Source organism: Caretta caretta, chromosome 8, assembly GCF_965140235.1.
Source record: "Caretta caretta isolate rCarCar2 chromosome 8, rCarCar1.hap1, whole genome shotgun sequence".
Classification (NCBI taxonomy): domain Eukaryota; kingdom Metazoa; phylum Chordata; order Testudines; family Cheloniidae; genus Caretta; species Caretta caretta.
In genome coordinates, this window is record NC_134213.1 from 89,396,254 (window position 1) to 89,468,342 (window position 72,089).

At 42.6% G+C, this 72,089-nt stretch overlaps 1 protein-coding gene across 1 annotated transcript; it reads right to left on the reverse strand.

Annotated features, from left to right (window-relative positions):
• Positions 1–19,359: 19,359 nt before the first annotated feature.
• IL23R (interleukin 23 receptor) lies at positions 19,360–57,606 on the reverse strand. Its single transcript, XM_048862373.2, has 14 exons — positions 57,482–57,606; positions 50,532–50,633; positions 48,104–48,400; positions 46,335–46,458; positions 43,885–44,045; positions 43,059–43,204; positions 41,420–41,579; positions 34,893–34,975; positions 33,227–33,443; positions 32,083–32,280; positions 29,706–29,807; positions 24,639–24,738; positions 21,176–21,266; positions 19,360–20,458 (listed from the first exon to the last, which is right to left on the reverse strand). The coding sequence occupies exons 2-14, from the start codon at positions 50,587–50,589 to the stop codon at positions 19,817–19,819; spliced, it is 2,379 nt and encodes a 792-aa protein (XP_048718330.2). The 5' UTR covers positions 50,590–50,633; positions 57,482–57,606; the 3' UTR covers positions 19,360–19,816.
• Between the last annotated feature and the right edge of the window lie 14,483 nt (positions 57,607–72,089).

Genomic DNA, 72,089 nt, shown 5'->3' on the forward strand with positions numbered 1-72,089 from the left:
CATATAGAGACAGACTTCACTATTGCACTACTGTGGCAACGCACTTCCTCCACCTCCGCAGGGTTAGCACTTCCCCCTCTGGCGGTGGGGGCCTGGAGTAAACCAGCTCCATTCTGGACAGTGTTTACTCTCCCACTTGGGGGTTTATTTCCCAATATTTTCTAGGCAGGCCTCAGGGCAAGCCCAAAGAGTGCCCCTCCACCAAACGAAAACAAAAATAAACCAATTTCAACACAAAACAGACGGGAATAGCTTTCCCTACCCTCACTCTGAGGGTGGGTGGCCTTGTTATTGGCCTTGGGGGTGCCCCTCCTTCCTCTAAACTAAACAGGCAATCTGTTATGTAGCTTCCTCTGTAGAGAGGAGAGCAGCCATCCAGCCGGGGGGCACCCTTTCTTCCTGCTGCCACTAGCCCTGCAGCAGCTTGTCTCTCCTCCCCTCTCTCACTGGAGGTGGAGTTTTTAAAGGTTTCAGGCAGCCTTTAAATGGACATAGGGATCCCTAAAGTAATCCCTTTTCAGTTTATAGGGAAAAGCGTCTTTATCATTCTAGGGTTAATATACCTGTCTTCCAATGCCAAGCAGAGATCAGAAGTATCCTGTCAAAAATACAGGAGTCTATTATCTAACGAGAAGTGGAACATAAAACAGTAAGGAAGCGAAAGATCAAGGCTCCTGTAGAATTATAGACTTGGGCTGACAACAAAGTAGAGTGTCTGACTTTGATCTTCCCATGGATTGTTGGAACCTGAAGTTCATTTTATGAAATGTATAACAGGACTGACTGTGTTTCATTGTGGAACATGTATGTTTTTGTGAAGGTTTCAAGCAATTCTGTATATTGAGTCGACCACCCTCTTACAGCTCTCTAGCCTGACTTTGTCACAATTACATAGTGTCTCCACTCAAGCAACCCAAAAATATGTTGACCATATTGCCAAGTGCCGTCATGTTGCATTACAAATTCATGTTTAATCTCACGTTCACTATTATGCCAAGGATACTCTTGTCATCACTACTTTCCAGTATTCTCCCTCCCATTGGATATGTAGTTTAGATTATTTTTCTTCAGATAGAATGAATCTCTGCAAGTTAACAGATCAGCATACCATTTTCCCCCAAGCTTTCATTTTGCTATCTTTGCCCATACCTTTAACTTCTCTTGCCCCTTTTGTTTTATTTTTCTGTTCTGTCTGATGTTTGCAACCCCTTACAATTTAGAAGCTATGCAAGTTTCACTAACATGCTACTGCTCTCTTCCTCTTTCAGATAGCTCTGGCCTTATTTAACATGCTCATGAACTAACAGTGATTCCTGTGCTACCCCCATAGACACCCATTCCCCAGTTCAATGCATTCCCATTTACCATTACCCTCTGCATGCACTAATTCAGTCAGTTTTCCTCCATGTGTTGTTATTCTGCTTGTCCCTCCAAATTCTGCTCCAGTTCTTTCTCTGTAGGCCTTTCCCATGCTTTGGTCAGATGGCAGCCAGAATACCAATAACTCCTTAAGGCCAAGACTGTTGGTTGATGTCTTTGATCAAGAACACAAGTTGAGTGATGATCATTAAAATAGCTTGCAGCAGTAACACTGAGTAGCTTACATAATACAAAGTTTATTTAATGTTGAAAATATAGAATAAAGACAAATAAATTGCTCCCCTCCATATTGCTGTAGAGAGTTATCACAGGCCTCATGGAGTAGCTGGAAAGGCTCTTTATGTTACAGCTTAAATGAAGTGGAAATCAAAGAATCCTCAAGCCATCCATGTCCCCATTTGACCATATGAGCTAGTATCATTCAGCTGCCAGCCCTCATGCTTCTATTTTCACTCCCCCCACTTTTTTTTCCCCTAGCATCCTGACTAACCATGGTATCCGTGGAGACAGTCCTCCAGAGCCCCATGCTAGTGATTCAGTTGTCCAGGCCCTTAGTAGGCCAGTTTTGAGGTGGTTAAACTTTCTTCCTACTGCTTCCCACACACACACAACCAGCTTCCAAGACTCAAGCTACAGCTCCTCACTTCATCTCCCTTCTTTGCAACCATTCTATTTAACTCTGAGTTGAATGATCTGGGGCTACTATATTGCTCACTTGGTTTGCTTCACAATGCCATGCAAATGAACTCTACTCTGGCTCTCTGCGCGTATGTGTATTGTTTATCTCAACAATTTTGTTCAGTGCAAGTTAGTTATCCAGCAGTATAAAAAAAGTTATATATCTGTATCAAATATAGTTTCCCCTCAACTGCTCTCCCATCCACCTCAGTACTGAAGCCAAGTTGATTTAACTTTGAGAGTATGATTTTGTGAGACGTACCAATAATCTACTAAAATCTAAATAGCTAACAGTTGTTGAATCTCCTGCCCCTACCCCCACCCCTTGTGGTAAGATTGATTCTTTATTACTTCTTAGGTATGTAGATTATATTGGGGAGGGAGCAGTCCAGAAACCCCCCACGATAGATGATGCTAATTGTTCATGGTTCTTATGATTCTCTTAATCCCTTATGTTTAGTGTTTGGTTATTTTCTCCTAATATTTGTTCCTTTATTTACTAGACATTACAAGTGATGTTGTAAAGCTAACATTCAATGAAGCAGGTAAATGTATAAAACCACAGCCATGACTTCTCACATCCTCTTCTAGAAACTACATATTTAGTTTCATTCTCTGCTGTTGCAGTCAGTCCTCCTGGCCATGTATGTACTTAATCCTCAATAGTGCTAACAAAAAATACTAGAGACCATACTGAATCATATCATTCTAATAAACATTCATGCTCTGCTTGTGTGACCACTTGAAATCTGACGTTTTCCGTTGCTTTGTTGTCCGGGTGATTTTTGATGTACCAACTGCAGTTTATTTACTGCTTTGCTTGTGTGTGTCTGCCTGAACTTTAACCTTTTATCCTTGCACTCAGAAAGCCAAAAATGCTGGGTTAGTGCTTCAGCATCGCTACTTAACACTGTAAAACTTTAGTTTAGTCTTTTAATCCAATTTGTAGTCACTTCAACATACTTACCTGCCAAAAGCTTTATTCTGTAACTCACTGGTCACAGAGAATATTTAGACACCTTTTTATGGTGATGTACGGTAAAACTAAGCATTACCAGATTATTAGAAGAGTTATTCTATTCTGTTTAGTGTTTTAACACACTACTTGGTTTCTACATAGCACCTGTCATCTGTAGAGCCTAAAAAGTTTTACAAAGGAAGGTAATTATCATTATCCTAATTTTATAGACGTGAAACTGAGGCACAGTGATTGGCTGAAGGCCACACAGCAGGTTAGTTGCAGATCTGGGAACAGAACCTAAATCGCCCGACACTGGTCTAGTGCCCTATACACTAGTTCACACTTTTACCTCCTCCTCTACATAGCATCCACACTGTAATAGCTGAGTATCTATGTTAGACCTTCAGAAGTGTAGATCATTCTGCAATAACAATGCATGTTTAATGGAATAATATTTAATTTTGAAATGCACTTACAACACAACAACTGAAGCAAAATAACAGACTCCATAATCATTACTGTTCTATCTATAACTCATCCCACTGAGCCTAAAGTTTGTATTTGTCTCAGGAGAATTCCTGATATGCCATCTTCTAAGGGTATGACAGGGCTGAGTTAAGGATGATATCAAAGCCTTGAGCTTGAATGTTTTTGTTCTTGTGGGTAAAATCCAAAAGCCAGGCTCTTAATGGATTACTGTACAGTTTTTTGTATTTTTTTAAATTTTTCCTTTCTTTATCCACTGATAGGTCCCTCCCATTGAGATTGCATTAGAGCTGTGAGAAACAATAATAATGGGACTAGCTTAGCTCTTTATTGTGTAGAGTATGATGCTAAATTAAGACATACTATATGTAGATTGAAGGTCCTAATAATGTCATGTACTGGCATGATATATGCATGCACCAGTAGGCCTGTTATTCAGGAGTTCCTCCACAGGGTGATACGTATGAATTGTGAGTGGGCCTGTTACCTCGCTTGCATCTGCACTGACTCCTACAGCAGAGGATGTGGGGCCACAGCTTTTGTGCATCATAAAAGGCAACATCAGCGTGAGAAGCTCTCCCACACCATATTCTGACATCAGCCAGTTCCTCTGCACTATGTACAGAAAGAGTATGCCTGGCTGTCATGAGATAGCAGGTAAAGATTTTGCTCAGTGGTAGGATGCATGCAGCAACACACAGACATTTCTACTAGGGCTGTTGATTAATTGCAGTTAACTCACGCGATTAACTAAAAAAACTGTCATTAAAAACATTAATTGTGATTAACTGCACTGTTAAACAATAGAATACCAATTGACATTTATTATATATTTTTGGATGTTTTTCTACATTTTCAAATATATTGATTTCTATTACAACACAGAATACAAAGTGCACAGTGCTCACTTCATATTATTTTTTATTACAAATATTTGTACTGTAGAAATGATAAACAAAAGAAATAGTATTCAATTCACCTATACAAGTACTGTAGTGCAATCTCTTTATCTGAAAGTGTAACTTACAAATGTAGATTGTTTGTTTTGTTTCTGAATGCAGTTATGTAACAAACAATGTAAAACTTCAGAGCCTACAAGTCCACTCAGTCCTTCTTCTTGTTTAGCCAATCGCTAAGACAAACAAGTTTGTTTACATTTACAGGAGAGACTGCTGCCTGCTTCTTATTTACAGTGTCACCTGAAAGTGAGAACAGTCGTTCGCTTGGCACTTTTGTAGCTGGTGTTACAAGGTATTTGTGCCAGATATACTAAACATACGTATACCCCTTCATGCTTCAGCTACCATTCCAGAGGACATGCCTCTATGCTGATGATGTGTGTTAATTAAATTTGTGACTGAACTCCTTGGGGGAGAACTATATGTCTTCTGTTCTGTTTTACCCACATTCTGTCGTATATTTCATGTTCCAGCAGTCTCATTTGATGATCCAACACATGTTCTTTTTAAGAACACTTTCACAGCAAATTTGACAAAATGCAAAGAAGGTACCAATGTGAGATTTCTAAAAATAGCTACAGCACTCGACCCAAGGTTTAAGAATCTGAAGTGCCCTCCAAAATCTGAGAGGGACGAGGTGTGGAGCATGCTTTCAGAAGTCTTTAAAGAGCAACACTCAGAGGCGGAAACTACAAAACCCAAACCACCAAAAAAGAAAATGAACCTTCTGCTGGTGGCATCTGACTCAGATGATGAAAATGAACATGCGTCTGTCCACACTGTTTTGGATCGTTATCAAGCACAACCCGTCATCAGCATGGACACATGTCCTCTGGAATGGTGGTTGAAGCATGAAGGGACATATGAATCTTTAGTGCATGTGGCACATAAATATCTTGTACTGGCGGCTACAACAGTGCCATGCAAATGCCTGTTCTCACTTTCAGGTGACATTGTAAACAAGAAGCAGGCAGCATTATCTCCTGCAAATTGTAACCAAACTTGTTTGTCTGAGCGATTGGCTGAAATAGAATTGAGTGGACTGGTAGGCTCTACAGTTTTACATTGCATTCAAAAATAAGTTATTTTTTGTACATGAACTTACAAATGTAGAATTAACTTTCATGATAAAGAGATTGCACTACAGTACTTGTATTAGGTGAATTGAAATATACTATTTCTTTTTTACAGTATATTTATTTTTGATTACAAATATTTGCAAAGTGAGCACAATATACTTTGTATTCTGTGTTGTAATTGAAATCAATATATTTAAATAAATGGTATTCTATTATTGTTTAACAGTGCAATTAATCGTGTGATTAATTGTGCGATTAATTTTTTTTAATGGCTTGACAGCCCTAATTTCTACACCTATGTTTGAACTCTGCACTGTGATGCAAGATCAGCTAAATCCTACTGATGTGCCAGAGCTCAGTCATGCATTCTAGAGCAGCCAGTACATATTTTCCACTGTCCCTGGACTGGTGGGAGGAAAGGTGGTGAAAGACCGAAGTAAAAAAAAAAAAAAAGCAGCAGCCCTCAAGTTTGTAAATTTATCCAGGAAGTACTAGTAGCAAACCAAAGACAGATTCTGTGGAGCAAGTAGTGGCATATAGCTCCTTAACACTTGGTGTATTAAGTCATCATTTTTTCCTTTATGCACTAAATGGCTCTATAGCTATAAAAGTATTTCTGAAGAGCAACGATACTGCAGGGTTTAGGTGAAGGAACCCTTCCCTGTAAAGTCACAGATTGAATTCTAACAAATGTTGGTTATAGATTGTAATGACTTTCAACTACCAGCAATGTGGGGGCCTGCATGAAATTAGCAAATGTTCTCCATCCATTAACAAATGTTCATACATTAAAATCACCCTCACAATGGGCAATGATCGGAAGACTTAATGAGAGTCTCAGCAGGGAAGTCCAGACTGGAGGAGCATGGACACTGAACCATCCACTTGCCCTTAGAGGTCACTTCATCTATGTCAGAGTTGAGATTCATTGCTGGGGAATTAGACAATAACAATGGCCATGTTTTTTACCTGTTTTTTTGACTAAATCTAGAACTTCAGTCCCCTGGGTTGTTTATCTGGGATCTCACATGAGTAATATATTCAAGATTTAAACCGTTTGATCATTTAAAAATTATCTACAAAATCACTAACTTCTGTGCTTTGGGGTTTGTTGTAGTTTCTGTTAAGGAAGTCAGTATCTGTACTATTTAGTAAGGAATCAGGTTTGCCAGGACACTTCAATTATAACTACATGAGTTTTCAGTTCAATTGAAGTGTGCACAAGTTGATGGAAATAGCTCTGTCACATTGGGAACACTCAGACTTAACACACACGGTGGCATATTTGGTCTCATTCTAACAATACACCTGTGTATATATAGTTACTGCCATTCTAACACAATATCTAGCCCTGCAACATCCTATGAATACATGGAAGGGATAGAAAACAATTAATTTTGCCCTGTACTATGATACAAGAATGAGTAGAGGACATGGTGAAACTGAAAGGCAATGCACTTAGAAAAAATAAAAGGAAATTCTCCAACATCCAAGTTGTAAGTAACCCATGGAACAGCCTGCTGCAAGATAAATTTGAGACAAATGGCTTAAATATAATTTAAAAGGATTAGACATTTCTCCAACTCAGAATCCAAGCTGGTTTTCAGGGTCCTCTAATACCTAAAATATAATGCGCATTCGAAATGTAATTCGGATCATACATCACAAAAAGATCCAGCAGAATTTTAAAGGACTGAGACAGGATGAAAAGAATAGGTATGGAAAGACTTTCACATGAGGAAAGGCTGAAAAGATTTAGATGGTTTAATTTAGAGAGAAGATTAGTGCAAGGGGACATGACAGAGGAATGTAAAATAATGAATGATATACAGAAGATGAATCAAGCATTCCTATTTATCCTTTCTCACAATAAGAAGAATAAAGAAACAATGAAATTGAGTTTAAAACTGTTATATGGAAATAGTTTTAGACCATTCATAATAATCTGTAGAACACATTGCCACTTTCATAAGTAACGTGGAATCCATTACCACAAGATATCAGAGCATAGCAGAATTCCGAAAGGATTAGACAGATAGATGGGAAATGAGAACATCCATAGTCACACTAGATAGCATAAAATATTTTTAGAAGGGATATAAACTCTCATCCTTCAGGGCATGAGCCATCCACTAACTGGTGTGGGGGTTAAAAAGAAACTTCAGCATAAGATTGTTATTCCACATTGGATCAGGCCATTGAGACTTCTCACATATTCCATAATTGTCTGAAGTAGTGATATGGAAGTGGATAAGCTAACATAACCAAAACTCCATATTCCCCAAATGAGAAGTGGGTAAACTCAGTTTACATATGTTTAACCTAGACCACACTACTGCCCTGAGGCATCTGGTATAGTTACTGTCAGTTAGCATACTGGATTAGATGGCTAGGTGCTGTGCATAATCAAAATAAGGCACCATCCCTGGGCCAAAGAGCTCAGAAAGGGCAAACAGAGAGATAAGGGGAAAGACATGCATATGGAATATATTTCCCAGATTTGAATAAGAACTCTGTGTAAGCTGGAAAGTTTGTCTTTCACCAATAGAAGTTGCTCCAATAAAGATATTACCCCATCCATCTTTCTACATACAACGAAGTTGTATGGAATTGTGCTTAAGATATCCTGTTGCTGGGGATTTGCAATGTGAATGAATGATGTTTGTGACATGTTGTATTTGAAATATTTGTTTTCTTCATATACCTGTCAAAACACAGACCATCCATTCCAGCCCTGGAGTTGGATCAATTTCCTAGAGTCAAATGCAGGACTGTTTGACCAACACCATATTTGAGTTGCACTCATTCAACTATGAGGAAAGATGATCTGGGCTCAAGTATAGGGGCCCTGTTCTGCATGATTGGGAGGGAAATCCTGAACCCACTGAAGTCAATGGGAGTTTTGTCATTGACTTCAGTGGGGTCAAGATTTCATCCCAGGTATTTGGATGACAAAAGGAATGCAGGATCAGACCCTTCTGGTTTGTCAAAGAGAACAATGAAACATTTCCAGGTTGTGAAGACTCCTGTGCATTTCTTGCTCAAGTAGTGTCTTGAACTGAAATGTCAGGATGTGGACAAGAAAAGGGTTTATTAACTTCCACATCTCACATTTTGGGTGGTGTGGCTGCTCTCTTACAATTTCCTTCCTGCACAAGTAACGATCACTACGTTTAGACCAACTTGCACGCTAGAAAAACAATGATGCTTGGAGACAGTTTGCAGTTTCTAAAATACCACCACAACTACCGGCTTAAAAAACTTACCTGGTAATAGAGTACTCTGTAAATTAAGTAGAAAGGTGAAAGATTTCATGGATCTGAATAGCACACTGCACATTACTAGGAAGCAGCCACAAATAGTCCACAACTATCTCCGCTCAAAAGCCAAGGACAAGCAATTAGAAAGATCAGTCATTCGGTCATCCGTTATTTGAGAAGAGCTTACAGAGCCTAGCACCATTTGAGAAAAGCCTGCAGAGTGCTAGCACAATTGGGTTCGTTGTCCATGACTGGGGCTCTTAGGTGCTACCACAATAAAAAAAATAAATAGTAGTAGTAATTAATATTAAAGTGCCATGTTCCTAGATAGCTTAGTATGGATTTTATAATTTCTGAGCTTTAAGACTATTAATACACTCGTACAAAATCAATATTTGTTTCCTTTTAATATTTTACATTTCAGCTTGGTAGCAGGCATTCAAAGGTAACACTTCCTTTTAATATAATTATTATTAGCTTCATCATTACACAGCGAGAGAGGGATAGCCCTACAATTTGTGTATCCAATTAAGTCATGTATATACAGTATCCTCTATGAGGATCCATTGAGCTACTTGTTTCCACTCTAATATGCATTGCCCGAATTTCCCAAAAGACAGTGCACAGGACAATGGTGACGTGCACAATGAGACATCTCTCCATGCATCTCACTGTGAATTGACACAGGGACACCTGATGAGTACATGCTGTGCTGATGCAAGGACCTAAATATGCACATGCATGAGCAATATATTATTATATTATATATATGCCAGATTATGTTGGCATACAAGCACGTCCGAGACACTTGTATAAGCTTCTTTGTCACATTGAAAGAAGAATATGCCTAACAGGCTTGTACTTCCTATGAATAAAATAAGCGTGCCCAAAATACAACCAACAGGAACAAATGCATCTTACGGTGACCCCACCTTCTCCCTCTTATGCAGGCTGAGGACAATGCTTGGTCTTCTGCAGAATTTTATTTTGAGTCAACTAAAGCAACCAACAAATTGTATGAATGTACTCCTAAAAACTGGTGTACAACCAAAGATTTTGGCTCTGACCATTTATTTTTAATAAAAATAAAAAAGTCCACATGCAAATAAGATTGGGCCCTGGGCTCCTGACAAGCTACTACTGTGACTCTTGGTGTCTTTTTGGGCATCACATGGAAGTAATCGCAGTACCTCAGAACCCAAGTCTGCTCCATTGAAGTCAACGGGTGTCTTGCCATGCTCTCCAAATGGAGCAGGATTGAGCATGTATTTGCATACAGTGTAAACTAGGTACTAAAATATCATCAGAACTGAAAATATCTTAGAATTTGAGAGAACCTAAAGATCTCCCCCCTCCCCTCCCAGATTGTGTAACGGCAGCAAGCCAAAGCCTACAGCCCTTATTCAGACCTTAATTGTAAAGCTTGCACTGAAGGCAATGGGCCTGATTCTCATCACACTCACTTTATAACTCCACTGATTTCTCCACTAGGCTTAATTCTGTTTTCATTTCCACTGGGGTAAATTGGGATTAACCCCACTGAGGTTGCACTGGTGTAAACAGGAGAAGAATCCAGCTCAGTACGTCTTTTAGTTTCATGGCTTTATGGTAAAAATTATAGAGCAACTGCAGAAATTGTACCAGAAAAGACATGCAAAATTTGTGTTTACATAGAATCTGAACCCAAGTGATTCTGATACTATTACTCAAGATGAATTGCACATTTGAAGACAATCTGACTACTCCTGGGGTAAGGTACTATTCAACCCAATTAAGGCTAGCAGAATCTGGGTCTTGAGGCTGTCACAGATTATGTTGGCATAAAGCAGACACAGTTAGGATATTGCTCATGCATGTGCATATTTAGGTCCTTGCATCAGCACAGCATGTACTCATCAGGTGTCCCTGTGTCAATTCACAGTGAGATGCATGGAGAGATGTCTCATTGTGCACGTCACCATTGTCCTGTGTACTGTCTTTTGGGAAATTCGGGCAATGCATATTAGAGTGGAAACAAGTAGCTCAGTGGTGACTGGGAGCTAGAGGTCAAGTTCCCAGCGTGCAACTTTTGCCAACCCACACTAGCATCCATATCCCATAATTTTTATGCCATTTTTTTAATATCCCACAAACCCATGTGGCATTATTCAGTGTCAGCCATCTCTGACAGAAGCATGGAGCCCACACAGCTCTGTACTAGTCTCATGACTGCAGCAAATACAGGACATACGATTCTCCAGTGTTATCAGAGCTGCAGGAAGAAACAAAATAACAGGGGACATGACGATTTCTTCAAGGACAGATTTCTGAGCTACATAGCAAAAAATAATTCAAGGGTGTTGGTGTCATTCACAGAAAAGCTTCAGACAGTGGATCGCTGCTTCTGGGCCGAGAAACAAGCACTGACTGGTGGGATTGCATCATGACTAGCAGTAGCTGCAGAATTTTCAGATACACAAAGCCATATTCCTGGATCTGTGTGCACTGGCCATTCCTCCAGAGAGAGCATGGACACCAGAATGATAGTTCTGTTGACAGTTGAGATGCAAGTGGTGATCACACACTGGAAGCTTGCAACACTGGATTGCTATTGGTCAGTATGAAATCATTCCGGATTTGGAAAATCCATGGTGAGGGCCGTTGTCCTGTTTCTTGGGTCATTAATTGTGTCCTTCTGCGCAGAACCAGGGCTCTTGGCAATGTGCACATTACAGTGGATGGATTTGCAACAATGGGGTTCCCAAACTGCTGTGAGGTGACAGATGGGAGGCACATCCCTAGTTTGGCACCAGCCAGCCTTGCAACAGAGTACATCAGCAGGCCAGGCTATTGGTCTATGGTTATGTAAGCCTTGGCAGAGCACGTGTGCACTGGTCTGGAAAGGTACATGATTTTTGCACCTTTAAGAACACAGGACTGTTCAGAAAGCTGTAACCAGGGACATTCTTTACTGACTGGCTGATTACCATTAGTGATGTTGAAATGCCAATACTGATCCTGGGAGACCCAACTGACCCATTGCTTCCTTGGCACGTGAAGCTGTACATCGGCCACCTCAACAGCACCAAGAAAAGATTCAATTACATGCTCAGCAGGTGCAAAATGACTGTTGAATGTACTTCCGGATTGGTTCTCATAAGAAAAATATCCCAGTGGTTATAGCTGCCTGTTGTGTCCTGTGTAATATCTGTGAGGTCAAGGAGGAAAAGTTGGTGCCAGGTAGTGGGGGGGTGGCTGTCTGCTGAGTTTGACAAGCCAAACAAAAAGGCTATTAGAAAAGTTCAATGTGGAGCTGTGGCCCGAGGTGCCCAGGGCCAGGGCCAATTGGGGGTGGGGGGGGGGGAAGGGAGAGAGGAGGGCCATTTGGCCTGGGCCTCAAGCTCAAAGGGGGCTTCAGATTTAGGCACTTGTTAATTTTTTGGCATTTGATAAGTTTCGCAACTTGTTTTTATGCGCATCCCTATCCGGCCAAAATGTGACACACACTCTCAGCTTAGAGATGCAAATTTAAGCAAATAAGAGACGTGATTTGGTAAAAGATGTAATTTTTTTGGAAACTGATATAGATTTTGTCATATTAAAGAGTTAAAAATGTTCATAAATATTAATAAAAATTGGTTCTGATGGCACAAGATTAGACCGTGATGAATGTGTCCTCTCAGATCAGCTGATTATATAAACAAACCACTACTAGTGGCTGGTGCTGGATCTAGTGCGTGTTGAAAAGTAGAGAATGGTTACATTTTAGTGCCTTATAGTTTTACATCTAGTTGACTAAGGAATTATTTATGTGTGAGAATTCCTCCTTATTATCGTCATATGGTAGCTAAAAGAGGTGACTGGTTGGTTGGTCGAGCTCTAGCGTGGTAGCTTGGTCATCATCATAGGCTTTCATTGTCTATAGGCCCAGATTCAAGGTGAAAATTTGTACAGTGAGTTTTGTGAGGACACATGTTTGAAATTTTTGGACATTATCCCTCTGTCTGTATCCGTATTTTTACTATATATATGTGTCATCCCTTTGTCTTCAGCTCAGCCTGTTATATTATACCTTGCGTGCTTGAGTTTTGATTCAGTGATAAGGATAATAACCTGTCTGACTGTTTCATTTTGTGTTCTTAATTAGTATTCCTTTGTTTTAAGTCTTTTCAGCATTTGTGTACCATTCAGCATTTTTACATGTTTACGTGTACATGTTTACAGTAGAAGATTTCAAGTGTGGATAGGCTACATATTGACCAGATAGATCACTGTGAAGAGGAGATTTGAAAGTGGTGCAAGCAAGAGACAGCGAAAACAACTGAGTGAAGCAGCAGCTAAGAGCTCAAAGCCAATAACTTCATTCCTCAAACCACTGGAAAATACCCAACAAACCATGCGACAGATAATGAAAACTCCGCAATTACAACAGGTGATATTTCGACGCCAATACCTGAACATGAGGACAGTAGTCAAGAAGGAGATGTGCCAACAGTAACAGATGCAGCAGAAGATCCTGTGTATGATCAAGAAACTCAACAGCAACAGGAAGATGTAGATCTTGCATAGCAAGAGCAATTCATGAGTACTACAGGTTTGACCGTGACTGACACTGGAATTATTGACCAGAGCAATGCTGCCCAAATGCAATCATTTCTTCAAATTAGTTGTTTTGAAATTCCAAGTAACATTCCATGAGATGCTGATAATCATGCTTTCCCTACTTGTCCGCTGACAAATACTCTTCCAGATGGTGAGACCTGCTAAAAAGACTGGTTATGCTGGAGTATGTAAAAACAATCTCTGTACTGTGCACCCTGCTTCATTTTGAACAAAAGTGCTGCAAATGCATCAGTTCTCTGATCAATCAGGATGGAGCATCAACAGAGGTTGGAGGAATTTGAAAGACCGAATACCATCATATATGAGTTCAACGTAACACAAAGAAAGCTATGTTGCATGGAAATAAGCCAGTAGGGCAGCATCAGCTGAAAGTTCAGTTGAGAATTTACTCTTGACTGAACTCTCTACAGAAAATAATAACTGGAAAAAACTTCTTGAGCACATCCTGAATGTCATCCTTTTTCTTTCTGAGCACGGATTGGCTTTCTTTGGTTCCAGACAACGTATTGGTGATCGTGCAAATGGAAATTTTCCAGGCTTAGTTGAGCTCCTCAGCAAATATGGCCCACTTTTATCAGAGCATGTTAAAGAATTGCAAGAGAATCAGAAGCGCATGCAAGTCTATTATCTCTCCACATGCATACAAAATGAGTTTGAGCTATGCGGGTCATTCGTATAAACAATTCTTGATGAGATTCGAAATGCCAAGTATTTTTCAATCATTGTTCTCACAAGGAAGACTACTATGGTTATTTGATATGTTAAGATTGTAGACAGCTCAAAATTTTCAATTGAAGAAAGGTTTATTTTGTTTGATTTCATGAGTAAAACTGGAAAAGAAATTGCTGCTCGAGTACTAGCAATTCTAGAAGGTTTTAAATTAGATTTTCAAGTCTGCACTGGTCAAGCCTATGACAACGGATCTAATATGGCTGGGAAGTACAAAGGTGTATAAGCAGTTCTGCTTGAGCATAATTCAAACTGCATTTTCTCCAGCTGTGGAAACCACACCCTAAACCTTGTAGGTGTTGACTGTGCTGAATCATGCAAGGAGGCAATTACTTACTTTGGAACCAATCAGCAAATGTACAATCTCTTCAGTAGCAGTCCACAAAGGTGGGAAATTCGGAAGCAATATCTTCCTGTTTCACTGCATGGGATGTCCAAAACTAGATGGTCTGCATGGATTGACAGTGTTCAACCAGTTGTGCAATATTTGAATTTACTGAGAGGCTTTAAATGAGCATGAATCTCTCAATCTCACTGCACAGGCTCAAACTGAACTTCAGTCTATTCAGAAGCACATGTCCAGATTTGTACATTCTGATGTCATCTTTGTGGATGAAGCTACTTACAATGATCCACCAAACTGATCTGGCAATTGAAGCACGCAATGCTACACTTGATGTTGAGAGGGATAACATTGAAAGTCTTCGCAAAAAGAAAAGGAGTACTTGTGGCACCTTAGAGACTAACCAATTTATTTGAGCATGAGCTTTCGTGAGCTACAGCTCACTTCATCAGATGTAGCTCACGAAAGCTCATGCTCAAATAAATTGGTTAGTCTCTAAGGTGCCACAAGTACTCCTTTTCTTTTTGCGAATACAGACTAACACGGCTGTTCCTCTGAAACCTGTCATTGAAAGTCTTATCAATGACATTCAACAGATACGTGAACAATGGGATGAGTCCAAATTAGTAGCACAAAATATTGGCATTTCATCTGAGTTCTCCATCAATCGCAACTTATCTACTGAATCTGATGCTGTAAAGGAGCGGACTCACCCCTGCGCCGCCTCCTGCTGGTCATTGGGAATTAGCTCTTTTCCAGCCTGGAGCTCCCTCTGCAGGCCGGTGATCCACCCAGCTCTGGTCCCCGTGCCCCTCACAGACCCCATTGCCCCTTTCTCTGGGGTTCTGCTCCCTGGCCGTACCCCCACACTCTGCTTCTGGGTCTCTCTTTCCTGGGGAACCCCCAACCCACTATCCCCACCTGGCCTCAGTCTGGGCTACTGCCAGTCATCACCAAGCCCCCGCTCCCTGGGGCAGACTGCAGCATAAAGGCCATTCATCATAGGCAAGGGGGTTCGGACCTGCTGCCTTCCCCTTGGACCAGGCCCTACAGCCTGGGGAGTTGCCAGCCTGGAGTACCCCCACTCAGCCTTCTCCTTCCCCAGTGAGGCACCACCCTCAGTACCCCGTCAGCCAGGCCCTGCTCTCTTCCAGCCTGGAGAGAGACTCCTTGGGCCTCTGGCTCACAGCGGCCAGCTGGAGCCTGATTGGGGTGTGGCCCAGCTGCGGCTGCTTCCCCAATCAGCCCTCTCCAGCCACAGCCCTCTCCAGGGCTGCTTTTAACCCCTTCTAATTTAGTGTAGCCACCCCACTACAGATGCCAAGCAGCATTATAGGGTCAATGTCTTCCTTGTCATCGTTGACTCTATTCAATCAGGTCTTACACGTCGATTTGTACCCTTTTTGGGTTTCTTTGGCAGTTCAACAGACTGAGTAATGAAGATCTTCTTTCTGCAGCTGAACAATTTCAGCAACAGTACAACAAAAATCTCAAAAGATCTTAGTGACGAGGTCATCTTCCTCAAACAAATATATTCCACAAACTTTAAACTGGATTGCAAGCCAAAGGAATTGCTTCAAGAAATACTCAAACTTGGACTCTCTGGGGTGTTTCCTAATATCACAATTGCATTGCGTATTTTTGTCAGTTTGCCTGCATCCGTGGCTTCAGGTGAACACACCTTCAACGTGTTGAAGCAAGTAAAGAACTATCACCGTTCAACTATGGGACAAGAGCGTTTGAATGGGCTCGCAATGCTTAATATCAACTGTGATATTGCACGAAAGCTAGATTTTTCCTCAATAATTAGTGCATTTGCACAGAAAAAGGCTAGAAAAGCATTTGTTAAATAAAAAATATTCAAATTATGTCTCACTCTTTTTTTGGTGCCTTATTTTGTTTTCATGTGTTGTCATTTTTTATTTTTATTATGGCTAGGGGCCTCAAAAGCTGGAACTGGCCCGAGCCTCTCTGGACCTCATAGAGGGTCTGACAATGGTGTCTGCTGAACTCATCATGGAGTAGCATGGGAAAGTGTCTTCCTATGGAGGAAGAAATAAGGCAGCCAACCCTAGAAACCTCACAGAGTATCTCCATGAAAGTTTCATCGAGATCTCTCAGGAGCAGGGCCATCCCTAGCTATTCTGGGCCCTATGCAGCCCCCCTGTGGGGGTGTGTGGGGCCCCAGGCCTCTGCGGGGGTGGGGAGGCTGGCTTGGGGGGCAGGAGGGAAGCAACGTGGCTGGAGCTGGGTCGCTGCACTTCCCACTGCCAGTGAGAGCAGGCCTGGCCCTGTGGCAGTCCTCAGCGGCAGGTTGAGGCGGGGCTGGGGTGGAGCAGGGGTGGGAAGAGGTGGGGTGGCAGTGGAGCAGGGCGGGGGCTTTGGGGAAGGGGTGGGAAGAGGCGGGGCTGGGACAGAGCAGAGGCGGGGCCATGGGGAAGGGGCGGGGCGGGGGCTGGAGCAGGACGCAGCTGCGCAGGCACTAGGAAATTTGGTGCCCCAAGTTTCCTGGTGCCCTACACAGCTTTGTACTTTGCATATGGGTAAGGATGGCCCTGCTCAGGGGGATACAAGGGACGTCCTTATGTATAGCAACAAACTGCTCCACATGCCCTCCCTACCCCCGCCACCTAATCCTACAGGGGAATGAAAATAACTCTACCTCAGCTTGTTGCACTGAAATCTTTTCTCACACAAGTAAACTGATGAAAAGTTGATACATGTGTCTTTTGGAACCTGGGATGATCTAGGCACCATCTTTCCATTTAAACATTGTAATGGGAAAATACATGCACACGCTTACCCAAGTTTCCTTCCCTTTCATCAGGCTCATCTGTGGTTGGCTGGTAGGACTGGCAAGAATGTGGTGGCGTCTCAAAGAGGTCCTGGCTCACTGCATAGCCCATATATTCCTCCTCGTCACTATTCATGGCCAGGGTCTGTGTCTTGGGCGCCTCGGAGGTATCTGTAACGGTCTAAGGGGTGGTGGTGGAGACTCTGCCATACTCATTGTAACAGTGGCAAGCCTGTGGCTCAGCACCAGATCTTGGTCTCCCTGGCCTCATGGTATGCCTGCCACAGTTTCTTTGCTTTCACGTGTAGATGTCCACATTTCTATGACTACTCCGTAGCTGTGCCTGAGCAGTCCCTTCTCCCCATGGGCCCAGGAGATCCAATACCTCCTGTCTACTCCAGGCAGGAGCATGTCAAAAATATGCAGAGTTTTCCAAAGGTAGGGAGTGGCTTCTGGTCTCCAGGACCCTTGGGCAATGAAGTTCACCGTTGTGACCAGAGCAGTCAGTGTCAGGCATGCACTAGAGCAGTGTTTCTCAATGACCAGTCCGAGGACTGGCCCCCTTACTCCTGTCTGGGTCCCCCCTTCCCAGAGACATCGCCTGGTCCCAGGTCTGGGGGGAGGAACGTGGACAGAGGCAAGAGGGTTGGCTTTCAGCACCCCCACTATTAAATTATTTTCTAGCACCACTGCAAAAAGGTTGAGAAACACTGCTAGAGGATTAGTAGGGTTGACGTAGGTCATGCAATGTCTACACTCACTCTGCATCAACCTCAGTGCATCAACCAGGACTCGAGGCTGTCCAGGGAGGTCTTGTTACTGCATCACCAGAATGGGACTCTTATGTCAGTAGGAGACAAATTTGAGTGTAGACACATGCATTAATTGGTTGATGCAAGATGCCTGTCATCGACCTAACTGTAGCGTAGACCAGGTCTCAGGATAGTGTTTTAAAACAACCCCATAGGTGGAGCTAGACATCTCACAAGTAACATGCTGTTTGTAGCAGGATGGTTTAGGATATGAGTAGCTGGATGGCTAAAAACCTTAATATAACAATGATAAGCCAGCAGTGTATTTAAATATTGGCTGATGTTTGTAGGTCCAGACCTGGTGCTTAACAAAGACTTTTATTTTAATTACAGGTATTAAAATATTGTTCTTATTTTATTATTTGCATTGCAGTAGCACCTAAGAGCCCTAGTCATGGTGCAGAACCCCATTGTGCTAGTTGCTATAGAAACGCAGAACCAAAGGAAGGCCCCTGTGCCAAAGAGCTGACAGTGAAAGTAACAAAGGAAAGCAAATGTTAGGAAAGCAAACGTTTCCAAGTCTGTTTTTGAATGGGCTGCTGAAAGTTTGATATAAAAACTTGACACTTTCTATTAATTACAAAATTATTTGAAGTTCTGTGGAATTTACTCTTTTAAACAATGTATTTAAACTCCCTTTACTATCATATTTAAGTCTTTAAAACACATGCTTTTTGAAAAGTTTTGACTCACCATATGAAATAAAAATATTAAACACAATGATACAACCCTTTCTCATTTAAAGTAAGTTTCAGAAAGCCTAGGGAACACTATGTGATACCTTTAAAAGCACAGGCTGAATTTTCCATGATAGCAGGCCAGGTCATCCCCATAGGCACATATCAGAAAAGAGAGGCCTGGCTTTTCATTATCTTGATTTCAACAAAACTGTGTTCCCTGCAACATACCTAATGCACGTTCTCATTGCCACGTTGCAGGTCACTCAGAACACTGACGCTGGACTATAAGAAAATAATTGATGAGGAAGTAAGAAGTTGGGGGGAGGCATGGAGGGGAGGTGATGGTGGTAAATCAGTAACATTAAGTTCCCATTAATTTAGTATGAAGAAGTTGTTTTATAACTAGTCTAGAAAGACGTTTTAAGTCAACTGGGCAGGGCAAGGTGTGCTGAAGGCTAGTTCTTCTATTCTTATTACAGGATGGAAGTGACAATTAAATACTGATTTTCATTTGTATGGAAAAGATTTTGGGTTTTCAGACTCCAGGCCTGTATTATACAATATATAAACATCATCTTAAATGTAGTGCCTTTACATTCCTAATGATCCCAAGATATTTTGCAAACTTCAGCTAATACATATAGGGATAATTTTATCCTTCACTAAAATGCAACTGGCTCTGGAGTGAAACATACCTATAGCAACTATTTAACATGAGAATGACTTAGGATTTAGGATAGGAGAAGAATTCCGTATCCAGTTAAAACTGCAAGGATACTGAAGCAGGCAGTCTATAATCCCCTACATTTGAATTCATCTCAGGCACATGATTTATACACTTATTCTTCTGAAAAGCCAAGGAAATTTAATGACTACAAATGATTAGTGATTTATGGACCCAAAGTGTTTTATCTCATCCAAAAGTCTTTTGATTCAATTTAAGACAATGAACTTCAGATTTTGAATTAGGTTTTCAGTTCTGATGCTTGAAAATTCAGAGAGATAGATGTATTATGGCCATAAAATAGTATTATTTCTTTATTGCAATTATTTCTATCGAAATAGTTTACCAACAGTTTGTGGAAAATAGGACTTTATACCTATGGATTCTTCAGTCACCGCTCCTAAGCAAGAGACCAACTCATCTGGAACTAACGTCTGCTCTTGAACATTTTCAGTGGATAGTGGACTCTTCCACTGGTTTTCCAAAAGCATATTAGGTTCTTCATCTGTTGTATTGAAAGTGTTGCTCTGTCCGCTTCTGTTGCTGTTTAAAATAAGGTTAATCTTCTCAAGTAAAAACATATTGCTCCCAGTTCCTTCAGCATTCCACAAGGAAGTAACAGGACTTGTATAATCTTTTAAGAAAACATGTGTATCTTGACTTGAGAGATATGTGTTTGGATCCAGTGCTTGGGACTGTGTTTCATAAGTATTACTAAATACGTTTCCCAGTGGGCTTCTGTTGGAAACCTGGGGCTTATAGCCATTGTTCTGCTCAGTATCTGGAGTGCTGACAAGCAGTGAGTTTTGAGAGATGTCCATATGCTCAGTGGCCACTTTTCTGTTTCCCTTTTTGGTGTCTGTGGTCTTGCACTCCTCTTGCAGTGATGTCTCTAGTACTTCCGTAATGACTGGATCATTATTATCCAAGAACAACTGGGTGGAATTGCTACTCATTAAATCACTTTTTTCCTGAAAAAAAAAATTAACAAATAGATAATATTTTGTAAATGGTAGAAATGTCACTGCTGTTTCCTGAGAGAGAGACAGGAGCGCAGATTCAAAATCCTACTCATTTCACCTATCCTTACTGTTCTCCCTTTCGGTCTCTTTCTTAGCATGTGTTACCATCATTTAACCACCTTCTGCAAAGGGAACTAGAGGGGAGGAGGAAAGGGAACAGGTGAGTGTGCCTGAATATTTTTCAACACGCTTCAGGACCAGTCCTGATTGTAGCACTATTATTTAATATTTAGGTTGCAGTAGAGTCTCCAGATCTCAACCAGGTTGGACCCCATGGTGCTAGGCACTGCACACACACAGAGAGATGACAGTTCCTCCCCCAAAGAGCTTGCAATCTGATTTCCAGAGCCACTCCAGAATGTCACTATGCTTGCTGTGGAATCACGGTGAGCCATGACTCATAACCACAGCATAACCTGTTCCAGATAGATTCATAGATTCCAAAGCCAGAAGGGATCATTGTTATAAACTAATCTGACCTCCTATTAGTGCAGGCCATAGGACTTCCCTGAATTAATTCCTGTTTGAACCAGAGCATATCTATCAGAGAGAGAAGATTTCTCTCACTTTGGTCTGCATTTATTTGTCATAACTTTTTGCATATGGAGTTAAATTTGAGCTGTATAGAAAAATGAAAACAACTGGGATCTTGTTTTGACTAGTTACCTGGAGTGACTTTACCACACTGCTGTTTTCCACGTTAGGAAAATCTTCAGTCAGCCATTTTGGTGTCAATGATGCAAGTGCTGTGTTAACTCTTACATAAAATAAAATAAGTAAAAAGTTAATGTATTGTATTAGTCACTTAGCAGGGTAAAATTGCCTCTGGACAGAGTGGCAATATGAGACCTATGCACAACTTATGTCTCACTTCAGCGGCATATAGGCCTTGCATTTGCCCTCTGCCCAACAGTGACATTTACCCTAGGAGTATTAAAGGCTCATTTACTTACAGTAATGTGATATAAATAATGGTGTGCTGTGAATTCTCAGAATTTTTTTGAAAACTGAATCCCATTTTCATCATAAAAATAATGTTGAAACCTCCTGGCAAATTTCAATTTAAGTGCCCAGTTGAGTACCCCTTTCTCAGACTGAGTTCCATAGAAGTCAGAGAAAGGTAAATCCTGAACAGGGCTCTTTGGGAACATGAAAGTAGCTTGGTAGATGCAGACAAGTGAGTCAGGGCCTGATCCTGAAAGCCCTCCATATGTAGAATTCCTAAGGAAACCATGGAGAGCTCCATTTGCAGATTACATGTGGGACTCGGCCAAGAGAATATAGCTTGAATCCCACACATTTCCTATCCCTGTGAATCAGTTTGATGCTAACAGACTGACTGAGCCTGAGGGATGGGGTAGGTTGAGTCTGGCTTCACCCCTGGGAAGGGGACAGGCTCTGGAAATTGCATAATGCTTACTCTGGTCTTATGCTAGGTGGCTGCTACTGAGGAGGCAGTATCCTCTCAGATTCAGCCTTTGCAGCTGTGTAGCCTCCAAGGCCTGCGGTGCTTCCACGAATCAGAAATCACGGAAGCCATTTAAGCCCTCGTGCAAAATGTATGGGTTTAAATTTACAGTGTTGCCAGCTGTTAGACTGGAAAAAACAAGAGGAAGAGGATGCATATGTTTCCTGATCTGTTGAGATTGGCTCAGGCACATGGTCAGAAAAACGGTGGTATTGAACCTTGACTCTCTTACAATCAAAGCTGCTCTATAACCTGCACAAATGAAAATTACTTAAAAGAAACTTTAATTGAGCCAAACTTCCATGGATCTCACTGTGTGGTACAGTGTTCCTGAGGGAGTAGGAAGTCTCTGGTTTCAATTAAATGCTTTTATTTAACAGGTGCATCAACAGCAGAATAGATGAAACCTGATTCTGTGTTTGGTTCAGAGAACCCCTAAACACCATCTGTCCACATATTTCTCCTAAACCTACTTTGTGTTAGTGCCATCCTTTGGATCATGCAGCTTAACTCCATATGCAGGTTAATCCACATTAGGAAAACCTTCAATCAGCCATTTTGGTGTTATGCCACAGGAGTCTGCTTGCCCAAGAACCACAGCATTTCACTCAAGTTTCCTGTACAGGTGTGTTTGATGCAGCAGCGGATGGATTCCTAGATATCAATATCTTAGTGAAGCACAAGATTCAAATGTTGATGTCATTCACAAATAACATGCCCATTGTTCTGTGAAGTCCCTGGTTCGGAGGGAAGGAGCAGAGGATACAATACATTTGATACTGTAGCACTGGTGAAATGGATGTCAGGAAGTCTTTGTAAAATATTTTAACTGTTCTGACTGATTTTTCTTTCTGCTGCCCCTCTCCCATGATCTATTCCTGTTTCTAAATATCCTAATGTGGGATTTTGATAGGCAAGCTCTATTTAAGTAGTAATTTCCATTTATGCCTCAGCAATAAAGTTTTAAAAGATCAAATATAAGCCAACATGAGACCAAACTTAATTAGGGTTTGGATTAAGGTTTTTTCTTATTCTTTTTTTTTGTATGCCTATTTTATGAAATACCCCTTGTTCTCTAAATATGGGCTTTACAGAGAAATGGTCAGATTATTTTGTGTTGTGATTATCTACCTTATTGTGTGTGGGGAAAAAAAAATCTAGGACATCTTTTGGCAACGTATAATTATGAATGGGGAAAGTTGCCCTGGATAACAGGGGGCTGTACAAAACTGGATCAATTTCTATAATTCTAGGTTTTCTGAGAGAGAGGTATATTCTGGAGACTAAGGGGGGAAAAAACTGAAAAGAAAGCAGTACCTTTTTCTAAGTGATTTTTTAAATATCAAAGTTAAGAAAACAATTGATAGTATGATCGCACCAGTGCCTATTCCCCAAAAAACTTCTCCATCATTATCTGAAAAAGGAGGGAAAAAAAGAGAATTAATCAAATAGCTTATATCTTAGGGAAGATTTTTTTTTCTAGGCCCCAAACCTGAAAACATGTACGACACATGTGTGAGTTGTCCCATTGAGTTCAATGGGATTATTAACACACATAAAGTTATTAATGTGCATTAGGGTTTGCAGGATTGGGGCATTAGCTTGTAAACCCTGGTGAGAGGACAAACCTTTTTCCAAAAATGAAGCTTAGAAAGGCTGAAGAAATCTTTCCTTCTTAAGAAATGTTGTTGGGCCCATTGCTCAGCTGACATACATCAGCATAGCTCCACTAAAGTCAATGGAGCGATGTTGATTTACACCAGTTGAAAATCTGGGGTGAGACACACAAAATAGAATATTGAGTGCTTGATTCAGCCCATTTGTTTAAAAATGACAAAGCAAGGGAGATGAATGTGCACTGTTGTCCTAATTGTACATTCCCTGTGCACCCCAAGCCCTCACTGTCTTCAGTGAGTGCAGGACCAGAGGCTAGAGGAGCAGCACACTTTACACTGCAGACTTCTGTACATTTGCTGCTGTGATCTGGCTGTGAGAATCTAGCTGTGGAAGGGAGTTTCCAGGCAAGCACTTCTGAGAAATATGGCCATTGTGTTTAACCATTACTTACATATAAGAACAAATGTGTACACTCCTTTTAAATTGATCTTTTATTTGGTTTTGGCTGCCTGACTCTGAACCAGCAACACAGAAGTACCTTTATTGGTTACAACAAACCAGAAAAGTAACTGAGGTTAGTGTTACATGAGAAATAAACAAGTCTTTGGCTCAAATTATGGAGTCAAAATAGCTCAGCCAACATGCCAATGTGTATGATCAGGAAATGCTATCTTCTTCTTTGTCTCAGTTTCTCAGATCTTAGCTGTTGTCACATACATTTAATTTTAAGTGTCTTAACAAAACAAAAAGACCTAAAGCATAATTGTTGCAATAGCATAGTATATACAACCTCGTAGTATTATGCCCTAGACTAACCAACATGTGTTGTTTGCTTTATAGGGCTGTAGCATTCTTGTACTGGTGAAAGGGTGTGTTTTTGGCTGGGCCGTGTCTCCAGTAACAAACCAAGTGTTACTAACTTTTCACTTCTCTGCTATCACGTCACAAAACTGCCATCCCCTCTCACAGTCTCTGAGATACTATCGGTAGCACATAGCACAGCTAAAACCACCCACTTCTGGTCAAGTAGAAACTCTTGCTTACCCAGTCTGAAATACTATCTTCTTACCATAGGAAATCTCCCCTGTAGCTGTGGTGATGATTACAGGTTCAGTATAAATGCTTGTGTTTGGAAGCCTTTTCACTGAAATAATTCAATGAGGGAGAGAAAACAGTGTTGTGGTGACAACCTTACAGAATATGCTTCCTTTAAAAATTGGATCTAAAGTGCCTAAATCTGTTCAAAATGGCATTTAGGCACCCAAGACTGCTTAGGTGCTTTTTGAACATTTTACCCATGTCCTTACTGAAGGAAAAGAATAGAGCTGTTTCACTCAAGCCCCAAGGCAGCTGTTAGCACCTATCTGCCTTGGTGCCCAAGCAATTCAGTATGGATTTTTGTAGACCTGCCTGGAATTTAGACACAAGTGCAGAATGCCCATACTTACCCTTTTCAGCTCCCCCACTCTGAACTGGATGCCTGCCTGAGATTTTTCTTACCAATGCTGACTGCCAGTAAATCAGTTGCCAAACATCCTTGTCTAATGAGCCTCTTTGTATAATTTTTAAATGGTAAAAGAGAGAAATCCCTATGCCACTGTGCTGTGACAGGGATCCCATCAGTGAGATTTCATTAGCTTAGTGTGGATTTTGATGGCCAAGACCACAGACCAGTATGACAAATTGTACTACACAACTTGCCTTTATTTAAAAAAAAAAAACGTATTTATAGCCATGGAGTCCCATATCTATGTCTATCTATCTATTTTAGGCCTTCATAATCTGGACTCCCAGGAGATGGAGAACACCCACTCAATCATTTTTCCCTGCAGTCTAAATGTCTGAGAAGAACAACACTGCAGCCTTGCCTGAATTTCTTTTGAATTCTTTTTGATATCATTCATTTTGACTGGCTGGATGCAGAGCGAAGGCCAGTGATTGTGCGTCGCTTCCATGGAAGGAAGCACATTTTTACTGAACAAAGTCATGAGCATGGTTTCTTGTTTTATTGTTGCAATTCCCTTGGCATCTCCATTTCCCTCAGCCAATAGGAGGTGTCTTTGATTCCACAGAAAACCTCTTCCTTTAATTTTTGAAGTTCCATTCTATGCTTCTCACTTTGTTTTTAAAGTTACAGTCAAACTCTGTGCCCCTAGACCTGGCAGTTCAGGCCAGCAAGTCCAACACTGATACATTATTTTAAAGGACTTTTTAAAGCTAACAAAGAAGAGTTTACATATACAATTTATCCCTTTTTAACAAAATACCGTAAAGGTTCAAAACTCTCCATCTTATAATATCTTACAACAGGACAATATCATTACACTAAGTCTTATAATAAAACGTTGTAAGAAGTAGAGTTGAATGACATTGAGATTTGAGCCATTGCTGTAGAGTAATGCAGTATTTTTTTTATAAAGGAAAAATATATTGTAGGTTTATACATGAACATGTACTGGATTTTGAGAACTGCTAATCCTGCTAATGATAAACATCATTACAAGATATATTGAATTCTGAACATATGTTTGATTCTCAGGATATGAAATACCATTATAATACTGATTGAATACAAATGAGTCATCACTGTGGACAATTACAGTCCATGCACCGTATAATTTACTCTGTTCTTTGGTTCCTCTATTGTAGTCGTGCCTAGAACAACACAGTTAGTAATAATAATGGTCGTATGTAGCACGAAATCATTTTTCCCCTGTCACTGAGCACCACTTAAAAGAATTGTGGTTATCTTTAGATCTGTGCTCTATTTGGGTTAAGGACATGACCTTCACCTGATGTAATTTGTTGGCCTATGTGAAAACCCATTATATGAAGTTCAATTTTGTCAGGACTTGCTATTGTATGACGATTTTCACAATATATCATTTGTTAACACTGAAGAACTATGGGGAGGGAGGAAGCTGTGGGTGTGGAACGAGAAATGTATTGATTTATACATTCAAATATATTTAGCCAATATTAGTGGGTTGAGACAGAATTACTATATTCTACATGGAATGCTGCCATCATGTGGCTCAGGTGGAAAATGCAAATTATAACAATTTACCTGCACCATGGATGTTACTTAGAACTAGTTGAATCTGTTATTGCAAATAGTTTATCTGGTCACTTTGGCCCTTTCTTCTGTTCATGACCCAGTCCTGATTTCTAAGAATATATTTGGTTTTTGCAAGCATTCATAAAAGAGTTTATGCAAACTGATTTCCACAAAGTATTTCTTTCAACTATGTCTTTAACTACTTGTGATTCATAGAGTGTGTGTGGTTGGTCACCAAAGGCATATGGCATTGTTTTTGTTCCCTGATTGGATGATTAAATACTCTTAAACTCGGGAATAATGAATGAATTATAAAAATAGCAAATAATGAGGTCTGGAATGAAGGAGCACTACAAGAGATCCTGAGGCTCTGGTTGTAGAGACTTGGCTAAACCCACAGTGGAGAGCCTTGCCACAGTCAGGAGGTCTGAGACTTTATCTTTGATTTCAGTTATTTGATGTCTATTCCTTTACCTGTTGGGAAACAGGGAACTGGTAAGGAAGCAATCCAGGAGTCAGCAATATGGCACTTTCAGGCACAGAGCTTAGCTGCCTAACTTTGGGTCCTGGATCTGAACCCAGAGGAGAGGGCAGGCTTGGGTTTCCTTACCATCCCCAAGTGCAAAAGAAGTGATCCCGCTATGCCTGAGCCTGATCACAAAGGGGCACCTCTGGTGTGCACCCACCTGCACAGCACTCCTCCTCTCTTCATAAAAAAACTCACACATCACCTTTTCCGCTATTCAGCTGGCTCTCGTGCCAGTAGTTAACATTTCCTTTTTAAAATGTCTTGGTTAACCAAGACTTCGACGCGAAAGGAAGACTGCCAAACTCAGAGACTGATTTCTTCTTCTTCTCTGGACCTTCTCCACAACTGTTATATGAGATGAAATGTATGTGTCACAATATCACTGCTGTGTCAACTGTCAAGCTATTTCATACACTCGTCTTGGTACTAGTTTCAGTGCAGTCTTTGCTCTGAGCCTGTCATTCAGGCTGACATGGTTTATAATCAAAGGTAGGAAGGTGACTAATTCACAAAAGAAGAAGAAACACTATTCACTTGTTTTTGCCCCAGTGTGATTCACATCTATATTACCTATTTTCCCAATGGACTTGAAATAGCTTTTACATTTTAAAGATTTACGAGCTTCCTAAATCAACTGTTAACAGAGACAAACCCATTTAACTAAGTGCTTTAGAGTAATTACAAAAAATCTCTTGGAAAACTGGGTTGTGGATGACTGGGATAAATTATATATCTATATAACGTATATCATTGACCCCAGTCATTTATAGCACATATTTGATTTCACATTTGTAGCTTAAAATCACAATATAAATATTGATATGTTCTAGCTCAACCAGAAGATATAGGCTTGATGCAGGAATTATCAGGTGATATTCTATGGCCTGTGTAATGCAGGAGGTCATACTAGATACTTTAATGGTCCTTTTTGGCCTTAAATCCTATGAATATATTACCGATATGTTCAATAGTATCGATAACATTCTATACTTAGATCCTGTAGTGTCTTCAGCAGTGCAGCAAACATCACCCTAAGCTATGTCTTGTTGAGAGTTCAAGATTTAGTGTCTTGCTTATACTGATTCTCCCACCCCCCACGAGTAGATGGAATATCTGCAGCCTGGTTAGTTCCTATGGGAACACGGTCTGCTGATCTAGTAACTAGATCACCACATTGGAGACAATCAATTTGTCTTTGAGGAAGGACAACACTGAAGACCGTGATCAAATAACTTTGAGTATTTACTTGAGGTCTTGCCTCCTTGATGGAAAACATTGGCAAGACTGCCCCCAAGAAAAATCCTGGCCAGAAACATAGCCAGTTTGTCTTAGGAGCAATGTATGTAGAGCTTCAGGTAGCTCCTCTGGAAATATATTCAGAGCAGCATGAAAAATTATTTTGTGGCTTTGTGGAAAAAAAACACACATGTTATCCTTGTCTCCGCTTATGGGTACAGTAGCTTTTCTTTCCCGAAGAAAACAGCCAGTAGAATTCTGATGGCCTCCAAAAGTGTGTCTCTATTGATCCAGAACAAAAGATCAGGTTTGGGCTTTGTGTACATTACAGATTTCATGAGTCCAGGCCAGGAGAAAACAGGACCCTTTCCGTTTGATTTGGGTGTGAAAGTATGTGGAGTAGCTGTAGGAGAGGGAAATACTTGTGTTCTCCCATATTGTTCTGAAGATCCCTGACTGGCTGTTGGCTTGGCCCAGTGTGTCACTTCAGCTGGTGGTCTGGCCAAGGATCAGTTGCACAGAACATCTTAATTAATGTTGTGCATCTGGTTCCCAAGCAGAACAGAGGTCAAAATAATGCTAGAGGCCACTCAATTATCCTACAAGGGAGGCAGGGGCATTCAGAATACTGGAAGTCATGCAAAGCTTTCTCTTATTTTTCTATATTTAGACCACGTAGGGCCTGGCCTGGGACCTACACAGCTGCTTCTTGAAGGGAGGTTAGGAAGCGTCACAGCTTTGTCATTTTCTCCCCATAATAATGATGCTGTTTCCCCACATTGCATGGGCTTTAATTGTCAAATGTGCCCCCAAAAGAAGCAAATTTTGTCCTCTTCCATTACAAAAAATGAAAATTCTCCCCATGAACAAATCTGCAGATTCTAATGAAAATTCACAAACACATCAGTATTTGCACCATCTTGAAAAGTGAAAATTGATTCCCTTGAGCATCAGCTTTAATTATATTGTGTCCCATGAGCTGCAAACTACATTGTACCCACACAAAGGCAAAGTACAACTGTATTGACAAGGTCCCTGCTAGTGGTGTTCTGGTATCCAAAGAAAACCGCCTTCTTTCAAACTCCTTCTAAAGTTCTGCTTTTCTCTATAGTTCAAGGAAGGTGGGAGAAAATTGATAGGTTTAGCCATAGTTTATAAAATCAAGTAACTCTACAAAATTGCCAAATCGTGGAAAGATCTGGGGGAAGACTGTTTTCCATAAAAACCAAACACTGAAATGTTACTTCCATCCCAGCATGCAGTGACTTTACCACAAGAGCACACTTACCTAAATCTACCAGATAGAGTTGGCCAGGACATGGCTTGCTTATTCCATCATGATATACTGCATATACTGAAATGTTCATGTGAATTCCTGCTGTGATGTCGCCTGAAACGAATGTTTTATTTAAAATTTCTGTGCAAGTTAAAGTTAAAACTGCAGAAAATTCTAATGGGATATTTAAAGAAAAGGTGAAAAGAGGCCTGGTCTGAATATATGGGAGCAGGAAGGAGCTAGGAATGCTTGAATTCTATTCCCATTACTCAGACTGACTATCCAGTTTGGGTCAAGTCACTTAACTAGAACTGGTCAGATTTTTTTTGGGGGGTGGAAAACTTCATTTTTTTGCAGTGAAAAATCAACTACTGAATGATACACTCTGGGCTCTCCTTTTGGAGAGGTGAAGCAGTGCATCATGGGTGTCTTTGGCACCTTGCATCATGGGAAGATGTTGTCTTTGTTGTCTGGCTGGGAAGCCTATCCCATAGAGGACAATGGAGATGTGAGGCAAGTGAACAACACTTCCCAGGAGGCATTGCCTGTAGCAGCATGGCCAAACCTAAATATTTTGTGAGTTTGGCTGAAATATTTCCATTTTCGGGGCTTTTAAAATTAATGTATTTATATATTAATTTTTGACAAAAAATTCAAATTTTCTTGGAAACCTCTCTCTGCTTCCCCATCTCTAAGGGAAGAGCACTCATTAACATTGCAGTGAAGATTAATTAGTTAATATCTGTAAAGTGCTTTGAAGATGAAAAGTCTTATGGATATTTGACACCACAGTGACTGGTGGTTTTAAAAAATGCCTAGAAAGAGAAGCATATTATTATTAACTTCGGAAGGAAATTACAGTTTAATACAGACTGAATATAGATAGCTAACTTATGTATGAGAGATCTGTTCTGATACATAAAATTGGAGACGATTGTGTTGTGAGAGAATTTGGGTATCAAATTTTTCACCAGTAATAAAAACTATAGATCCAACCTTCCTGAATCTGCATTGCTGCAGATTTAGCAAAATTAATGCATTTGTGCATATGTGTCATAGCAAATTTTATAATCTCTGTGGTGACATCGGTTTAACAGATGGAAGAATTAATTAATTGTGTGTCAATTACAGAGGCTCTGTTTTTCCCACTGTAAAGACCCTATTCGTTAACAGTTTATGGAAGGGATTTTAGTTTCATATTCATTTACATGTAATGTAATATGGCATCCAATGAGAAGATGACTACAAAGGATGTGTTCATTTTTTTAATTTATACAGCTGTATTTATTATGATGAAAGCAGCTACCAGTTTTCACTTGAATTTGGTTTCTCACATTTTCCTCATAATATATCAGTACAGAATCTTTTTTCCAACTAATACAGTTAACTGGAGTCTCATACTAGGCTATATTGCTATACTGCTCAGGATACAGATCCCATTATATGCAATTCACCAAGACTATGCTGACTGATTTTAGGGGAGTACATATGTCAATGATCACATGGAAATGTGGGGACCAGGAACACTTTGCTGGCAGGATCTGCATTCAACACAATGGAGAGACAAGATGGGTGAGGTAATATCTTTTTTATTGGACCAACAGAAGTTGATGATGGTAAAAGAGACACGCTTTTGAGCTACATAGGGCTCTTCTTCTGAAGCTCGTCTCTTTCACCAATAGAAGTTGGTCCAATAAAAGACATTACTTCACCTACCTTGTCTCTCTCTCTCTCTCTTTCTCTTTCTCTCTCTCTCTCTCTCTCTCATATCCTGGGATCAAGATGGCTACAACAACACTGCATTCAGCAAAATGGGACACATACCAAAATGGGACACAATCCTTATTTTGCCGGATGCTCGACCTCAGTGGGAATTTTGCCTGAGAAACGCCTGCAGGTTTTGTCCCCTACAATTGTTCAGTAACAATAACCTCAGAAGACAGTTGTTGCCTCACATATTACCACCTCCTCTCCTGTCCTTTCACTTTTTATAGACACATTTCCATATATACCACTCTTCGTTGCCCACGTATGACTTCATTCCTTCCCACAATCTAGCCAAGTTTCATGTCTTACTGCTTCTTTGTCTTCTCCCTCTTTGTGACTTGGTCCATCCTTTCACAGAGCATCCTACATTTAGAACAGCCTCCCAATTAATTTCCCCAACCTCTTTCAGACCACGTAACTCTTCCTCCTGCCTATCTGCTACAAACATATACCTGCTCTCCTTTATCATATTTGTACTGTTAAAAGTACCAGAGAGCTGGGGCTCAATTTAAATTTACACTTCCTTTGTTTTCTTTTGTTGTATTTTGAGCTACAAGGCCTTGTGTACATCTATAGCACTACAGAGAAAGTAGATAGCAAAAAGATTGTTACCATATCTTACCCGCTATATATGTAAATGTATCCTGGCTGGGGACTTTCTTCCATAAAAAATCCTGTTGCTGATTATGCTGAGCTGCAGAAATCCATTCAACTATGAACCACAGAACTGATCTTCCAATGTATTTAGGCAGTTCCCATTTGACAGAGATTCCTCTGTTGTCATCATGGCTAATCTGCATGTTGATGGGGGATAGGAAATCTGCAAACGAGGTAGGAGGAGTGATATGACTAAGATGGGCCGGATCCTTCCAGTCATAGGAAGGCCCATTAAATGGCTCATTCTGCACAGGGAAACTGCCTATGCTCTGAAATAGTTTAAGAACTGATCTTGAAATGAGAGAGAGATTTTACACATACATGGAGCATTTTATATATTAAAGGCCCATTGTCGAGTTTATCGCACCTTCTCTCTCTGAAAATCTGTATCTATTGCTTTTTACAAGAAATACCTCTGATTCTTCTAACAGAGAGACTCAAGAACAATCTGAATTTTCCACTTTATTTACCTAATGCACTTTTTATTTAGTTATTTTCACTACATAACCCCTTTCACTTGCAGTGTCTGTGGGACTTTCCCTCGTTGCTGAGTGCAAGAAACATTTTAGAAAACAGGAAAATGTGGTTGTGGAAAACCACAGTCATTGGCCTGGGGAATCTGAGGCAGATGTAGACCCTGAAACTACTTCTAATTCCCTGTTATTTTGTTTGTTTTAAATGATGAGATGTAAAGGTGAAACTTGCCTTTATGGGAAATGAAAGGGGTTATTTTCACTAAGGTCCTGTGTATTTAAGGAAAATGCCCATGTTCTAAGACTGCTTTCAAGACCTAATTAAGCAGCACAGTTGTGTCAGCTGGAGCCAGCCAATACAGACAGCCCAAAACTTATTTTTAAACCTCTTGTTGAACATTGTCAGAGGGGAACATTTGAAATATATGGCTGCTTTTTGTCTCCAGGTCACACAGTCTGGCGTCTTCTGGAGAGCACTAAGTTCATTTACAAAAAGGAGTGGGTGGTAGCAGAATTTCCAGAGGGTTTTCTCCAATTTAAAGCAATAAACAGAAGATTCCTTCTCCCCCCCCGCCCCCCCGTTCTGACAAAATCAGATTTCAGTTAAAGCCAATGATGAAGTGTGCATAATCTTACCGTTAAAATTACTGTGCTCTTGGGTCACTGTTATACTGGCTGGCATGGAACTTCCCTTTGAATTATATGCAGTCACATGGATGGTACGCATTGCTGGGGAAACCAGAACTTTGCATTTGGTGTCTGATGTGTTACATAAGTTAATCAATTCTCCCTGGCTTTCATGGAACACAGTGTAACCCAGAATTCTTCCTCTGGCATCTTTTGGAGCAAGAGGCTGAAAACAATGGAAAATAAATGCCCTTATAGAACAGTGTGTTATTTGCTGCCACTGGGGATTACATTCCTCAGTTCACCATCCCCACGCATAGTGCTCCGCATGAAATTGTAACTATGTGCCAAAAGTATTGTTAATTGACAAAGGATCTCAAAGGACTGGAGTGAGATTCATCAACATAGCATGCAGAATACTCCGGAACAATTTCCTCTAAAGGAATAGACACAAACAAATTTTGCCTTAAGTTTCTACAGGCATGTCATTGTCTTTGTTCTCTTTCTTCCCTTGAACAAACTGGCTGGTTACTGCTTATACAAGGAAACCATCACTTTTCCTTGTATCTTTGAACTCCCATATAACCAGGATGTGGAACACTCACCGATGAGCTCTAATTTTGCTCGGCAGTAGAGCCACAAAACTAAAATCTCTTCCTTCCCCTTCTCCCTGAGCCCACAACTCTGCAGGGGAGACACCCTCACCCCCCCCCATCCCCCTTATGTGGTATCAGGATCCAGGGGTATATCTCCTCCCTCCACCAGGTGGGCTTGGGAGAAAGATGCAAAGACCAGCCAGCCAGAGGGGCAGAAACAGCCAAAGCAGGGACCTTTGTCCTTTTTGGAAAACTTTCTACAGTTTTGACAGGACTTCTCTGCTCTTTCGTGACTGGCTGCTTACTCCAGCCATCCCCCTCTCCCTCCTTCATAGGGTATGTCTACACTGCAATTAGACATCCACAGCTCAGCTGGCCCATGCCGGCTGGCTTGGGCTTGGGCTGCAGGGATGTTTCATTGCAGTGTCGGCTTCTGGGCTCAGGGTGCGGCCTGGGCTCTAGGACCCTGTGGGTCTACACTGCAATGAAACAGCCCCGCAGCCCGAGCTAGCTGGCAGTGTAGACGTACCAATGGTCTCTCTTCATCCTAGCTTCACTCCTCTTACCTTCTTCTCCCTCTCCCTGTCCACCAGTGTCCCCTCTCCCTTCTACTCAGCTGATATCCTAACCCTCCTTCCCCAGAAAAGTAGTGGCACTAACATGCTGTTTGCTGCCATCACACTGTTCCTGCTGCTGACGTATTCTGCCCCTACCCCACCCTGTGTCTCTTTTGTCTACTTAGATTGTAAGGTCTTCAGGACAGGGGCTGTTTTTTTTTGTTCTGCGTCCATACAGCACCTAGGGAAACAGGGTCCTGGCCCACGACTGGGGCTCCTAGATGCTACAGTAATACAGTAATAATAAATGGTGTTTTAGAATCCCATAGACGTATTGGAGCATGAGCTTTCATGGGTGAATACCCAGAAGTGGGTATTCACCCACGGAAGCTTATGCTCCAATACGTCTGTTAGTCTATAAGGTGCCACAGGACTCTCTGCCGCTTTTACAGATCCAGACTAACACGGCTACCCCTCTGGTGCTTAGAATCCCATGTGGCTTGAAAAAGAAAATGGCATTACCTTTATCAAGACTGTGACTTCTCGGCTACCGTTCATGTATACTGGACCCATAACCCTCCACACATCCAGGATTTTAGAAGGTGCTGCATTCAAAGGAAGTACAGTAACTGAATCAGTGATTTCTGGTATTAACATTTAAATGAACAAGGTAATGGCCATGATTTGGTATGTGACTTAGTTCAGTTTTAAAATCAAATGAAATGGCATCAGCAAGTATTTTCAAAGCACCCCCTTGGGGGCATTCTGAGACACAGGCTCTGGCAGATATGTTTCTATAATCTTTCTAATAATAATTAAGAACTGAGCTGCCTTTAGTTTAGCTCCTTAAGACAGCAGGGAAGGAGTTGATGATGCCTGGTCTCAGGGACCTGCTGGTACACAGCATGTCTCTCACTGCCTTTCGGGCACCGTGTGAGCCCTATTTGTAACTGTGACCCGCTGGGGTCCACTCCCTTGTTTGTGTGGCTTTTTGTACCGTCTACCTGACTCCCCCACCCTGTCTGTATGAGTTGGAAATTGTCCTCTTCTATTGGTAGATAGTTCCCATGAGAATCCCAGGGTTTTCCTCTGAACTATATTTAGTGCCTTACCCAAACATCAGTGAATCTGATTTGGCTGACTTTTCAATTGAAGTTTTGTGGTTTGGTTTCATTGTTTGGTACTTATAGATGCTTTGTGATGGGCCCCCTACCAATGGATGATTCATGGAGTTTAAGGCCAGAAGGGACCATTAGATCTGCATCACAAGCCATATTTCACCCATTTACCATTGCATTAAGATAACTTGCCCAATAACTTGTGTTTGGCTAACTCCTATCTTTCAGAAAGGCATCCAGTCTTGATCTGAAGACACCAATAGATGAGGAATCCCCTTGGTAGTTTTTTCTAGTGATTAATCACCGTCATTGTTAAAAATCTGTGCCTAATTTCTAATTTGAAGTTGTCTGACTTCAATTTCCCACCATTGGTTCTTGTTTTGCCTTTCTCCCCTAAATTAAAGTATTTTCTCCTTGTTAAAGTATGTTGTCATCACAAAGTACTTGTACACTGTAATCAAGTCACTTCTCACTCTTTTTGGTAAGCTAAACAGTTTGAGATTTCCAGACCTTGCATCATTTCTGTGGCTCTCTTCTATATCCTCTCCAATTTTTCAACATCCTGGTTAAAATGTGGACACCAGAACTGTACACAATATTCCAGTACCAGACTCACCAATGCCATATACAGAGGTAAAATTGCCTCCTTACGCTTACTCATACTTAGAGATCCAAGGATCACATTAGCCCTTTTCGCCATGTTATCACACTGGGAGCTCATGTTCAGTTGTTTTGTCCCCTAAATCCTTCTCAGAGTCACTGCTTTCTAGGATACAGCCCCCCCATTCGGTAAGTGCGGCCTACATTCCTCGTTCCCAGATGTGTATTGTAACTTTGCATTTGACTACCTTAAAATGCATTTTCTTTGAATGGGCCTGTGATGGGGTGTTTACCCCACACAGAACTGGAAGGTGTTCAGATGGCCAGGAAGGCCAATTAACTCCACAGACTACACCTGTAGGAGGAGCCAGAGAGCAGGGGATTGACTGGGAACAGACGCAGGGAAGGAATAGGTGGGACTTCCATAAAGCCAAGGTGCATAAAACAGAAGGGGGAACCGGAGGGAAGGAGTCTCCAGTCACTCCCTGGGAGAAGGAAGGTGTATCTGGGGCTAGAGACAAGTAGCTTAGTTACTCCCTGGGAAGAGGGCTGTGGCGTGGCAAGCCCAGAGCAGGGGGAGAGCCAGAGAGGGAGGCAAGGCTCAGGGGAAAGAGCAGTGAGGTATGGGGTAGGTCAAACCTTGGCTGCTGATGAGAAGGCCCCTGAGCCAGGACGTGGAGTAGAGGGCGGACCTGGGTCCCCCTACCAGCCACTGACAAAGTGGCACCAGTGGGGCAGTGAGGAGGAAGAGAGCCTGAGCCAATTTGCCAAGAGGGACTTTGATACTCTGGAAGGTGGGAACGTGTATGGTGACCCAGCCAGAGGGCTGAGTCACAAAGAGGAGGCTAATATCAGAAGGGTAGCCGTGTTAGTCTGTACCCACAAAAACAACGAGGAGTCGGGTGGCACCTTAAAGACTAACAGATTTATTTGGGCATAAGCTTTCGTGGGTAAAAAACCACTTCTTCAGATGCATGGAGTGAAAATTACAGATACAGGCATAGATATACTGGCACATGAAGAAGCGGGAGTTACCTTACAAGTGGAGAACCAGTGATAAGAAGGCCAATTCAGTCAGGCTGGATGTGGTTTGCTCCCAATAACTGATGTGGAGGTGTCAATACCAAGAGAGGGAAAATTGCTTTTGTAGTGATCCAGCCACTCCCAGTCCCTATTCAAGCCCAAATTAATGGTGTAAAGTTTGCAAATGAATTGTAGCTCTGCAGTTCCTCTTTGAAGTCTGTTTTTGAAGTTTTTGTTGTTGAAGGATGGCTACTTTTAAATCTGTTATTGAATGTCCAGGGAGATTGAAGTGTTCTCCCACTGGCTTTTGTATGTTACCATTCCTGATGTCTGATTTGTATACATTTATTCTTTTACGTAGAGACTGTCTGGTTTGGTCAATGTACATAGCAGGGGGGTATTGCTGGCACATGATGGCATATATCACATTAGTAGATGTGCAGGTGAATGAGCCCTTGATGGTGTGGTTGGGTCCTATGATGGTGTCACTCAAGTAGATATGGGGACAGAGTAGGCAATGGAGTTTGTTGCAGGGATTGGTTCCTGGGTTAGTGTTTCTGTGGTGTGGTGTGTAGTTGCTGGTGAGTATTTGCTTCAGGTTGGGGGGCTGTCTGTAAACAAGGACTGGCCTGCCTCCCCAGGTCTGTGAGAGTGAGGGATCATTTTCCAGGATAGGTTGTAGATTGTTGATGATGTGCTGGAGAGGTTTTAGCTGGGGGCTGCACATGATGACCAGTGGTCTTCTGTTATTTTCCTTTTGGGCCTGTCCTGTAGTAGGTGATTTCTGGGTACCCGTCTCGCTCTGTCAATTGGTTTCCTCACTTCCCCAGGTGGGTATTGTAGTTCTAAGAATGCTTAATAAAGATCTTGTAGGTGTTTGTCTCTGACTGAGGGATTGGAGCAAATCTGGCTGTCTGGCTATTTGGACTCTCTCCTCAGACCCTACGCTACCAGCACTCCTAGCTATCTTCGTTGACTTCCTAAGGAAACTACAATGCCTTGGTGATCTTCCTGAAAACACCATCCTGGCCACCATGGATGTAGAAGCTCTTTACACCAATATTCCACACAAGGATGGACTACAAGCCATCAGGAATAGTATCCCTGATGAGGCCACAGCACACCTGGTGGCTGAGCTTTGTAACTTTCTCCTTACCCACAACCATTTCAGATTTGGGGACAACTTATACCTTCAAGTCAGTGGCACTGCTATGGGTACCCGCATGGCCCCATAGCATGCCAACATTTTTATGGCTGACTTAGAACAATGCTTCCTCAGCTCTCGTCCCCTAGTGCCCCTCCTCTACTTGCACTACATTGATGACATTTTCATCATATGGACCCACAGAAAGGAGAATTCCAGCTGGCCACCCCACCATCAACCTCAGCTTGGACCAGCCAACACAAGAGATCTACTTCCTGGACACTACAGTGCAAATAAGTGATGGTCACATAAACACCACCCCATTCCTGAAACCTACTGACCACTATTCTTATCTACATGCCTCCAGCTTCCATCCAGGACACATCACACGATCCATTGTCTATAGCCAAGCCCTAAGATACAACTGCATTTGCTCCAAGAATGTCACAGAACACCTGATGTGGCCAAAGTGGAGGTGGGTGGAGCTCAGGAGAAAGCAGAGGCTGCCGGAACATTAGAACCTTCTCTCTCAAAGGGGAGATGGGATATTTTGTGAGGCATCTGGTGGTTGTGAGAAAGCCATTTCCCATTGAGTAGGGTCCCTATGTGAAGGGGAGTTGAAGGAAATTAATACAAAGCCCACCCCCTGCAGAGGAATGTATGTAAATGCAAATGTAACCAACAACCCTGTGACTGCGTTATTAAAACAGAATCTCAAATGCCCCGATCAACAGGGGTAGAGGCAGAGCAGGCATCACACCAGTGTGTGGGGCTGGAATCAGGACGGTTCCAGGAAGAGTTGAGACGTCTGCTCCTATAACAGTTGGTGATACATCACCTCTAGATGGAAGCAGAAATCAACCAGCAAGCTTTCTGGCTACTGACAATGCCAGACCCAGAATTAGCCAGCAGAGGGCACCAGCAAAACACTGCTGCGAGACCACTTCTTTCCTAGATGTGCTGTTAACTCCATTTGCCCATCAATTTGTGGGGCGTTTGCTTATGCTAACATGTGGAAAGTTACTGGGGTGTGTTTGCAGGATAGGGGGGGTTAATTTATAATTCTGTTCAGAATCAAGTGGCACTCTGCACGACAGCAGAGCACATAGAATGACTGAATAATCCAACTCGGCATAAGAATAGGATCAAATTAATTATGCGGTTGATATACCAGGAAATAGCCTCTGTTGTACTTTCAAAGATGAGGCACGCTGCAAACATAGTGCCTTTATGACCAGTGTGTGAGTTCTACCATGGTTCATCTATCCTCCCTGGATGGAAGTACTCATGGTATCTTTGAAAAACTATATCCAGTAATGAGATGCTAATCAGGGGCCTGATCCAAAGCCTAATTAAGTAAATGGAAAGGTTCCCTTTGACGGCAGTGGCTTTGGCTCAAGCTTTGGATGGTGCTGCTGTATCATTCCTGCATGTGCCATGGGTGGGAGGCAGTGATCTAAGGAAAGGTGTCACAGTGCATTGGCTAGGGCTGATGCCAGCTGCATTAGAGCAGAGGCAGAATGGGTACAGCAATTATTTTACTAGCTCAGTTTAAAACACAGGACAGTAACTAGCACTGATACTCTGTGCACATATCAATGCCTTTCATGTGAAGATCTTTATATACGTTAAGGCTCATAATGACCCTATGAGGTAGATGAGTATTGTACCCATCTAGCAGGTATGTACACTGAGGCGCAGAGAGGTTTAAATGATTGCCTAAGTCATTGTCAAAGCCAGGAACACAATTGTGATATCCTGACTCCAAATCTCCTACTTTAACTATTAGAGATGCTGTCTCCTTTGACTGATGTTGTTTGTAGTGTTGTCGAAGCCATGTTGGCCCCAGGATATTAGAGACAAAGTGGATGAGGTAAAATCTTGTGTTGGAGAAAGAGGCAAGTTTTTGAGTTACAAATGACCTGAAGAAGAGCGCTGTGTAGCTCAAAAGCTTGTCTCTTTCACCAACAGAAGTTGGCCCAATACAAGATATTACCTCGCCCACCTTGTGTCTCCATTGACTGAGTCATTTAAAAAATGGCACTAACTATTCTAATGACATCTATCCTGATTGGTTAAATGTCAGAAAAGGTTAAAGCCCAAAGATTACAAAAAGTCAATCTCTTCTTTGCAGATACACTTGTATTTGTATTTTTGCGCGTGTGTTTGAATCCCAGGTGCAAACCTGGGTACTTGCATCTCTAGCTACTTAACTACAGCTGTGAAAAGGGAGGTTGCACCTCAGCCCTTCTTAAAAAATGTACCCTTTATGCTTTCAAGTGGGAAATGATGTGTCACATGCCATCATAAATATCTTTACAGTGGGCCTTTATTCCCCTGTAGCTTGCCAACCAGGAGGAATGGGAAGTGTTTGTAGCAAGAGAGATTGTCACACAGGGCATGGCTTAAGTGACTATTTTTTTACATTTAGTCTGATTAGAAAATCAAATGCTACATTCCTGTTTTACATGGTAAGGGACAAACCCTGGTTTCTTTGTTGGATTAAGGTGGAAGAAGATGTAAGGAGCATTCTTTATCACCACCTTAGCACAGAGACAGGATTTCTCATCAGTGATTAAGAGCATTAAGAGGTGGGCCCAGCTAACATTCCCATTCCTTACACCCTGGCCCAAAGGGACTCTGATGAGCCAGCAGAGGTCTGGAATGGCTAGACTTCCAGCTGGCATGCGCTGACCAGTGAATCTGAACATAAGAATGGTCATACTGGGTCAGACCAAAGGTCCATCTAACCCAGTATCCTGTCTTCCAACAGTGGCCAATGCCAGGTGCCTCAGAGGGAATGAACAGAGCAGGTAATCATCAAGTGATCCACCCCCATATCACCCATTCCTAGCTTCTGGCAAATAGAGGCTGGGAACACCATCCCTGCCCATCCTGGCTAATAGCCATTGATGGACCTGTCCTCCATGAATTTATCTAGTTCTTTTTTGAACCCTGCTGCTCCAGTAAGGTACACCTGACAGTCCACTGATTCCTCCATGTTCCAATAGCAGGGTAACTGGAAGCCTGCACCATTCCACTCCCTTTGACAATTGCCCCAAACAAGGGGGTGATCTCATTCAAAGTTTTTAAAAAATGAGAAAAAGTGATGCATGACAGCAAGAGATGGAGAAATCCTCTTGTAAGCCTGGGTGTGAACTCACCTGCTTCTGGGGTTGTGTAAATAAAGGGCTCACTCCATCCACTCCAATAGCTTTTGGCAAGAATTAATCGGCATCTCACTTGAAACTCATACTCTGTGTTCGACTCCAGGCTGTAGTCTGTGTGTGGCCCTCTTGTCACATTTATGTCCCATTCTTTCATCTAAAATTGACAAACAATATAACTTTCCAAGCTGTACTAACTAGCCTCATGAAATTAGACATTCTTTCAGAAACATGTCCTGGCACCTATTAATGATGTTATAACAATCCCCGCCCAAGTGGCCTAGCCCTGAGGGAGTAGGCCCCAGCCTCCCTAGAGTGCCTAGGAGTGCAGGATCAATGTGGGCACTGCACCGTGCCTTAGCCTAGAGCTGTGTTCATGGCCAGCTCCCCATACCAATGTGGAGGGGGGCGTGGCCATGGCCCTCTGTCCTCCTTATCTGTTCTGGCTGGGTTTGCACCTCTGGGGGTGTCAGGAAGAAGCAGTGCTCCCCCAAATGGAGGGATTGGGATTGTGCCCCGTCCCTCTGGCAGGGTGTGAGGGGTGGATAAAATTCTCCACATACACCCTGGCCCTTTTGCACGGTCAATCAGAGGCGGGGCACAATAGAGACCTAACAAGCTGATGTTAAACTGACCTACAAAAGCAGTCTCATCTCTTAGGGATCTTCTACATGGGACATTATACCAGTATGATGGTGTGAATTTAATCTGCAATAGTTATTCTGGTATAATTCCCCTGGCAGACACTCTTATTCTGGTATGAGTGGCTTTTCTAGCTCAGTTGGTCATTTTGGAAGTGATTTAAATTAAACTGTAACACTGGGAAATATCTTGAATATTGCGTTAATTTTCCTTTGCTTAGTATAGGGTTTATCTAAAGAATTCTGCAAGTACAGAGGTAAATTAATTTGAGTTACAAAGCAATGCAAATCTGCACGTGGCAGTGAGTGGGTGTTACTGAATAGTTCAGTTGGAGCCTCTCCCTTCCAAATTACCTGTTTGAATCCAGCCTAAATTACAAATGCCCTAATGTAGTTAGTAATCTCATGGCTGTTTGAGAGTGTATGTGAAGCGACGAGGTGGTCTCAGTCCAGGTGTGAGTGGACAAGTCCACACACAAAACCAACATCACTAATTGACTCCTGGTAGGAGTTGCAGTGGAAAATCTTAGAGTACCCCTCAGAAGAGGTGTCTCTAGGTTAGGTTTGATGCACACAAACAGGATAGTGCAAAGAAGCTTTCACCATCCTGCCACTGCTGTACCTGTCTGAATAAACAGAAGACTTCAGTCTCCAGGATTAGTAGCTTTGCACCTTTTACAAGTACTTAGTTAATTTTAAAATGTTTTAAAAACAACCCCTCCAAATACCCTTGTTGTTATGATGCTATTATGTCCGTAAGGAGGATATGCAATCGCTTGCAAATCCTTGTTTCATAGACGTTCTCCTCTCCATATTTGAATACAGCAAATGACTGCATGGAAAAACGCCAGAGAATTGGTATCAATAATCTAGCCCAGCAATCTTTCACGCAGGGCCCAATCCTGCTCCCACTGAACGTAGTGGGAGTTTTGCCATTGATGTCAATGGGAACAGCAGCAGGCCCATGTTATGAAGTTGAAAAAGGGTTGCCTCACATGCCAAGTTTGGTCTGCCAGTGCTTTGTATCTCTCTTCACAATATACGTTCTCCATGGATGTTTGCTTTTTCCAGTGGAGCATGGTTTTCGGTGCTGAGCTGTCTGTAGTTTCAACATTTGTGACAACAGGTGTAGCTGGTATCACTAGAAGAGAGACAAAAGAATGGTGAATCTATTCTGAGCCCATGAAGAAAACGGTGCCAGTCTATCACTGTTAGGCTCTGCTATAATGATTTTTTAATACTTTACTACAGAGGAGATCTGTTTTCTCCTGGGAGAAATAGATCTTGATTTTTCAGTTTAACCTGCTAAAAAGCCCAGTCAGAGAAAAATCTCTGGACAATTTCACTGTCAGTTAAAGATAACTTTCCATTAATCAGTTTTATACTTTCATTAATGTACACTGGGAATTTAAAGTTGGAACTAATAGACAGGCAGTATGAGACTTGCTGTAATTGAAACGTACTACCAAATCACAGGCATTGTGAGCCTCAACGTCAAAGTACTTTACTCAAATCCAGCACATCGCAAAAAACTAAGGAGAGAGCATACTGACCAGTGAAAGAATATTGATGGAAAATACTACAGACCAACTTGAGAAGAACAAATAAGAGAGGGCCATAAGACAGTGTATCAAAATGTACATCAGCAGCTGGTTCCCTAATGTTAAACAGCACTCTATCAATTTATCACCGATGCGCTCAGAAATCTTCAGTACTGCACATCCATCTAGATGTAGATTTTATCACTTTGTTTAGGGTTTATTTTAGTTCATACATATTACAACCTGCTTTCAAAGCCATTACTGAGATACCACATGTTACCTAAATCCTCAAGGTTAACTTGCAGATGATCCGAATGTGCTGTGCCTAGGTCGTTTTTGGCTTGGACCCAAATAGAATACAGTTTGCCTCCTTGTAATTTGCTCAATGAAACGTTGAGCGCTGCATTTGAAGGAAATGCTTTCTCCTCCTCTGTCTGTAAACTAAAAAAGCAAAAAGCACCGGGGTAAATTCCGGGCCCCATTCAAGTCAATGGGAATTTTGTCATTGACTTCAATGAAGCAAGGATAGAGACAGCACGAAAGCCCGTTTAAACCAATATAATTTAAAAACAAAAATCCGCGAGAATGGGGATGGTAGGGCCACCACATTATTACAACGGTTTTGTCAGTCTTATCTCCTGCTGCAAATGCAGCCCAGCAGCTCATTTAAGATCAGTGGTATGATAATAAATTGATCCTCCTGCACTGTGGCAGTCTCCTACATTCCTGAACAATCCCCAGTTGGTCACCCAGACCAAATAGGACGACTGTCAGGCTAGTGATGCCACCTTTTTCCTTAGCAATATGTACCATTGCCAAATTGATACTGTTGTAGTAGCCTCTTTTCCTACTACTTCATTGCATCATAACCCCATTATTTCTCATTTTGCCATCCATGTCCAGAATTCTAAACAAAAGGAAAGACAGTGATTTCTCATTCACTGGATACTTTTTTGTGAATCTTTGTACTGACAGTGTTGTTTTTTCTGAATAAAATAGAACCTGGTGTATTTAGTTTTCATGGATCTACTTAGAAAGGTCCAAATTGACAGGTGAGAGCTAAGCAATGAGGAAGAATTCTGCAGTAAACACTACAGTATTTTAGCATTTATTTAAATTGTTGCTTTACTGTCTCAAGACATTGTGGTAGATTATAGCATCTCAAGACCTCTTACAGGGCTGGTTAAACAACTTGATACGACCTCTGGACAGTGGGTCCTTACTGACAAATAGAAACATATACATGCCATACATTTGAGGGTGGGAGCTTTACTCTATATTTCCTTCCTTTTCCACCCCACCCTTCTGTTTCTGACTTGCCTATTTCTCACTTTCCAATCCACAGTCTTTTGATTAATCTGCGGGAAGTCAGTTTTCTCTCTGCTGTTAAGTTTCATGAGTATGTGTACGCTATCGAAAGAGGATGGAACTCTAGAGGGCTGGGTTCAATTCCTGGCTCTGCCACAAACTTCCTGTGTGACCTAAGGCAAGTTACTTAAACTCTCTGTGTCTCATCTGTAAAATGGGGATATTATTTTCCTTTTCATCCTTTATCTGTCTTGTCTGTTTAGATTGTAAGGTCTTTGGGGCAGGAAACTATCTCTTGCTATGTGCATGTCTACACTATAATTGGAGGTGTGATTAAAGCTAGAATGAGTATGCCTACCCAAGCTGTAATCTAGCTAGCACAGCTAAAAATAGCAGTGAAGACACAGTGGCATGGACCCCAGAGCCGGCTGTACAAGCCTGCCTGGAACTCTGGGTACGTACCAGTAATGCTAGCCTGCAACGCTGACTGTGTCACCGTGTCTTCACGGCTCTTATTACCTTTGCTAGCTAGAGTAAAGATACAGTGCAGATGTCTGCACCAGAGCTGCAATTGCCCCTCCGATTTCAGTGTAGCTATACTGTGTTTGTACAATCCCTAGCACAATGGGGCCCTGATCTTGTTGGGAAGGCTAAGTGTTACAGATAATTAATGCTGTCTAGCACCTCCCAACAGAGCACGGGGCCCTTTTCTCCCACTGCCACTATTCCAGTTTTACAGAGGGGTAAGTCCATGGAGTTCTACGAGCATGAGATACGTCGGCATACAAGTAACATAACACAGTGATGGCTCAGGCCCATTGAGTAGAAAGCTGGCTTTTGTTTTACATTCTCGGTTTAGGTTTGACTAGAAACACATGCTCAACTATGAGCCAAATAGCACTGATTAGACAAGTAATTACAACACTGAGCAGAAACCTAGGTCTTAAAAGATTTAAATCCTAAACACCACCTCATTTGCGTTAAGTGAGAGCTAGCCATATACACAAGGCAGTTCACCTGAAGAGATCTGTAAGGTGGTGTTCTAGAAAGTGTAACTAGGACACTCTGTCTTTCCAGTCATCAAAACTAGAACATTTATATAATCGTGCTTGGTTTGTGGCTGCTGTTACGCTGACCACATACGATTAGACCGCATAGTCATACTGGTACTTCAGGTTACAAGAGCTCCCCAGTCTTAACCATTGCCCCCAATTAACCTAGTTTGTTCTGCTGTTTTCTTTCCATACCATTAGCACCTTTACCACAAAGCACACTAGCAAGTGAGAGAATCAGTGAGAGCCTCTTGCTTTTATTCCTTTGAAACACTCAGAGCTACATTCTAAGCCCTGCAGAGAGCCCTCTACTTCAATTGTTCTTGGTTTTCAACTAAACATGGCAAGAAGCTGTCCAGGCAGGACTTACCTCTTCAGGAAGAGAATGTAATTAGTACTTAGGTAGGTGTACTTCCCTGCATCCCAAGCACAAGTGAGGTGGTCTGAATGTTCATAAATGACACAAGTTAAATTGGTCGGACTGTCCGGTGGATCTACAAAGATAGATTATATGCAAATGTACGTCAGTTAGGTAGTTAATGGGCAGCTCATCCAATGACTGGACATTTAGACATTTGAAACTGTAATGTCCAATAGAACCTAAACATAGGGCTCTATATCTTTGAACAGAAGTTATGAAGACGTGCTGCATTTTACCCATAATTGTTTGATACCAGAATCAGATGATTGTGTTATTCTGTGCCTTTCCATAGTGGGTTTTAGCTGAAATTTTAAAGTAAACTCCACTAGTATTAATGAAATTAATCTTCCACTGGGCTGGGATGCTGGAACTCATTGTCCTAAGGATGGAGCTTGCAGGCTGCAGGCAGGGCATTCCTGGCACCTATGGGATTCACTCTGCCAGAAACACACTTAAAATGTGAATCTGGGCCTTAGCTGACAGTCCAGATAGTCTTCACTCAGTCTTAAAGCTACAGGCACCAGGGAAACGTAATGTGTTTTCTCCTCTAATTTAGAATGTTAATGAGCCAATTTAAGCCATGTCAGTGTGTGGCCAGATACCACGTGGATGGGCATCTTGGCATTTATTTGTTAGAAAGATTTATCACCTCCGTGGGGTAGATCAGTATTATTTTACAGATAGGTAGAGTGAGAAAGGTAGGCATGAAGGGGCGGGGGACAGCCTGTCAAAAGCTCAGAGGCGGTGGCCAAGGATCTGAAAGCAAAGACTGCTCAAACTCTATTAATCCCAGGCCAGATGTGTGACTTCCAGCACACTCAAGCAGACACTGGTGGTAAATCCAGCTGTACTGCTATCTTACGGCAGCTCTCCTGCCAGCAGAAGCGTTCATGTGGCTGCTGCAATGAGGGGCTCTGGAGTGTGGGGAGGGATTTAATGTTACTCAAAACAGTATTAAACATTTTGCAGCCACGTCTGCATAAAATGCATGGATTTGGAAAGGAAACCATCTCATTCCCAACTCCTTCCACACTCTGGCTGCCCCATCTTCCTCCTCTCAACTCCACATGTCACGGTACCCATACTAGTGATTGTGTAGAAGGAAATAAACTATGGCACATCAGTTTGCCTCTCTGTGCCTCAGTTTTCCTGTATGTAAAATGGGGATAATGGTAGTGACCTCCTAGTAAAGCGCGTTGAAATCTACCACTGAAAAGTGCTGTATAAGAGTTAGGTGGTGGTATAGCCTGGAATGATGCACAAAGTCACTTCTGTTACTTGACTCAGGGAGTTCAATAGCTCCTTGCCATTTGGGCAAGCACATGACAGGACAAGGATAGTTTCAGTGTCACGTCCAGATACCTGTACACTGAATATGCACTGAAGTTGCTACTAATGACGTATATCAGCTGACTTCAGTTACAACATAACTTGCTGGTTAACTACAATATAGGTGTAATTACTAATAAGACCCCAAACCTTTTATTGTTAAATAAATAAAATTAAAAATGTAAGTTTCACTTTTCAACTGGAAAAAATACCCACACTGCTTTTGTGTGATTGAGGGGAGGGGAGGCATCTAAAACTGTAAATCTGAAAATAGCCTGCAACCCCCAAAATACTAACACTGTCTAGGAAGGAATAACAGTTTACACCATCTTAAATGGGATGAAGTAGAATTAGTGGGGAAGCCATCATACACACAGCAAATTACTTACGTCCTGCAGAAAACTGTGTGCCACATACTACCATATTTGCCGCTTTGCTGGGACACTTGGCATAACACAGGACAGTGGAATATGGTTTCCTGAAATCATGAAGCTGAAGTTGCACTGTAGTTTTGTTTATTGTTGTTAATAATTTGTCTTCTATATGAGTTTTATTTAGTATCATGTATAACTTTGCCATTTGACAGTTTACCGTAGAGTGGCAATTTATAGAAATGTTCAAACCCATCTGAATGACTGGAGCTGGCTCTATCCACACGTATCCAGAGCAGCGAACGTTTATGACACCTGTGAAAGCAGAATTGGATTAAAATAAGACTCTGGTTGCCTATTGAAATAGAAGAAGCGAACGTTTCGGTTATGCAGCACATTTGGCTGCACTTCTTTTTGATGAGTCAAATGATTCCAGTGGACGCTGCTTAAAACCAGGCCTTAATGAACGAGGTCAGACCTAAGTCCAACAATTGTCCCTGGTTTCTGCAGTGCTCCAGAGTAGCGTCCTGAGCGGAACTTCTACACCCACTTCAGGTATAGGTTAGACAATGGAGGATGTCTGTTGATTTTAGTTATGAACCTCCCTTGTAAAGCACTTTGAGATCTACTGAGGAAAAGCATTATATAGGATTTAAGTGTTGCTTTTGTTAAAATGAATAAGGCAATCAGTATAATATCCCTTGTATTATTTATTTGGATACTAAGTGTAACCTGTTTTACCCTGCACCTGCAGTTTCAGTTTGCCACAGATTTTTGCACTGAGACTGTGTGAGAAATACATGTTTGAAAACATAAGTGCTCGGGGCTGCGAGCTCCTGCCAGGCAGGGTGGTGGTGTGGCTGGCTCCGGCCGGGTGGCAAGACTGCCTGTCCCGCTACTCTGAGCGGTATGGTAAGGGGGTGGGGAGCAGGGGGTTAGATAAGGGGTAGGAGGTTCCGGGGGGCAGTCAGGGGACAGGGAGCAGGGCGTGGTCGGATGGGGCGGAGGTTCTGGTGGTGGGGGCAGTCAGGGGACGGGGAACAGGGGACGTTGGATAGGTGTGGGAGTCCCGGGGGGCCTGTCAGAGGGCGGGGGTGTGGATAAAGGTCGGGGTGGTTAGGGGCAGGGGGTCCCGGGAGTGCGTGGTCAGGGAACAGCCTTGTCCGGCCCTCCACACAGTTTCGCAACCCCGATATGGCCCTCGGGCCAAAATGTTTGCCCACCCCTGTGCAAAGCTATTGATAGCTAATGAGAGCTTAGAGTTTAGATCACAATGTCATGCTAAGGGGAACATTTCTACAGCAAATCAGTGGCTGTGAAATCCTGGAGTACAGAAGCCCTGCCTTCCAGACCCTCTAAAACAGGGGTCCCCAACGCGGTGCCCGCGGGCGCAATGGCGCCGGGGCAGTTGTGTGCGCCTGCAGGACACCGCGCCACCGAAATGCAAATGGGAAGCAAAGTGCTAGTGAAGATTAGTAAGGATGTCAGAATATGGCTCCATGGCCAGTATTTATCAATGATCATAAACTTAACTGGCAGCACCAATTAGCATGGGGTGGCTTCGCTGCCACCAGGCCTCCATATGAGGCAGCATGTAGCTGACCCAGGAACAGACTGGGAAGCAGATTTTGACTCTAGAGTCAGTCGTATTCCCAGCTCACCCAGCTGTGACAAAGGGGGAGAGGAAAGGTAATATATATGTGATCTATCATACATCCTGTAGTACACTGACTGGTTCATTGTGGGCATGAAGCCAAGGTTCCACCTGTGTGGGAGGGGGGAAACACAGTGACTCGATACTTGCTGTTCTCCCTTCTGCACAGCTCTCACTGGTACAGGTCACGGTGCAGAGATTAAGGGGGTGCCTCATCCCCAATGCCCCCACATTCTCCTGTGAAGGCACATAGAACCTGGCCCTCTGAAATGTCACTGAAATGCAGTAAGAACTCAGATAGGAATCACCTGACTTCACAAATTTCAGATTGTGCTTTAATAATGACTATAGGGAGATAACCTTTTAGAAACAGATCTGAGCTAGAGCAAATACAAGTGGATTAAGGCAGCTCCACGATAGAAGCACAACGGCCCCTTATGATCAGATTACAGCTCTGCACCAGAGATGACAAATTTAGCTTCTGAGTGATATCAGATGTGATCTGTTCTTCCTGGAAAGGCGTGGCTGCCTTGAAACCTCTGACTTCTAAAATGTGCAATAAAACGAGGCATATCTATATGTCTGTAGGTGGCAAACAGCTAATAGAAGGCCCCAAAATAGTTAATATGTTCATTTTATTTCAACTACATTCATTTTATACTTGGCGGTTTATCAGCTCTGTGTTCCGTTATGTTAGCTGAAATGTATTTATTTCTCTAAGACTCAAAACTACACTAACTATTGTTCCTGAATTCAGCACTGAGAAGTGGGGAGATGGAAGACAGACTATACCTCTGTAAATCCAGCTGAAGAGTATGTGGAGCACCACTGCCACCTTAAATCTCACCATGGCCTGATTGATCCGTGGCTGACGTCAGTGGAAAAGCATGGCCTCTGAAAAAATAAAATTAATATTAGACCTTTCTCACACTAAACAATACAATTCTGAGACCAGGTTCTAAGACAAAACAAAACTAATAACAGGAAAGGCCAGTATCAGAACCTATAATACACAAATGTCATTGGTCCTGCTAGTTTCTGGATCTGTACACACTGCTATAGCTCTGGTCCTACCTAACTTCCAGACCTACAGAAGGGCCTAAGGCAATTTTCCAGATCTACAGCAGCAAAAATTGAAAATGTTGGTCACAGTAGGATGAATCCTTAGATGCTGCTAAATACAGTGGACCAAATTCATGACTGGGGCAATTCCATTGAAGTTAATAGGGGTGTGAATTTGGCAAGGCATTGCTTAGAGCTGGTTGAGGAGGCAATATTCAGAGATCTGAGTTCCAGGGCTAGGGTTTGCTAGAGAGGAAAGTATACAGAAGCTATAATGTGGAATCTTATGTCTTTCATGGTGAGTACCTAAAGTAGATATGGCCTGATTTTCAGAAGTGCAGACCACCCACAGCTCCTGTTTTTAACTGGCTCCTTTCTGTCAGTTAGAGAAAAGGAAAATGACTTGCTGTAAGGTGGAGCACTTGGTTAATTTGCCTGCTGGTTATGACTTTGTTTCTCATTTTTCTATTTCTCTTCTTTCTTCTGCTTTGTTTTGAAGATAGATTTTGACTTCTTAAGAAAGATGTCACATCTACCGCAAATTCACTTGAGTACTTTCTAATTAGTACTTTCCTGTGACACTTTCTGGCACGTTCTGATGGTGAAGGGGATTTTTACCCCCAGTAATCTTCAGACACCCACATCCCCTTTGGTAGGGAGACAAAGTGATTTTTACCCCTCCTACTCCTGACCTATTGTGCAGGTGCCATCAGGCTCTAGAAGATTTAGATTAAGCCTCTGAAGTGCCTAGTAATTTTGGGTGTCTCTTGGAGCCCAACTTGAAACACTTTTAAAGTGGGCAAAGGGTGGGTACTCAGCACTTTCTCCAAATCAGGCCCCTTCAAAGTAGTCTCAAAGTTGAGCACCCAAATTCACTAGTCACTTTTGAAAATCTTGGCCTTAAGCCTCACTGCAACCTGATTGCTCTAGATCAGTTTTCCCCACTCTGTAGGCGTGCCTCCCTAGGGGGGCGCGGAAGAATGTTCGGAGGGGTTGCGGTGAGAACTGGGCCAGCCCCTATGGGGGGTGGGAAGGGAGTACCTCCCCAGTCCCGACTTGCGCCCAGTCCCCTCTCCAGCACTCCAGCTCCAGCCCCACCCCCAGTCAAGGTCCTGGTGTCAGGTCCCGGCCCCATCCATGGCCTGGCCCCGGCCTCAGACCCCAGCCTTGGACCCCGGCTGCAACTCTCACTTCTGGCCCTGGCCCCACTCCTGGCTGCAGCTCCATTCCTGGCCACGGCCCCAGCTGCAGGGCCAGCCCTAGCCTCGGCTCCCAATCCTGGACCTGGCTCCCAGAGGGTGCGGATAGATTACATTACGGATAAGGGGAACGTGGCATAAAAAGTTTGGGGACCACTGCTCTAGATGCATCTCTGCCAGCATTTGCAAGGACTTGGAATTTTTGAGCCTTGTAAAGATCTAGAGGTTTGATGTCCAGTCATCCATGGAGGAAGAAATAGACTGGGCCTGGAAATATATCAATGTTCTGAAGAGAGAGGCAATCCACTATGTACATGCATTCTTCTCATGAATTCATGACATGCATGGATTTTGGATAAACTTATTTTCTTGGTAAAGCCATCCAGAGACATCACTTCCTTGTAGGCTGCTGGTACTCACCACTTGAAGAGCTCGAATCTGAGCTTGGTTAGAAACAAAAGGAATAGGTGCAAAAATGTGCTGTACCCCTCTCTGCCCTCAGGGCATCAGAGCTTACACCATGTATTGCTACCTGGCATGGCAGAAATGGGACCGAATCTGGCTCTGAGCTGGGTGTGTTATTCCAGGGATATTCGGTAAACTCAGCACCATCTGGGTGACGTGAAACTTAAGAATGGCAGGAGCCCAGGCTCCATCCTCATTAAGCCCTTCTCTCTCTCTATCCACAGCTACTCCTCGCCCAGTGCTAGTCCCTATCTCCTCTCTTTGGAGCCTAATAGGAAGGCTGATCAGTGGCCTGCAAGCCCTCCCCTCACATTCATTCCAGGTCTTCAAGGGCAAGGTTATCGCCCCTTTACTGTGCGTCTAAAAGGCATGCTGAGTAGAAGCCTCCTTAGCCTGCCCTTTTCAGGGGGTTGTCTGATGAGACAGCTGTCCCCCAATCCTGGGAAGATCTTTTAAGGACAGGGGGTGTTTGGAAGCCTCTCTTCCCTTTATCAGGCAGCAGTGTGGCAGGAAACTTCTGCGTTCGTGGCTCCTGGCTGTAGAGTGACTCTGGGAGTCATCATCAGCAGGAGCAGTTTGCTTCCTACCCCATTTGGGTGATGGAAATGGGTGGCTTCCAGCTCCCTGGAAGACTTTTTTGGTAGGATGGCAAGAAACAGAGAGAGCTACCAGAACACTCTCCTCCCTCCCACCCCTTCACTCCAAGCACAGAAGATGGGGCTAACTGCTGTTACTTTGAAGGCTCCCAGCAGGGAGGGAAGGGGACATTCCCCAAAGTCAAGACAAGAAGGAAGGGGGAATGGAGCTCTTCCCTGGATGATTTCAGACATATGGGGAATCCAGCAGCCTGTTAGGCAGAGGTAGGTGTGTGCCAGGAATGGATTGGAGGGTGAGGGTGGACATACCCCAAAGCTTAGCCCAGGCTCAAACCTTTTTGCAAGCCTGGGTTGAATTTTGGGGGTTGTTGTAATCATTTTTACACAGCCCTAGTTTTCACATGTGTGCTTATGTAACCCACACACTTCCTGGGTGTAGTGTTCTGTCCCATCCAGTGGCAGAGACCACTCAGAGAGAGAGAGAGAGAGAGAGAAAAAATGAGTTTGCTCTACAGCCTTGGCTAATAGCTAGTTGACTTTTAGCTCATGCAGTAGAGGCTCATGCACTATGCTCCGGAAGTCCCCGGTTCGATCCTGCTGACGACCAGGGTCTGTTGAAGTTACATTTCATGAAGCACATTCAATCTTAAACCTGCAGATGAATCTGGGTTAACGTTCATGCATTTATTTGATTGTTGTGTCTGTCTAAATCAGCACAGGCTTGCAAGTCATTTCTTGTCTAGACACACTAGTATCTCTTCTCTAGTTCTGGTGTGGAACCATTCAACTGCACTGAGAGGAACCTGTCTATAATTATGTACCACAATGGACTACCATTTAAAAATTCACTATTTAAATAAAACATTAAACGTTAGCTAAATTACAATAATTCAAAAACAAACTAATGGGTAAAGGGAGAGGATTAAAGGGTCAAAAAGACCAATGGATGGAACATGATTTCTGAGACCGTAATACTTAATGGCAGTAGGAAAAGGACCTAAGGAGATTTAGCCTTGCATCAAACATCTGGAAGCATACAATAGAATAAAAATGGCTCCAAATATCACAACATTCCAGCTAGTAGCAAGCTCATAGAATCAAGGTGCATCTTCCCACAAGAGCAGATCTGCAGAGGAAATATACTTGGAAAGCTCCAGTTACAGATGAATAATCTTCCTTATTAGAAGCAGTGCTAGAGACTTCAATGGGACTATTTACATGCATAAGATTATGCAAGGGGTAGTCAATTATTTTTTGTCAAGGTCCAAATTTCTTGCTCAAGATATAGTCAAGGTCCAGACTCCAAAGAAACGTTTTTCACACCACAACAATCTTTCTCAATTTCCTAATGTTTGCCAGTTATATAGAAAAGAAATCTGATATATTTCATATTTACTGTTTGATAGCCATGAGTTAGGCTTAATTCAGCTGTTAAGAAAAATGTCTTTCTGATAATACAAACATCAGCCTATTACAAAAATCTCTCCCCCCCGCCACCCCTGAAACAATAATGATGATAAGTAAATAAAAGATTTTGCGGTCCGTTCAATAGCATCTGGTGGTCCAGATTTGGCCTACGGTCCACCTATTGACTACCCATATGATGGGAGCTGTAATTGTTTTCCTAGGTCTCTTCCATTTGTAATGCTATTAGATTGGTTTTACCTTCCCCTAACTTGTGCAGGATTAATCGCTCTGGTATTTTTCTCTAGGGCGTCATCCAGCCTAGTTTTAAAAGTCCCAAGCAATGGGTTTTCTACTTTTCTCCTTGAGAGACTAGCTTATTACTCTCAGGAAGTCTTCTCTAATACCCCATCTCAATTTTTCCTTGCTGAACTCGATCCCTTTACACCTAGTTTTAATCCCTCCATACCACCCTGTCCCTGACCATTTTCTCTCTTATGAACCCACAGCCCTCCAGAGAATGCCAGAAATCCACATGATATTTCGCAGTGCTGGACTTTTACATTGAGACCCAAGTTAGATGTAACATGGGTAAAATCAGAGAATTCTTGATTGATGATGCCTCTGAAGGGGCTAGACTATGAAATATCTGGAGCTGGTGAAACTTGGCACAGCCATGCTTATTTTTGATGGGTACACAAGCATGACTGATGGGCAGGGCTGAAACCTCTTCCTGGGATACCACATCTATTTTGGAGGCTATCTGCACATACACATTAGCTACTCAAGCACAACTTTGAGGCACATGAAAGTATGCTGCTGCAGCTGGCTCTCTGAGGGGAGTCAGCAGTGTTTCTATTTTGTGAGGCTATGCATTTGTGGATCTCAGTTCAAAACTGAGCTCTAGGAGATACAGGATTGGCACTAGCTGAAGGTCAATGATCGCTCTACCCTGCTGTTTAAACTGGTACTTAAGGCTATAGAAAAATGATCAAAAGTAGATATTGCCAAATAATATTTTTAAATAATCCCAATGATTTGAAAAAATATATATATTTCCAATGGAAATGGTAATTCTTCAACTGCTGTACATAGTGATCTAGAATACATATCTAGAATGTCTAATGCATAACAAGAATCCTGGTATTTCTCCTTGTATTGCCTTTGCCACAGTGTCCTAAGATTTTCCTCTGTGTTGGAGATGGCAAAAATACTTCATAGTCCCTTTCATCAACTTTCATACTCTCTCTCCTTATCTGATCTGGTACATTTTATTTTAACACCCTGCCAACATCCTGCTACGTTCCTGCAAGTTAAAAGAAACAAATAAAAAACACACATGCTTTGAAAAAGTTCTTCTTTCAGAAGAACTTTCTAACCTCCAGCTGTAACATTTAGATCAGGATTTCAAACAACACCTGATTTGGGAGTTATTCAAATTTACGGTTTTATTCAAATTTATAGGGGCCACTTGCAAACTTTAGAATCAGATGCAGGCTTGGAATTTGAACATCCCAATAATTTAGAAGTATCTGGCGCTGGAGATTCGATCCCATCTCTACTAAGAACTCTGACTACTAAAAACCTCTTAGGGCAGGGGTGGGCACACTTTTTGGCCCGAGGGCCACATTGCAAAACTGTATGGAGGGCCAGGTAGGGAAGGCTGTGCCTCCCCAAACAGCCTGGCCCCCGCCCCCATCAGACCCCTCCCACTTCGTGCCCCCTGACTGCCCCCCTGAGAACCCCCTCCTGCACCTTGTCCTCTGACCTCCCCCTCCTGGGACCCCACCCCCTATCCAACCCCCCCTGCTCCCTGTCTCCTGACTGCCCCGACCCCTATCCACACCCCCGCCCCCTGACAGGGCCCCCGGGACTCCCACACCTATCCAACCCCCCATGTTCCCTGTCCCTTGACCGCCCCCCCCCAGAACCTCCGCCCCATCCAACTGCCCCCGACAGGCCCTCCCAGGACTCCCACACCTATCCAACCACCCCTGTCCCCTGACTGCCCCCCAGGACCCCTCACCCCGGCCCTGGCCCCCTTACTATCTGCTCAGAGCAGCGTGTCTGGCAGCCGTGTCGCCCGGCCCAGAGGGCTGTCCGCGTGGAGGCATGGCTGCGGGTGAGGGGGAACAGCAGGGGAGGGGCCGGGGGCTAGTCTCCCCAGCGGGGAGCTCAAGGGCCAGGCAGGACAGTCCCGTGGGCTGTAGTTTGCCCACCTCTGTCTTAGACCCAGATTTGTAAAAGTATTAGGTGTTGGGGTGCTCAGCATTGCAACACCTAACTGACTTAGGTACCTAAGTCTCATTTTCAAAAGTGATTTAGGTACTTAAGACCCTAAATCCCATTGACTGTCAATTGGATTTTGGCTCCAAACTGTCTGAATCCCTTTTGAAAATGAGACGTAGGCTCCTAAGTCAGTTAGTTGCTGCACTGCTGAATGCTCCAGTGCCTAGATACCTTAGTATACTGACACTGCATTGTAACGTACAGCAGGGGTTCTCAACCTTTGTCTTTCTGAGCTCCCCCCAATATACTATAAAAATTCCACGGCCCATCTGTGCCAGAATAACTCTTTTCTGCATAGAAAAGCCAGGGCTGGCATTAGGGGGTAGGAAGCAGGGCAATTGCCTGGGGCCCACACCACAGGGGCCCCCGAGAAGCTAAGTAGCTCAGGCTTCTGCTTCAGCCCCAGGTGGTGGGACTCAGGGCTCTGGGTTTCAGCCCTGCATGGCAGGGCTTAAGCTTTCTGCCCTGGGCCTGAGTGAGTCTAACACTAGTCCTGCTTGGTGGACCCCCTGAAACCTGCTTGCGGCCCTCCAGGGGACCCCGGACCTCTGGTTGAGAACCACTGACTTACAGCAAATAATCTGGACAAAGCAGTTGTACCGTGTGAAGCATGTTTACAGAAAGCATGAACAAGAAAGCAGTAAAATACTCAAGCCTGCTGCTAGCAGCTTCAGATATAAACAACAAAATCTTATCAAAGTTTTGAGGAGTTTGGTTATTTTTTTACCTTGCCATCTGTCAGGACATTGTTCCATTTCTGTAGTCAGCTCCTTTTTTTCTCTACTCCCTGCTACCTCACAGCATTTTAAAGAGGCTGGGACTAATTCAGAGTTCACTGCTCTAACAGAAACTATCAGCAAAACCCTGACCTACATTACTGATCACTCAAAAATAGCTTATTGTTTCCAGTTTGACAAGTATCTTTGACTCTGAGTCATTCTGTGGGAAAACCCAGCACCCCTTAAAGAAACAGTCTCATTTTTTCTCTCGTGGCTTTTTGGAAAAGTTTATTTTTAAATTATTATTAGTCAGGGTTTTTTTAAAAAACAAACAAACAAACATTCTCAATTTCCTAATGTTTGCCAGTTATATAGAAAAGATAATCTGATATATTTCATATTTACTGTTTGATAGCAATGAGTTAGGCTTAATTCAGCTGTTAAGAAAAATGTCTTTCTGATAATACAAACATCAACCTATTACAAAAATCTCTCCCCCACCCCCAAAATGCTCCAGCTTTCAGCTGCATCAAATTTAATCACATTCTATTTCTGCCCCTATTTCCAGGCAGCTTATGTGTGAAATGTACAGAAATGTTCCTAATATTTACCTTACAGCATTCCACCAGTCACATCCCTCCATCCCAAACTGCTGCCCTTCTCACTTATTTCCTAAACTGAATTTATTACAGAATTTCCTCCTCTTGTTGAATGTTTTAAGAAGTAGATTCCCAGGATGTCTAATATTATATCCCAATGCTGTGATTAAGAATAGATTCTGACCACAACTTTAAAATATGGGCACCTAATGTGGGCACCAAACCTGCTTTCAGGTGTTCATGTGGACAGTTGGATACACAAATGCCATTTTTACCATTAAAACATGAGATTCTGACCATCCTATTTGACAAGTGAGTTCATAGTATTGCCTGTAACCTCTGGCCCTGTCACTTAGGTCAGTATAGAACAGTGAGCTCAGTATTGTGACAAGCACCTTCATTCCTCTACTAGAGGGAAAAGTACATTTCACCCCAGAAAGCCCAATTTTAATTGGGCTCTAGTCTGGTGAAGTGCAGTGGGTGAGAGAAGTGGTGCCAGGTGGAAGGGTGCAGCAAAGCCCACCCACAACTCCTACTCCAGTCTATGGACTACAGTCCATTCACACCACAGAGGCAGCCACCAATGGATTCATTAGAAGGCGCAGAGTTCTGCAAAGAATGCTCCAGGCAAAGAAGAATTGTATGGCAAGAATATCCTCTTTTGAAGGAAGAGGGCTGTAAGAGATGTCCCTGAAAGGTGAGACTTTCTCCAGAAAGTTACCCAAATGGAGGAAAAAGTGTTTCTGCCGAGGGCTGTTTTACAGGTGTTGTTCTCTAGAAGAAATGAAGAAGTCCCTTAGGGAGATCTCTTGCTCCTTGTAACCCTAGTATGTGCTTTCCAGTAGATGCCCTCTCTCTTAAAGTAGGGGAAGGAGAAATCAGGATTAAAAATGAAGTCTCTAAAGCAATGGTAGACATTGTAATCTAAGACATTGCTTGTTGTATGTGGCATTAAGGCAAAAAGAGCACGTAAAGGGTGATGTGAGTGTTTAGAGGGTCCCATTAACGTAGGTTACTTCTCAGCAGATTTTCTTCAAAACTTTAGCTAGTCTGGATAAATACAGTCCTGCTCCTGAAGAACCTTTATGGATTCTAGGAGGCATAGACCTATACAAGGCAGTTCCCTAAAAATTCTGTTGTGGGGGGTGCTCCTTTTAGGGGAAAGGCTGCTGGCTAGGACCCCACTAAATCACAAGTGAGGGCTGCTGGCTAGGACCCCACTAAATCACAAGTGATAAGGCCATCTGGTCCCAGCAGGGTAGAGTTGAGGCAGGGTGCGTTGGCAACAAAAGCTAAAGGGAGGAATTTAGGTCTGTGAGGCAGGGTTTTTACTGGAGATTTGGGTTCCACATCAACTGGGTCTCCAGACATCTGAGAACAACATCTGAGAACAAGTGATACCTGATCTGAACCCCCTAGGATTGCGGGGAGAGAGGACCTAGATTTGACAGGAACCTGAGGATTGGGGTGAGATGTTTGAGGATTACATTAGCATAATATTTTCTCAATCAGTGACAGATTTTTCTCCACTATAAAACACTTTTAAAGAGGTGGCTTCTTTTCTCACGACAAGTTTAAGAGTTAACCTCAGTAGCTGTGTTAACCTCATTAGACACTGTAACCACACAAAACATTTACCACATTCTGCTAGGGTGGTATCATTTTATATTTGCAACAGTTTAAACAGAAATAAAGCTCACCTAAAAAGAGTCTCTGGCTTATGGAGCACCACGCACACCAGCACCTCTTACTGCCTTTAAACCGACCAATGCTTTTCATGAAAGTGAGGGTCAGGAAGCGAAAGTGGCCAGTCTTAGGGCCCAAGCCTCATCTAATGTAACTTTCCATTGACTTCAGTGGAACCAGGCCACTTTACACCAGCTGGGGATCTGGCCACTAGTCTTTCAAAAAGAAATATTTTAGTTTAATGTTCATGAATTATGTTTAGGGGACCCCAGACTGAGCAGCTGCTTATCTTCCTTTGTTGCTGGCCAAACTCACTACCTGCCCACATGGTCTCCTATGTCATCATGAGGGGGTAGAGCCATTTTCTCATCAATGGCTCTCCCTTTAAAGATAATTAAAGCAGCAGAATTACATTTTAACACATGCGGCATAATCCATTCATTCTTAGCCCTGTTACCTATGTCAGGGGTCAGGGCCTGCAGCGGAGTCAGTCTCCTGGCAACCCTACAAGCACAGCTGGCCTGCAGCAGACTACCTGATTGACTGCACCATCTGACTGGTCAGGAAGGGCAGCTGGCTGGCTGCACAATGTGTATCATGCCTGTCCCTGCTCCTGCTTGTTCCAGTTTCCTATTGGCGCCTGTCTCTCCAGTGCTGATCCTCAACTCTGCATCTGACCTATGACTCCGGTTAGCCTCTGGCTCTGGCATTTGCCTTCTGTCCCTCCAGCACTGGCCCTGGGCTTGTTCCTGAACTCTGCCCACCATGGACCCAGCTGTAATTGGTAGTCTGAACTCTCACTTTAACCACTAGACCAGCCAGTCCATGGCCTGGTGTCTAACAGCCTAGTGCCTTACTACACAAGTAGTCCCACTGAAATCATTTAGACTACTGGCAGAGTAAAGTACTACCAGCATGAGTAAGGAAGGCAAAATAGGTCCTACAATAAACACTAATAATTAAAACAGTATTCTTCATGAATCAGTTGTAAAAAAGTGATTTAATCACACCAAGAAGAATCCTGCCCTTAGAAACTTGCATACCACTCCCATTTGATTTCAAAGATGCAGTAGTTGCATGCTGATAGCCAAGGATAGAACTTGCCCCAGAGTTATGAGTCTATTTAAACTTTATACAGAAGTGCAGGCTTCTGACCTAAATGTAATAGCAAGCATGTGGTTTGCATCTCTGCTTAAACAGAGAACACATTGTTTTTGACAGTGCTTAATTATGCATTTGAAAAAAGGTCAATTTTGTATAGGTTACTCCTTGGGGACTTGGAGTGTCACCTGTCTACCAACTTTTTCCTCTTTTCTTTTAATGTAATACAGGAACAGCCCAAGCTGCAAAATTCACAGCTGTATAAACCCCCTAAATCTGGATGCTTGGATCCAGTATTTTAGTTCTGGTCCTTCTTCAGTAGTCAGTATATTTTTCATGTTGATAGCTCTTACTTCAAACAAGCAACTGGCACCTTGGTCTTAGGAAACACGTTTCACATTTCTTTCCTTTCTTCCTTATTACATTTCCTGGCTCGCTGGCAGCAACTGTTCTGCATGTCTCACTTGCTGGACCCATACATAGTATTTTACTGCATCTCACAAAGAATCCAGGCTTTGATCCTGCTCCATTGAAGGGCTATTGGCTACACTGGGAGCTGGATCAGGTCCCTAGATAAGCCAAATAATTGTATTTTTAAAATTACTAAAAATATTTAGTTTAGAAAAACAAGGAACGGTAGGCCTAATTGTTTTTCTTACTGCCAACTCCAGGGTGTGGTTCCCACTATTTAGTCACAGGGGTTCTTTTACATATTTAGGGGACACCATGATCAAGACTAAGCAAAATAATCGCAATCATTGTCCATACCTATTTTATTATTAAAGATAGAAAGCCTTAAACAAACCACACAACTGATAAACTGGTGGCTTCCGTTACAATCTCTTCTTAGGGTTAGGATTAGGGTTCGGGTGAACTGGAATTAATTTGCAAACTGGACACCATTAAATTAGGCTTGAATAAAGACTGGGAGTGGATGGGTCATTACACAAAGTAAAACTATTTCCCCAGGCTAATTTTTCCCCTACTGTTACTCATACCTTCTTGTCAACTGTTTGAAATGGGCCATCCTGATTATCACAACAAATTTTTTTTTTCCTCCTGCTGATAATAGCCCACCTTAATTGATTGGTCTCATTAGAGTTGGTATGGCAACACCCATTTTTTCATGTTCTCTTTTTCATATATATCTTTGTGGCAGGGCAGGGGTAAACCCCTTGAATGCCCTGCTAAAATGCTGCCTAAGCCCTAATCTCTGGTAGGGAGGCCAGGTGCGGGGGCCCAGGCGGTCAGCAGAGAGCCCAGCTGCAAGCCCTAAGGAGGGCTGGTTCACTGCTATGAGTTGAGTTAAGTAGTGACAGCTGGGCTAAAGAGGAGAGGGCTATAAAAGCCCTGGGGAAAGCTCAGTTGGGAGGTGAGCCTGGGAGGGGATAGGAGGGTTACATCTCTGTCTCCTCACCCAAAGAAGGGAGCCTCATGAGCCAGCAGACCCAGCAGGAAGGGTCTGACTGGGGATAGCTGTTGGGGGAAGAATGGGGATAATTCAATGAATTAAAACAATAAACAATAAAACAATAATTGTTTCACTGTAAATAAAGACACAAGGGTGAAGCACTGAAGAAGGCGTGGGGACCCTTTTTTTAACCAGCCAATACAGGGCACAGGCACAAGAGAGTGGAAACTTGAGCAGATGCTGTGACAATCTTCCTACTGTATTTTCCACTGCATGCATCTGATAAAGTGGGCTTTAGCCCACGAAAGCTTATGCCCAAATAAATTTGTTAGTCTCTCAGGTGCCACAAGTACTCCTCGTTCTTTTTGCTGATATAGAAGAATATGGCTACCACTCTGAAATCTCTTCTGTATGTCTCTCAGTGGAGAGCTTAAAAAGACACTATACCCTTAAGAGGGAACCACCTCTGGGGGGGAGGGGTGAGAAGGGGGGTTCTTTTCTGTGGGAAAGTTAAGATCAAAGTATATTTCTTCCTAAAATTATTATGAATCCATTCCTTATTATATCCTTGGGTAACTAAGAATGTTTATAGATGGCAAAAAGAATTTTGTTTCAGGGCAGGTGGACCTGCTGGTTATTAATAACTAAGCAGCCAGTTTATAGCTGGCAAAGTAAGCAATCTTAACTATGCGCTATGAAACTAAAGAAAAAGTTTAAATCAGTTACTTAGAAGAAACCATTTAAGGAGCTGTCTAAAACGGGCCAATTATGAATATTCAGAATCTTAAATCCCATTTTTTCTCTGTTTATCAATGTTTAGCCCCTGTCTCCTCTCCAGGAGGTACATGGTCCAACCACTTGGTGATTGACAGGAGAAACTTCCTTTCACCAATCTTTGTTGAAGTTTTGAGGAGGCAGCTTGCTTGTACAGATGGATGGGATAAGTTGATGAGGGCTTGCTGTTTTAAAAAGACTAGCAGAGGAGGTATATGTGAGAGGGTTTGATGCTGGCAGACCAGTTGCCAGCTCATGCCAAGGCCACTGAGCCTCGCAAAACTCTGACAAATGCATAGCTGGAAACCTGCCTGGCTCGCCTGTGTGTTAGTGTTGTTGAATAGATATTAGGGTTATAAGAGTGTGTTTAGACTGACTAGAATACTTGTAGGAGGCTGCATGTCTTAAGCCTACTTATAATATCTGTATCCCAGATTGTTATTAGGTAAAGTTATAACGTTTTCTCTGTAATTATAAAAACGTTTGCTAAGACCGTAAACCCCCACAGTCAGGGGAGAAGCATTACCAAGTTACCAAATACTATTCACCACAAAAGGCGTTATCTCCTCCCCCATCAAAAGAGTGCCTATAGATACCAGACAAGCCATTGAGGATCAAGTGAAAATTTGTTCCATCACTTAGAAAATGAAGACCTGTGAATGTCTGGCAGGAGATGAATCAGGATGTCAGGCATTATACATTTTATTCTGCTACTCATGGATCTTATTCTAGTATTGATATGATTTTTGTTTCTTGGCCCCTGGCTAATGTAGTTAAAGAAAGCTAAATTAGTCTGATCGTGCCCCTGCATATATTGGATTAAAAGTAGGGCTGTCAAGCAATTAAAAAAATTATTTGTGATATTAAAAAAATTAACCGTGATTAATTGCACTGTTAATAATAGAATACCATTTATTTCAATATTTTTGGATGTTTTCTACATTTTCAAATATACTGATTTCAATTACAACACAGAATACACAGTGTACAGTGCTCACTTTATATTTATTTTTTATTACAAGTATTTGCACTGTAAAAAAACCAAAAGAAATAGTATTTTTCAATTCACCTAATGCAGGTACTGTGGTGCAATCTCTTTATCATGAAAGTTGAACCTACATATGTAGAATTATGTAGAAAAAAACTGCATTCAAAAATAAAACAATATAAAACTTTAGTGCCTGCATGTCCACTCAGTCCTACTTCAGCCAATCACTCAGACAAACCAGGTTGGTTACAATTTGCAGGAGATAATGCTGCCCACTTCTTGTTTACAATGTCACCTGAAAGTGAGAACAGGCATTCGCATGGCACTGTGGTAGCCAGCGCTGCAAGATATTTACATGCCAGATGCACTAAAGATTCATATGTCCCTTCATGCTTCAACCACCACTCCAGAGAACGACGGTTTGATGACGGGTTCTGCTCGATAACGATCCGAAACAGTGGATATAATGCACCGACGCATGTTCATTTTCATCATCTGAGTCAGGTGCCAGCAGCAGAAGGCTCATTTTCTTTTTTGGTTGTTCGGGTTCTGTAGTTCCCGCATCTGATGTTGCTCTTTTAAGTCTTCTTAAAGCATTCTCCGCACCTCGTCCCTCTCAGATTTTGGATGGCACTTCAGATTCTTAAACCTTGGATCAAGTGCTGTATCTATCCTTAGAAATCTCACATTGGTACCTTCTTTGTGTTTTGTCAAATCTGCTGTGAAAGTGTCCTTAAAACGAACATGTGCTGGGTCATCATCCGAGACTGCTATGACATGAAATATATGGCAGAATGTGGGTAAAACAGAACAGGAGACATACAATTCTCCCCCAAGGAGTTAAGTCACAAATGTAATTAATGCATTATTTTTTTAATGATGATCATCAGCATGGAAGCATGTCCCCTGGAATGGTGGCTGAAGAATGAAGGGGCATATGAATGTTTAGCATATCTGGCACGTAAATACCATGCAACCCTGGCTACAACAGTGCCATGCGAATGCCTGGTCTCACTTTCAGGTAACATTGTAAACAAGAAGCAGGCAGCAGAATCTCCCTCAAATTGTAACCAACCTTGTTTGTCTGAGTGATTGGCTGACCAAGAAGTAGGACTGAGGGGACTTGTAGGCTCTAAAATTTTACATTGTTTTATTTTTGAATGCAGGTTTTTTTGTACATAATTCTACATTAGTAAGTTCAACTTTCATGATAAAGAGATTGCACTACAATAGTTGTATGAGGTGAATTGAAAAATACTATTTCTTTTGTTTTTTACAGTGGAAATATTTGTAATAAAAATAAATATAAAGTGAGCACTGTACACTTTGTATTCTATGTTGTAACTGAAATCAATATATTTGAAAATGTAGAAAACATCCACAAATATTTAATAAATTTCAATTGGTATTCTATTGTTTAACAGTGGGATTAATTGCGATTAATTTTTTTGATCACAGTTAATTTTTTTTTTTAGTTAATCGCGTGAGTTAACTGCGATTAATTGACAGCCCTAATTAAAAGATTAGGACCCAGTAGAAAAACTGTCTGATGGTTGAATAGAGCTTTGTTGTATAACCCCTTTAGAATTAAAGAGTTGGAAGAAAATTTTCAGAAATAGAAGAAAATGGCAAGGAAGGGCTCAGGCGTTCTCTAGGATGCCAGAAAGGCAGTAATGAGGAGGAACCTTATAAATAAAGAATCATACCTCAATACGATGAGAGCACTCGAAGAAGAAAGTTTGGTTAAGGAACTTTCTGTTTTAGAAGTTAGATATAAATCAATAGGATCTAAAAGTGTATAAGAAAATAATTGAGATGAGGGAAGATTAACCTGTTACAAAACAGATAAGGGTGAGCAAATACTTAAAGAAACAAGAAAAGCCAGCCATCCCTCTGATTAAAAATAAATGTGCTAAAGTTTGTGGATCATTTGAGCGAACTTGGTATCATGTGACAATGGGAAAGGACACAGAAAAAGTCACTTTCTTCTGGCAAACAAGGAGCTTTTCTAGAATAAGGTTCTAAACCTAAAGCTGCTCTGTTTCTCTACTTCAACCGTTTTGACCCAGAACCTCCTCCAGCCACTTCAGCCTGATTTCCCACTGCATATTTAAAGAGATGACACACATCCTCACAACTGGGTTGATGTTTTATGTTGAAATGGTGCAAAGTTCGTGTTTGTTTGTTACTTGAAACCTTTGTGAAATGTAAAGGTTTGTGCCTGGAGATTGTGCTTTCATTTAAACTTGAAATCTGGGGCAGGGACAGGACAAGAGTGACCCAAACTGGACTGCAAATCGATTAAAAAGTTTGCACAAACCTCTGCAGAGTAAATTGCTGAAGCTGACAAGGATATTAAAGCAGGGGTTTTCAAACTTGGGCCACCGCTTGTTCAGGGAAAGCCTCTGGCGGGCTGGGCTGGTTTGTTTACCTGCCGCATCCGCAGGTTTGGCCAATCGCGGGTCCCACTGGCCGCTGTTCGCCGCTCCAGGTCAATGGGGGCTGCAGGAAGTGGCGAGGGCCTAGGGATGTGCTGGCCACCTACCTGCAGCCCCCATTGGCCTGGAGCAGTGAACCACGGGCAGTGGGAGCTGCAATCGGCCGAACTTGCAGATGTGGCAGGTAAACAAACCGGTCCGGCCCGCCAGGGGCTTTCCCTGAACACGCAGCGGCCCTAGTCTGAGAACCACTGTATTAAAGCTCAACATTCTAATTAAACTAACCCACTGCCTCCAAAATAGACCTTCAAGACTGCTCTTCCATGGATGTGAGGGATGGCATGACCTACAAAGTCTCACAGGAACAAAATGTGTCTCCAAAGTATGGCCTTCAGCAAGGCAATTGACCTCTCTCAGCCTCAGTTTCCTAATCTGTAAAATGGGGAAACAGTGTTTACCTGATCTGTAAGGATGTTGTGAGGCCTATCTAAATAAACGTAAAGGTGGGAAAAGAACTCCTAACCCCCAGTCTCTGGATCACTGGAACTCATCAGCAACTTGTTCAAAATTCTCAAGTACAAAAAATTCTCATGCTAAGATGGTTTTATTGTTTTTTTCCCCAAATTTCCATGGAGCTTAAAATGTTTTACACAAACATTAATTAAAAAAAGAAAAAGGTTTTTTTACAATTTCACAGAAGTTTCATGAACGTGGACACTTTGGTGATGAATATTTCGCCCCTCTCTGGTAATATGTATTGTTTTGTGATGAAGAAAAATGTGGTTTCACTTTTCCTTGTGACAGAGAAAATTATAAGGGAAAGTTTAACTGTAAGCTAAATAAGGCTGGAGTCCTGTGTAAAAAATATCATGTCATCAGGTAATTAAAGACTGTATCACAAAGCGTATGTGCAAAGGGAACTGAAACAGCAGGGAGGGAGAGGAGTTATTTTAGTTAAGGGCCAATGTTGTCACAAGAACAAATGGATACAGACTGAACATCAACAAGTTTAGGCTTGGAAACTAAGACAAAGGTTTCTAACCATCACAGGGGAGAAGTTCTGGAACAGCTTCCCAAGGGAAGGAATGGGGAGGAGGAGGGGAAATCTACCTTGATTCAAGTCTGAGCTTGATAAATTTATGAAAGGGATGTAATGATGAGATTGCTTATGATGGCATATGTGACTGTTATGAACAATTGCTCTGCTTGCTACCCCCTAATGCCGGCCCTGTGTGTTTGTTTGAGTTACTGTGGCAACGCATCTATGCGGCTATCTAATCACGTCATGTTTTTGGTGCATGCCTGTGTGTGTGCTTCCACGCTAGTTCACTGGCAAAGACTTTGTTGCAAAGTGTCATGATGGTTAGTGTTGCTGATGAACCCGTCACTAAAGAGCTAAAAAGACAATGCAAGTACTGACCAGAGTGTGGGGGGAAATTACAACTGGATTTGTCAATCATATGACTGGGTTACAAAGGCATTTTGTAAATTGAGTAAAAAAAGAATTCAGCATCAGACACAGCAGCGAGTCGGATGTGAAGCATCATGCCAGCAGGAAACAACATGTGCAAAACTGCCAAATTGCAAAACAGAATACCCTGGTCTCAAACTTCTTCAGCAAGCCCAATGAAACATTGGAGACCCATGTTGTTGCTACAGAGCTTACCCAAGTGTATCACATAATGATAGTGCACCAACAGTCGTATTGGTCCTGTGACTGTGAATTGAAGCTTGCACCTCGTACCCAGATTCAATGATTGCAAAACAAATTAGTTGTGGCCATACAAAAGCCGAAAGCCCTGATTAAAAATGTACCATCACTGCCGTTAACTGAACTTGTGAATATTCTTCACAATCAAGACAGACCCTACTTCTCAATTGCCACGGATGCATCAGACAAAGGTAACATAAAACCTTTCCCTTGTCCCTAAGATATTGAACCCCTGAACTAGGAATACAAGATAAACTGTTAGACTTTTATGAAGAAAATGAGGAGACTTCAAGTCAATAACTTACACTTTCCTTCAAAAATTTGTAATTCACAAACTTGACTTAGGTAAGTCTCTTCCTTTTGTGCTGACAATGCAAATGTTAATTATGGCAGGCAGGAGCGATGAAAGCTCCCTAAAAGTGTGTGTTTGTGGGGGGACCAGCACCTGAACCATGGCCCTGCCCCTGCGCCGCCCCTTCCACCCAAGACCTCCCCCCTCCCCACTCGCTCCTCTCCGCCCCATCTCCCCCCCTTTGCTTGACCTTACAGCTGGAAAAAAGTGATGGGGCCAGGGCACCCTGGCACTCCCCAACCTCCTCTGGTCCCAGTGTCCCTGATGGTAGGCAGAAATCTGTATACCAGAACCTGAAAAAGGAGAATGAAAATATTTTACCTGCCAACTGCCCAGGCCACATCATGCATAATGCAGTGGCTCTACAAGTGGACAATGAATCATTGGTGATTCAGACATTTAACCACTTCAGCAGTTCTACTAAGAGAGTGGCTGTGCTGAAGGACATGTTTGAGTTTATGGACGTTGAGTAAGTTGCTTTGCTACGTCACATGCCAACACATTGGTTGAGTCTTTCCCATCTGTGAACAGACTGGTTAGCACTTGGCAAGCAGTCAAGAGCTACTTTGTGTCTCTGGGCAGTGACAACTGTCCACGGAGTTTGCGGCCTCTGTTTGTTGAGAGTGAGCCTGGTGAAGAAGGTCAGGAAACCAACAGTGTTGAGGTTCACCTTTATTTTCTACAAAATGTACTTAAAGTGTTCAGCAATGCTCTCTCTGCCTGGAGAAGGCTAGTGTGACTCTATGTGCAGTGTATGCCATAATAAACGGTCTGCGAATAAAGCTACAGCAATGAAAAAATGACCCATTCTTCGCTGCTAAAGTTGAGAATGCGTTCATTGGAATGACATCTTTGTATTCAGTCCTTCGCAAGGACTTTACCAAACTTTATGATGTTTCTGTCAAATATCTGGAGAAATAGTTTGACTTTTCCACTAGCGGCTATTTGTACAAAATTCAATGTTTTAATATCATCCAAGAGAAGGAGTTGGAGTTCGTGGGTCTGTCTGCAGCTGTAACAACAAAAATCTGCAGAGTACCGTGGACCTGGATGAGCTCTACATTGAGCTTTGTACTGTCTGAGAAATCATCAAGAACTTGGAGCAGGGGAAAAAACTGTTGAGGAACTCTGGGCTCAGGTGCTCAGCTGTAAGGGAGATGGTGCTAATCTTCCTTACATAAAGTAGCTGGTTTCCTTCATGCTCAGTATACCAGCCTGCCGTATTTTCAATGATGAAGGATGCATGGACTGACGTGAGGAATCAAAGCAGGATTGAGCTGGTGAGGTCTGAAATGCAAGTAAAAATGAATTTCCTCATGAGCTGCAAGGAGTTCAAAACTTATTTAATCGTCAGAAAGAATGTTATGTGCATGGCCAAGTCATCCAAGAAGTATGAGACTGCTGGTGCTGAAAATTGAGAGCTGTACAATCTACAGTACAAGGTAGGCCTATATGCATGTTCTATTTTTATTTATTTTTTTATCTTATAAACGCAACTATTAACCCCCCTTCCCTGGAAAAAGGTGTCCTGATTTTTCACACTGGCCATTTGGTCACCCTAAACTGATCACCATCTCTGGGGTTGGGAAGGAATTTTCCCTCAGGCCAGCTTGGCAGAGACCCAGGGAGTTTTTCACCTTCCTTGCAAAGTGGAGCATAGGTTGCTTGCTGTTTTTAACTATAGTAGTGTAAATGGTGGATTCTCTGTGAATTGAAGTCTTTAAATCAAGATTTGAGGACTTCAGTAACTCAGCCAGAGGTTATGGACCTATTATAGAAGTGGGTGGGTGAGATTCTGTGGGCTGTGATGTGCAGGAGGTCGTACTAGCTGATCATGATGGCCCCTTCTGGCCTTAAAGTCTATGAATTAAGGCTGCACAGGCATTTCCTAACGTTTGAGTGCTTGCCTTTGGCTTTCTGCTAGCATAGTGGTGGTGGCAGCTTTGGTTTTTGTATCTACTGTAATAGAGAAAAACATTGTAACCAAGTGAGCTGTGTATGGTTATCACTGCCCTCTGCTGGATGGAATCAGAACTGGTCAAATATCACAGCCTGGCCTTCTCTAGTGCACAAAAATAATGGCAATTCTCCATTAGCTCAAGCAGTCAGGGCTCTTATAGCAAAAGGATCTGCGTTCTAGCCTTGGTGTGTCTAATGTTCTGAGCATTGTGACATCTGTATAGTTCTAGGTGGCCATGGAGTTGTTAGAATACTTACCATCCCTGTGAGGAAGGCAAGTGTGAGGGTTAAGTAGTCAGCAGTATAGCACTTTACAATTTCAAAATGCTTTTAAAAACATTATATTTAGTTGTTTAGTCAATAGACTGTGGAGGTAAAATGATGCAAAGGATTCTGGGATATGGAGATTACAGGAGAGACTGCTCTCTGAACAACAGTCAAGAGAAGTCTCTGCTTCTGTCTCACCATTGTAGTGCTGAGAATACGTAAGTCAGGAGCTGGGTGTGTGTTTGTGAAGAAGTTGCCTTCAGTGCAGTGCCTCTTCAGCATGGACAGGAGCAAATATTGTTAGAACCACATGTAGGGTTGCCAGGTGTCTGGTTTTCAACCAGAACACCCACTCGAAAAAGGACCATGGTGGCTCCGCTCAGTACTGCTGACCGGGCTGTTAAAAGTCTGTGGGGTGTGGGGCTGGCAGGCTACCTACCTGGCTCCAAGTGGCTCCCAGAAGCGGCCATATGTTCCTTGGCTCCTAGGTGGAGAGGTGGCAACAGGGGCTCCACGCACTGCCCCCGCACTGAGTGCCGGCTCAGCAGCTCCCACTGGCCGGGAACCATGGCTAATGGGAGCAGTGGGGGCAGTATCTGTGGGTGGAGGCAGCGTGGAGAGCCACCTGGCTGCCCCTCTGGCTAGGAGCTGAGGGACGTGTTGCTGCTTCCTGGGAGCCTCACAAGGTAAGTGCTGCCCAGAGCCAGCACCCCCTACCGCAGCCCAACCACCTATCCCAGCCCGGAGCCCCCTCCTGCACCCTGAACCCTCATTTCTGGCCCTACCCCAGAGCCCACATCCCAGCCAGAGCCCTCACTCCTTCCTGCACCCCAGCCCCCATTCTAGCCCGGTGAAAATGAGCAAATGAGTGAGGGGGGGAGAGCAGACAACAGAGGGAAGGGGGAAGGAGTAAGCAGGGGTGGGGCCTCAGGGATGGGGTGGGGTGGCAGGGGCAGGACAAGGATGTTCAGTTTTTTGCAATCAAAAAGTTGGCAACCCTAACCACATGGCTTTTTAAGCATAGTTCTAACATGGTTTCGCTTTGAACACACTGGCTGGCCAAACTGTGTTTGGGTTTTTTCTCTCTATCCCATGAATGCAACCATGTTGGGAGATCTGTAATGGTCCCCCAACATGGCTGTATTTGTGGGGTAAACAGGCCCTTATAAAACAGGCTGGACCCATGTTTCAACTAAACTTAACTCAAGTCTTTACTAAGTTTTAAATGTAATCCTTTAACAAAGTTTGAGCCCCTATCTGGATCAGGCCATAAGTTTTCCTCTCCTGTCCTGCTCACCTTACAGCTTGGCAGCAAGTCACATAGGAAAGT

Bases quoted from the DNA above. Each gene is read 5' to 3' on its own strand.
- IL23R (XM_048862373.2), bottom strand. From the start codon at position 50,589: ATGGTGAGATTTAAGGTGGCAGTGGTGCTCCACATACTCTTCAGCTGG. The intron at 34,976-41,419 runs GTGAGTTCACAC...CTTTGAATGCAG, and splicing joins TTACACAACCCCAGAAGCAG to CACCTTCTAAAATCCTGGAT. The intron at 32,281-33,226 runs GTAAGATTATGC...CCTCGTTTGCAG, and splicing joins AGAGCACAGTAATTTTAACG to ATTTCCTATCCCCCATCAAC.